This window comes from Equus asinus, chromosome 1 (genome assembly GCF_041296235.1).
Source record: "Equus asinus isolate D_3611 breed Donkey chromosome 1, EquAss-T2T_v2, whole genome shotgun sequence".
Lineage (NCBI taxonomy): Eukaryota > Metazoa > Chordata > Mammalia > Perissodactyla > Equidae > Equus > Equus asinus.
In genome coordinates this window covers 36,062,043-36,134,131 of record NC_091790.1, presented here as the reverse complement: position 1 = coordinate 36,134,131, position 72,089 = coordinate 36,062,043, and the positions used below count along the sequence as shown (strand labels likewise).

Here is a 72,089-nt window from a genome sequence, read left to right as displayed (position 1 = left end):
ATTTTGCTTTAATAAATAGAAGCATGTCAGCTTCCATTTATTCACAGCCACCTAGCACCATCTTCTTTATCCCTAATTGAAAATTGTTTAAATTAATCATGTATTCCATAGTTACTATTTGTACTCTGCCCTGTGTTTTTAGTTGAACACCTATGTACAAATAAAATTGCATATTTGTTTCTTTTGTTTGTTTGTTTCAGAGGATCTTATAATGTCCTTCACAGTGTCCATGGCAATTGGACTCGTCCTTGGAGGGATGATTTGGGCTCTGTTTGTCTGTTTGTCTCGAAGAAGGGCCAGCGCCTCCATCTCACAGTGGAGCTCAAGCCGGCGACCTAGGTCTTCTTACACCCATGGCCTCAACAGAACTGGATTTTACCGCCACAGTGGCTGTGAACGTCGGAGCAACCTCAGCCTGGCCAGTCTCACTTTCCAGCGACAAGCTTCCCTGGAGCAAGCAAATTCCTTTCCAAGAAAATCAAGCTTCAGGGCTTCAACTTTCCATCCCTTTCTGCAAAGCCCACCACTTCCTGTGGAAACCGACAGTCAGCTGATGACTCTCCCTTCTTCCAATACCTCCCCCACCATCAACACATCCCACAGTCTGAGCCGTCCTGATTTCCACTGGTCCAGTAACAGTCTTCGAATTGGCCTTTCAACACCACCCCCGCCTGCCTATGAGTCCATCATAAAGGCATTCCCAGATTCCTGAGTGGGGTGCTTTGGGTTTTAATTTCTTTCTTTTCTTGTCTTTTATGGAAAGGAAATCACAAATAGGCTAAACAGAATTTGGAGGACATGGCCTAAACAACTATTGAGTTTCCAAGCTGAAATATACTCATCCAAGTTGGACATTACTGTAGAAAACACCTTTTCTTAAACATGTTTTTTTCCTTGTGTCTCACAAAAAGTAATATTTTTTTCGAGTAGTTATATATTTATGTATTTTGTATTCAACATGAGGATTATTAAAGAGTGATCCTAATCTAAGAATCAGGTGTGATACAGTGTATATACTTTAGATTAAAATAAAACCTTTAGATATTTGTGATTTAAAATCCTCACTTTCAAAGTGATTAAAGGGGGAAAAAATCACTGTGTCACTTTAAAAAAAATCTTTATCCTAAAGAATTTTAATTTCTTTAGAATGACAAGTGAATGATTTACAAACTTGGAATTTTAATGAATTATATGCACTCAAAATGATAGAACATTGAAGATTCTAAAGTTCTTCGATTTTGCTCATTTATGAGAAGTGTGAGAATCAAGCAAAAGAAACTGAACTCTATGAGTATTTTAGGATACTTCAATTTGACACATTTCTTTTTCCAAGCTAGGATCCTTGTCTGTTTTTCCCAAGAACAGTTATCCACATCATTGAGGAAAAATCCCTTGATTTACTAACATGATGATTTAACTTTTCTTTGCTGTTGTGTTATGTTGTCAGAAAAGCAACAACAACAAATCCAATGATTTGACCTAAAAACAAACTTTAACACTGACCTTATGTTTTTCTTAAAGGATAAGTTTCATTTCTTAGATTTAAATCTATCAACTGGGAACATACTTTATCTAGGGACCTTCTCATGTCACTTCACAGACAAATAAGTAAGGGTCAGTGGAGAGAAAGTCTGCCATCATCAAAAGGGATGTTACCACCATGAAGAATTCTCCCTCCTGGATTGACTCGTCAGGCATTATCCCTGTTTGCTTCCCTGTGAATTTCAACCTCAAATGCTCTGAAGAGTTTTGTACAATGATTAAACCATGCCATTGGTCCTTTGTGCAGTTATCTCAGATGTCCACTTCCATAGTTGGCCACCCTCTTAAAGGAAGGTACATCCTCAAATGTGGGTACCCGAGAGCTTCAGTGGCCAGATGCCTGTGGCCACCACATTTCTTTTAAGGACATGAGCTCACTGGAGTATTACTCAAAAAGCCTGTGATTCGTTTCTGAGATAGTGAACATTTAGCTTATGTTGCTGTCTGTTTGTTTCTCTGAACACTGGGATTTTCAGTGAAGAAAAATGTACTCTCATTTTAGTTTCTGCAGTGCAGTGATCACAGCTAATAGTGTCTGTATATGGCTCAAAAATGTAATAATTTTTACATAATAAGAGATGCCGTATAACATTTTCTTTATTATTTTTTTTAGCTTATATCTTCCATTATTCCTCAAGGACAATTATTCCTAATCATGTCTGTAGATAGTACTCTCTAATGCAATATACCAAAAAGAAAGTAGGAAAGAAAAAAAGAAAGAAAGGAAGGAAGGAACGAACGAAGGAAAACAGGAAGAAAGAAAGGAAGATAGGAGGAAGAAAGCAAAAAAAAAAAAGCTCACAGGATAACCAATTTGTTGTAAGTTGGTTTTTATCAAATTTAGAGATTGTCATATAGCCACGTGAGATTTCAAGAGAGCATTAACTTAATTTAATAACAACGCTATGTTTTGCTTGTATGTCATCCTGAATGTTTAACATGAGAAGTCAGCTATGATTTTTATCTAGAATTTATATTAGGAGTGAAAACTGCTTTATACCTCTCAGATTAGGAAAGGGAGAGCAGAAATCCTCTGGAATATTCGACCACCTGGCAGAATCATTGCCTCCCCCTCCTCAAGTTATAAAACAATCAAAATCAATATCTTGTCAATATTGCACAATGTACGAAATGTGAAATTAAAGCAGAAACTGGAGACTTTTTAAAGTTGTATTTCTTTTATTTGAAATGCTTTGTTGATTATGAAATAAAATTAAACTGATGTCTATTTTGATTCATGGTTTATTTATTGAATAACCTGTGAGTATCTCCTTTTTACTTTGGTATTTTAACCCAATCTAGACCATTCTCTATAAACTATTACTGAGACATAAGCCCTATTTTATATTAAAATATCTAATAGAAAAAGGGTAATGTAATAAATAAATTGAACAGAATTTTTCAAATAATTAATGCAAATGGAAGATAAGCAAGTGATTTATTTTAAACGTTTAGATTCTTATCTCACTAAATAATTCCAGAATTATTTAATTAACTTTTCTAGATAACAAACATTTTAAATAAAGGTGATATTAAAACTAGAGAGGGGGCCGGCCCCATGGCCTAGTGGTTAAGATTGGAGCACTCCCCTTTTAGTGACCCGGCTTCAGTTCCCAGGTGCAGATCTACACCACTTGTCCTCCAAGACTATATCCTGAATGAGGAAGCATAAGGTTCATGCTTAAGGCTATAATCAATTGACCCATTCTGATGCTATGTGCAAATGCTGTTTAGAAATTTAACTGCACCAACATTATCATTAGGATTGTTATTTTTTTGTTAGTTCTCTAGTTACAAAGTTCCATAGATCTTTTAGGTTTTTTGAGAAGTTTGCCCCTAATCTTATTTTATCTATAAGCAGTGTTAATTTTACTGCTTGATTTTGTAGAGCCTGAGTTTTTTTAGGAATGCATATATAGTCTTACAGTAAAACCATAAGCCACACACATATATATACAGACATATGTACATACAAAAAGTTTCAGAAGTTAAGGAATCTCCCTCTAATATGAATGTCCTATCATCAAAGTAGCTGGCTAAACATTAGGAGTGAACTGAGCTGAAATCCAAGTTAGATCTACCACACACGCAGGAGAATCTCCCAACATGATAGAATTGGCCAGTTGAGGGAAATTCCACAAATTAATGGAGAAACTGCAGCGTCAAGACTCAGACTTCAGACTCCCACTCTCTAGCCACTTGGCATACTGAATATTCAAACCTACACATTCTGCCCTCCATCTCAGGTGCTCTGCAGAAGAACAAAAGGACCCCAAGTAAAGATGTAAGGACACAAGAGATTCCACCACACTGTAATTGGGAACGTAGCAGATCTGGGTAGAGCTTTCCCTGTATTAGCTCTAAACAGTGATCCTTCTGAGCTGGTTTTTAGATATCAGATGATTAGAGGAGTATCTCAAGGAAATCCCAACAGGAAGGCAGCCAGGCTTTGGAAGCAGATGAAACAAACTACAATCACGGATCCAAATGCCAAGTCTCCTTCTCTCTCTCTTATGTTATGCATCTCTCTACATGTTATGCATCTCTTCTCTTTCTTTATATAATGTAACAAAAAGTGTTGATCACACAATGGGGAAAAAATAAAGCCATAAATTTGCAAAATTAATTAGTTACTGAGTGATGGGAGCAAAAGAGGGATAGTTTCCTTATCTTATATAGCTTGATAGTACAGGACGTACTATTTTGCCTGCCATAATCCCTGCTATGCCAAAAACCACATTCCCTCCCCTGGCTATCTACTTACCTGATTATGGCAGGAGCAATCACTGCATCAAACATAACCTCATTGATTGATCTAGGAGAAGGTATCTGATCAAGCAAATCTGGTGGCCCTTTGCAAAAAATTTGATGGGAGGCGTCCTGAGAGATTCAGGCCAATATCTCTCGGATGGCTAAAACCATAAGAAGTGAAATTTTAAAGCTCTTTTCTGATATATAGTAACAAAGAAATTAAACTGATCCACAGAGAGAAATAGAAAAAAATGGAAGTGCCAATGGCTTCGAAATTCTTAGTCCCTGTAGCTCCGGAAGTCTGGCTGTGTACATTCTTCTCCTTTCTATGGCATGTGTAATGGAATCTTTCTTGGATTCCACTAGATACCACAATAGCTTTCTAGAAAATTCCCATTTTTATATAAACCAAATTGGATTAGATTACAAGAACTTGCCAAAAAGCTTTCTAACGAAACAAGTATTTAACAGACACTGCTTTATTTCTGAAGCATAAATTGAGAAATATGGTATAAGCATATTATTAGAAAGCATATTAGCAACTGCTAGTAAAATTAAATAGAGTGTATCTATCTTACGAAAATAGGCATGTAGACAAAGAATAGATGATATAGAAAATGGTAGAAAACAAGAGAAATAGAGTAAAAAGTAAAAAGTGAAAGCAAAAGATAAGCCATCAGATTTAAAATGAAATCAATGACATTCTTTATGAAACTAAACACAAATGAGATACACACAAAACAACAAAATTCTATTGGATCAAAAAATTCCAACTGTAAATCAATTGTAAATCTTGACTAAAATGAAGTGATTCAGAAAAGTTGAAAGTAAAAGGGTTAACAAAGGGGTATTAGACTATACCTATTATCAACATCAGAAAAAGTTGAATTTGAGATGAAACATGGTAAAAAGGATAAAGGGTATTACTTTACAATATTAAAGAATGTAACTCCAATGAGTATATAAGTTATCTTGAGTCTTAGGTAGCATGTAACAAAGCACCAGAAATGTCTTTATAAAACAAACTATAATCATAGTGAAGGATGTAAAAGAATTTTTGAATATATGTGGAGGGCATGCCTTATTTATGGATAAGAAGGCTGAATATTTCAAGATACTTTATACCTAAGTTAACTTATACATTCAGCATTATTTCAGTCAAAATCTTACCCAAGGGGATTATGTTTTGTTTTGTTTTTGTATATATATTTGTTTCTTAACTTAGATGAAGATAAAAAGTCATGTGGAAATAAAAGATAAGAAACAAAGTCCTCAAAATTCTGAGAAAAAGGAACAATGAGAGGGACTTGGCCTCCTAGATACCAAAATATTCTTAAGGTTAAAATAATTTTTTAAAAATGCAAACAAAAAAATCAAGGAAAGTAATGTACAAACCAACTTAACAGAATAAACAATAGAGAAATAGAACCAGGTATATGTGGCGAATTAGTTATGATGAGAGCGGAACTTCTCATAAGTGAGAAAAAATGATTATTTTGTGACTGTTTTGGAGAAAACAGTATGGCCAGAAAGAAATATCTCTTTCTCATTTGTCTTAAAATAAGTTCAAAATGGATAAAAATGTAAATATTAAAATGAAATAAAAGCATGCAATAAAAAATAGATAAATATTTAAAAATATTTACATGGGAATAATTTTTCTAAGTGATTTTGGATAGTGGGAGATGAGATTTTTTTTTAATTTTGGAAGTTTAATTTTTAAAATGAACAAATCCTAATTATTTAAAATCTATATTTGAATTTAACTTTACTGAGATTCAATTTATATACAATAAGATTCACAGCATTTTAAGGGTGATCAGTTTTGACATGCGTACACACCCACGCTACCATCACCATAATCGAAACATGTAACTCTTCCATCATCACAAAATGTTCTCTTATACTTCTTTTCAGTCAATCCTCAGTCTGTCTCCCCAGCTCCAAGCAAACATGGATGTGCTTCTATCATTACAGATTGGGTTTATTTGTCCTGGAGTTTTGCACAAACAGACCCATACAATATGCACTATTTTGTGTCTGGCTTCTTTCAAGATAAGTATTTTGAGATTCATCCATGTTGTTACATGTTTCAGTAATGATTCCTTTTTATAGTTGAATAATATCCCATTAAATGAATGTACTAAACCTTGTTTATTTATTAATATATTGTTGGACATTTTACTCCCAGATTTGGCCATTGTGAATAAAATTTCTGTGAGTCTTTGTACAGACCTGTAGCAGACTGAATAAAGGCCCCCATAATATCAGGTCCTATCCCTGGAACCTATAAACCTTACTTAATTTGGAAAAAGGGCTTTTGCAGATCTCATCAAGTTAAGGACTTTGAGATGGGGAGATTATCCTGGATTATCTCGGTGGGCTCTAAATGCCATCACAAGTGTCACTATAAGAGAGGCAGAGGAAGATTTGAAACACACGAGGAAGAGACAGTGATATGAAGACAGCACAGAAGAGATTTGAAGATGCTGGCCTTAAAAATTGGAGCACTGCTGCCACGAGCCAAGGAATGCCAGCAGCCACCAGAACCTGCGAGAGGCAAGAAACGGCTTCTCCTCTGGAGCTTCTGGAGGGAAAGCAAAGGGGTCAACACCTTGTTTTTGGCCCAGTGATGAGATTTTTGAATTTTTGGCCTTCTGATCTATGAGGGAAGAGGCTTCTGTTGTAGCAGCCACCATATCTGTGGTCATTTGTTATAGCAGCCATAGGAAACCAACACAAGACCTATATTTTGATCTTTCTCGGGTAAATACCTCAGAATAACATTGCTATTGCATAGTAAGTCTATGTTTAACTCTATAAGAAATGGCTAAATTATTTTCCAGCATCTCTACCATTTTAGAGTTCCATTAGCAATGTATGAGAGTTACACTTATTCCATTTTCTTGCTATTATTTATTATTTTCTGTTTTTTAAAAAAAATTTAGCCATTCTAGTAGGTGTTTACTGTTACCTCATTGTAGTTTTAATATACATTTTTCTGATGACTAGATTCTGAGCAACTTTTCTTGTGATTTTGGCCATTTGTAAAGTTTCTTTTGTGAAGTATCTTCTCAAATATTGTGCCACTTTTAAAAAACTATGATGTCTTCTTATAGCAATTTGATAGTTCTTTACACAATCTAGATAAAAACGCTTTATCCTCAAAAAATGTAAAACAGAACTACCACGTGATTCAGCAATTCCACTTCTTGGCATTTATCCAAAGAAAACAAAACACTAACTTGAAAAGATATATGCACCCTGTGTTCATTGCAGCATTATTTACAACAGCTAACATATGGAAACAACCTAAGCATCCACTGATAGGTGAATGGATAAAAAAATTATGTATATATATACACACACAGGATTTTATATACACATATGTACATATACATATACATATGTGTATATAAAATTCAGCCATAAAAAGGAATGAATTCTTGCATTTTCAACAACATGGATGGATCTCAAGGGCATTATGCTAAGTGAAATAAGTCAGCCAGAAGAGACAAATACTATATGATATCCCTTATATGGAAAATTAAAAATCATAATAAAAATAAAACAAACAAGCTCATAGATACAGAGAACAGATTGATGGTTTCCAGAGAAGGGGGTGGAGGGTGGGAGATATGACTGAAGGGGATCAAAAAGTGAAAGAAAAAAAAGGAAAAAAACTCTGCAAAATGGTCAAAAACAACATTTTCAGGATGCTGGAAATCTGTCCAAGGCATATAAAACTTGAGAAACATTTATTCAAGAAATACTACTGAACCTTGGGTAAGAGGAGTGGGGCTTGTGGCATTATTAGCCTGTGGTCGATTCCATCTACCACCTTCCTGCCCACCGCCCCCTCTGGTTTGGTGGTTCTACCAGAGCCGGGCAGGCCACGAAAACCAGCAGCTTCACCAGCAGAGGGAGCTGACTTGATTACGAGCAGAGCGCAGACAAACCTCGTGCTCTGAACATTGTCAGAAGTGGTAGTCATCCCACTTCCAAATGAATGGGAAAGGCCAACATCGCAGCCAGCCTGAGGTTGGGGGACCGGGGGTGGGGGGGGGGGGGTGGGGATGGGGAAAGTCCTTTATTAGAGGTGTGTGTTGGAACAAAGTTTCCTCCCAATTTTAGCTTGCCTTTTCATTTTATTAATATGTGCTTCAAAGAACACAAGTTCTTAATTTTGATGAAATTGATTTTATCAATTTTTGATGTTTTATGATATTTATCCACCCCCAAATCAGAAGACTTTTTAACTCGTTTGTCCTGCTGTGCAGTGACTGTGTAGGAACTTGCAGCTACCTCAGCCCCCTGGACTCTGAATTCTCTCCTCCAGCTGGAAAGACCAGCGTGCTGTGCTTGGAATCCCTCATCCTGCTCCAGAATGTGTCCCCAAGAAGAAACTTGATGTGATTGTGAGGCTTACCGCATTTGGTTTCCTTCTTTCAGGAATCAAACTCATGTGCTGCCTGTTGCCCAACATGTGAAAACAATTATTTTATATATTTTGTTCAGTTTTAAAGTTTGTTTGTGGTCAGAGGGTAAATTTTATCCCTTTTATCTATTGCAGCTGAAGGTAGAAGTCTCTAAAGCTATTTTTATAAAATAAAGAAGAATAATAAAACAGTCCCCTGGGGGTGGGGAGAATGCTATTAAACACCATTAAAAAGCAAATTATGAACTGTGAGTAATGTTTGCTGTCTATATGTCAATAAGTTAACAGCCTTAATATAGATCAAATTTCTACTGTTTAATGTAAAAAGATTAATATCTCGATGAAAAATGCACGAAGGATCAGGTAATTTCGAAGACAAAGAGATAAAAATGGCCAATGTGTCCTTGAAAATGTACTTTTCAAAGCACTCTTTGGCCATATAAGTGTAAAATGTGAGTATTCTTTGAGGATTTCCCCTGGGAAAGTAATTCTAGGGAACTTCTATGAAATTTCATATTGTAACTTCCTCAGGTGCCTGATGACTATTAAACCAAAGCCTCCACTGAATAGGATGCAAAATAAATCCTCTAGCCCCAAACCCAAACCCAGCTACAGCTCCATTGGGCTAAGAATGTGCTCTTGACCTGGAGGGTGCCCAGTCATCAGTGGACCGATGAGAGGAGCTGCGATTTGAATTTACAGGCAGAGAGGGAGCTAAGTGCCAATTTAAAGTGCTCCCTGTACTCCAAACAAAATCACCACATCTCTGAACTCAGACGCTGGTCACCTTCTGTAAATGCTCATACAGATAAGTCTAGCGAACTACAGCAAAGCAGGACTCATACGGGAGCGATAAGTAAACTGCAGGCACCGAAACCAGAGGTCATATAGAAATAAAAGATGAAGTGGGTGGTATAAATTTGGCCAGGGTAAATTTGAAAAGTGGGAGGGAAGGAAGGAAAGCGGATTACCAGAGGAAAAAGAGATTATCGAAGTGAGAAGACAGAAAAAGAGACAATCTTCTCTGTTTTCCCCAAAGCTATTGAGGTCTCTGGATTCCAGCCCTTTCTGAGATTTATTTTTGTGCTCCTGAATTTCCCTTGTAGTGGACAAATATTTTATTTGCTTGGCCAGCACATATTTCCACTTTTGCTTACTTAATGTCCTAATTTTCTTAAAGGAACTACTCTTCCCTTTGTCATGGTCTTATTGTGACAATGTTCCCCACCTATCCCCATCCCCTGCATTCAGCTTATCAAAATAGACAAAATTTCCCTTTCCATCAATACTCCAATAGTGCTTTTAATTCCATCCCCTCTTGCCTTCTTAATAATTTTTCTGCTTCAAATATCCCTTCTCTCTATGGTATTATTACTGCTTCTATCTTAAGTTGGGATCCCTTAGAAACAGATTCTGAAATAGTGATTCATGTTCAGAAATTTGTTTTTCGAGGGGAGCTCTCAGGAACAAATACCTGTAAATGAGTGAGGGAAGCAGAACAAGGCAGATGGAGAGGTTAAAATGAGTGGTTTAGCCATAATCCTCTATCCTCATCATCTGATGGCACTTGATATCTTATCAAATTCCTCCCCCATCCCCCAGGTTATGCCTGCCCTTGGTAAGAATCTTGTTATGCTAATTCAGTCAGAATCCTCTCTTACCCGTGATGTTCCCTCTTAGTAATTTTCCATCTGCTGACCCTCTCACCCTGCTCCTTGGCTATAAATTCCCACTTTCCCTTGTTTTATTTGGTATTAAGCTCAGTTTTATACCGAGGTTTCTTTTCCCCCATGACAATAGTTTTTCTGAATAAATCTACTTTTACCACTTTAGCTACTGTCCAGCTCTGTTTTTTCTTTCACAAAACCTACTTTGACATCTCCAGTGATACTGTTGGTGTCCACAGATACAGTGGTTGCAAGGCTGCTGATTTTCAAGACTACCATGGAGCTGCCAAGAAGGAGCTGGGAATAGGCAAGTTCAAATGCCACATAGCTCACTATTCTCACCAAGATTCAGTTGTTTTTCTTGAATAAATGCTCCTTGGCTTATTGCAACTCTGGCTAAATTCCAGCGTACTGAAAAAATTTTATAATTTTTGCCAGTGTTCTCCTTGTTTTTATGAAGGAGGAAATTTTCAGAGGTCCTTATTCTATCACTCCAGAAGTGCTTCTGTTTATTGACATCTTGGTATTTAGACAATCTTGCTGTAAAAATTTATTGGTATAAAATGTACAGGTCCTGAAAATTAGAAACAGAGCCTATGGTTCCTTCACCAGAGTATTGTAGTTGATGAATATATGAAAAATAACAGGACATATTGGAGTATAGGGGGAATCCATTTGGTTTAAAACTAATTTGGCCTGACCTTTTTTTCCAGAAAGACCTGACATGGCCTGTTGAGCATGCATTGTACATCTACTTTAAGCATTAGCAATGTCCCAAAGCCAAGAATAATGCCCTTAAAGATAAAGATGTTGCCTCCTCCCATATGAGTATTTCTTTAAGGGTAAGCATTTCTACCCAGAAACTAAGGATTAATTACTGACCTGCTTCAACTCATCTCATGACCACTGACCTGCTGAGCACCAACCTGCTGTGTTCACCTTGTGACCACTGACCTGCTGTGCCAGCAAAGCATCTCATCACTGTTGTAAAAGAGGTATTCCTGTCTTATGTGATATATGTTCTTTGCTCCAAGAGGATATACAATGACTCTGTATACCCTGCTTCTTCTGGAAGCCCTTGGCTATAGTCCTCAAATTGGCTCATATAATAAACTCACCCCAATTTTGATTTATAGATTGATTATGGATTATTTGTGTCAACACAGTGATTTCTCCTGGCTCTACTTCTCTTATGATATGAAATAGCAGGTGAGAGTTAAGACCATCCTTTGGAAGGAGTTGATGGATTTTAATGGCATACCCTTCCTCAACCATGAATTTCTTGTGAGAATAGAATGTGGGATGCCTACTGATGCCACACCATATCTCAATTTCAAAATATGGACCAATATTCCAAGGCTTTCAGTCCTCCAACTCTTCAGAATAAATCTCCCACTTCATTAAATCTATTTCTTCTGGATAAGTGGAGGAGTTATTGTTCAAATCCTTTCCAAAAAGGTCTTGGAGTCATGGAATGCTCATGTGTGATAAATGTAGGGGAGGAAGACATTTCCTCTACCCTCTCTGGGTTCGTCTGGCCAGAGGACAAATTAAATCCACATGAGACAGAATAGCAGGAGAAAATTAAAGAAAGCTTTATAACATGTATACGTGAGAGTGGTCAGGCAAGCTGAGTAACTCACCAAAATGGCTGAAGCCCCCACCTTAAATATCATCTTCAGCTAAGACAAAGGAGGATGTTGGGGGTGGGCGGAGTCAGTTACAGGAGGTTACAAGAAACAGAAATAAGATTATTATGCAGATTTAAATCCTTGCCTTTGGTATTGATTAAGAGTTTCTATAGATAAAGTCATCCCCCTCTTCTTCCTGGTACAGAGAGGGAGAGACCTTTACAGATGGAGATTTCCTTTACAATGTAAATGTCTCTTAACAAAAGGTAAGCAAGTTCCACTCCTCAGAGCCTCCTTCCCTGTCCCAGTTTATCAAAAGCAACCAGCCCAATAATCCTCATGCCAAAGAGACATATCTTGGCATGGCCACGACCAGTCCCCCACATAAACATCAAGATCAAACGTGTTGTGTTAAAAAGAAAATCTAAAATGGCATCACTCATGCTAAAGCCCATGATACCAAACCCAGATTTAATGCTTAATCTAATTGCAGTTTTAACTTCTCTCAGAAACATAATCTTTTTCTTTGGTGAAGAAGTTTGGCCCTGAGCTAACATCTGTTGTCATTCTTCCTCTTTTTCTTTGTGGAAGATTGTCCCTGAGCTAAGACCTCTGCCAATCTTCCTCTATTTTTGTATGTGGGACACTGCCACAGCATGGCTTGATGAGCAGTGTGTAGGTCGGCGCTGGGGTTCTTAACCCCCAAACCCTAGGCTGCCAAAGCAGAACATGTGAACTTAACCACTGCACCACTGGGCTGGCCCCTCAGAAATGTAATCTTGATGAACAGTCTGGAACTTTCTGGTCAAGCATGGGTAAAGTCATCTATCCCATAGGCCCTCTCCATGCCTCAGAAGAAGAAGCGATCTGCATGATAAAGACCCCTGCTGCTCCCTTATGTCAAGAGGAGATAGCCTGGCCTAAAAATAATCTTTTCTTTTCTTTTGCTAATAGCTCCCTTGCCCCGTCTTTCTCCCTATAAAAACTTTCCATTTTGTAGAACCCCTCAGACTGCCCTTCTAGTTGCTAGATGGAATGTTGCCCATTCATGAATCACCTAATAAAGCCAATTAGATCTTTAAATTTATTCAGTTGAATTTTCTTTTTTAACATTTGATTGACATAATTTCAATCTTTGTATTGTTGACACAAAATAACCAATAACCATTCTATAGATAAAAGAGATAAAGTGACCTTTACTTGAGTCAGGCTGAGGACTATAAGCCAAGAAGGCAGTCTCCACAAAGGATGAAAGCATTACAGAGAAGCATGGTTTTAGTACAGTTTTATATCTTTTAGAATAAAGAACATAAGAAAAAGAAAAGAATAAAGAACATACAGTAAACACGCCCAGGATACATATTCATCAAAGTTTCAAAGAGGTATTCAGTTGCAAATTAGCAGGTCAACATGATCCTGATGTCCCGGAAAGGGAACTTATCTTCAGGAGTACTGTTACAGACATTACCGATACTGACATTGTAGGAGGGGAAGTATGCCTTCTTATCTTCACAGAGCGCATTCTTTTATTTGAGATAGCATTTGATGCATTCTTTAACGGTTAAAGCAGATGTATAATGTATGCTTGATAAGTCAAAGTCAGTCTTCTTTAGTTGAAGCTGAATCAATTTTAAACCAGAATAGCACCCCATGTACCTCAAAATGTGAAAATTTTCTTGTCAGTGTTTAGACATTTCCTTTCACCTGACCAGAGGAAAACACAGTCATAAGTGGTATTCTTTCTGGGTAGAAATAGGAGATGGAACCCGTGTGCAGTAACTTCTTCACCCATTTCCTTAATTTTAAGTGTATACTTTTCCAGTTTATTCCTCCTTGAAATTCTCGTCAGAAGAGACACTTCAGTAACATTTTCCACATGCTTTGACATTTTTTTTTGAGGAGAATGTTTCATTCTATTAGGTTAATTCCACCCCAAGGTATTTGCATAAGTGGTGTGGGTCTGGCCTTTGACGTTATCTTCCTGAGTGATCTCTAATTGTTCACTCAGGCATCTTGTAGACACACGGTCTCATTGAATCTTGTGCTATCTTTACCAAATCAAATCTGTAAAGTTCACTTGCAATTTAACGTATTGTTTTTGAGTCATCTTGACATTTTGGCTTCATAAGTGTAAACTGAAAACTGCATTTACTGGAAATTTGTTTTTAAAAATAAAACAGCATATGCCAGATCCCTGGTCTACGGATGCTTTATAAAATTAGGCAATGTGTATGAGGTAATGCTGCTGGGAGGAAATTTAAAAAAAGAAATTTATCTCTAATATTTCCACAGCACATAAAAGAATAAGACTATGTTTAATAGGAGCTGAACATACACAAGGAGTGGCGTAAATTATTAAGAAAGCATCTACTTCTTTAAAGAGAGGCAGAGAATATAATGAAATGTTGAAAAGATGACATTGTTTAACATTGTTGAAAGAACTGGAAGAGAAGCTCTTCTTTACTTCAAAGCTAGAAATGTTGTAAATAAGTAAGCTTTTGGGTACAGTGAACCCATGTTAAAAAACTAATGCATACTGGAGCAAGCTGAAATTTTCCTAGACAATAATTTTTTTATTAGTGACAAGTAGTCTAGAGTTAACTCTTGCTACTGAAGGGGATCACAATATGATCAATTCCAGCACTTCATTTTTACTAACCACTTAGCTATGCAGAGGCATGTTGGCATTCGGAGGCAAATGAAATGGCTAAATAGAGGGGAATAGGAACTTTGAGGATGCTTGCTTAATCCAGTCTAAGGTTAAGAAGCTTTGGCAGTTATAAAACGTATTTTGGGGTTAGGATAACAGAAATTTTAATACAGACTAGGTATTAGGCAATATTAGGAGATTATTATGAATTTTCTTAGGTGTGGAAAATGTTATTGTGATTTTGTAGAAACAGGTGATTACCTTTCAGAGATGCATACTAAAGTACCTGGAAGTGAGATTTTGTAATGTCTGAGGGAAGCAAGAAGGCGGCCCCAGGTGGCAGCAGAGTTTCTTCCAAGAGGAGTCCAAGATGACTGGGTCTAACGAATTCAAGCTGAACCAGCCACCTGAGGATGGCTTCTCCTCAATGAAGTTTAGCCCCAGTACCTCCCAGTTCCTGCTAGTCTCCTCCTGGGACATGTCCGTGCATCTCCATGATGTGCTGGCCAACTCCATGCAGCTCAAGTACCAGCATGCCTGCACTGTCCTGCATGGTGCATCCTACAATCCATGAATGCCTAGGGTGGGGGATTAGACCATCAGTTCAGAATGCATGATTTGAACACTGATCAAGAAAATCTTTTGAACTCATGATGCCCCTATCAGATGTGTTGAATAATATTCCAGAAGTGAATGTGATGGCCAATATGAGTTGGGACCAGAGAGTTAAATTTCAGGATCCCAGAACTCCTTGTAATGCCGGGATCTTCTCTCAGCCTGAAAAGGTGTGTATCCTCTCAGTGTCTGGAGACCAGCTGATAATAGGCATGGCCGACCACAGGGTGTTAAGGTGGGTCTTACAGAGCTACGTAAACATGGGCTACGTGCAGCAGCATTGGGAGTCCAGCCTGGTACCAGACTGTGCACTGCATTTGAGCGTTTTTAAACAAGCAGGAATATGTATTAAGCTCTTTTGAAGGCTGAGTGGCAGATAAGTACTTGGACTCAAGTCCTGAGGTACAGAAGAGTGCCTTCAAGTGTCACAGACCAGAGGAAAATAAGATTGAGCAGAATTACCTGGTCAATGTCATTTCCTTTCACAACATCCACACTACATTTGCCACAGGTGGTTCTGATGGATTTGTAAATATTTCGGATCCATTTAACAAAAAGCGACTGTGCTAGTTCCAAGGATCCCCCACTAGCATGACATCACTTGCTTTCAGTAATGATGTAAACACTTGCAATTGCATCATCATATATGTATGAAATGGATGACATGGAACATTCTAAAGATGGTCTCTTCATTCGCCAAGTGACAGATGCAGAAACAAAACCCAAGTCCACCTAATCATCTCATGAAAGTGGTTTTTCCATGGGAAGTTTTGTTTTGCTTCCTACAAATACATACTAATTCCCAAAGGATGTGTTATAGTCATTGTGAATACATTATTTAGTATGTGAATTTCTCTGCTTTCTGTATTAAAAAAAAAAAACTTGTCTGTTTGCCCTTTCATCCTGGCTTTGTGTTGAATGATGAGTCTTCATGTCTTTTGTGTCTGTTATTTACTCTAAAATACTTTCATAGGAAAAAAACTAAAAGAGGCAAATATGGCAAAATATTAACCATTTTAAAATCAAGGCTATGGCTATCTGAGTGTTCATGATACCATTTTCTCTACTCTTCTATATATTTGAAAGTCTCTTCTCTATATAATAAAAATGTTTTGTAGCTAAAAAAATAGTTTTGGCAATTGAGATTTTGCAACCACCAATGGAACACGTGGATTAACAAAATAATTTTCATTCATTTCTTCTGTTTTATTCTAAATTTTCTAGTCTTACAAAAGTTTAAAATATAAATCAGAATTCAATATTTAATTAACTGCTTGCTTTGAAAGAAATTGAATATAATGGAATATAACAATGAAAAAACCTTTTTTTCTTTTTATTCCACCTTTTCTTTCTTCCTACTTTGCATTGTTATACAATATTTATAAAGGGGCTTCTAAACAACGTAACATAAGTAAGAAGTAGATGATAAAGTTAGGGCCAAGAAGAAGTAAGATGGAGCCAGTAATGAAGTTAGTGCTCAAAAAACAGTATCACATCCTAAACACTTACAGTAACTGGCCACAGATTTAGCTCTTAGCTTTCTAGCTATAAATTTAAAGAAAGAGATATGAACAGATATATCGTTCAAACTGCTCAGGAAATAAAGGCAAATCATCCACTGAGGAGAAGCACAGTAATTTCTGATTTAAAGTTTATCCTAAACAGGATCTTGTGTGATGTAATGAGCAAAGCCCTAAATAATATGCTTAGAATAACTACAGCAAGGAGTTTTATGGGAGTGTCTTAATTTACGCACTTGTCATCATGACAGAAAATAATCATAGAAATTAAATTATGGGGGCTAATGTCACAGTATCTTTGAGGTAAGCAACACATTTGTGGTCTTGGGGAGATTTTTGGAGTATCTTGAACAAAACTTCTCAATAAATTTCAAGAACTCAAAGGGAGTTAGTTGATAGATAAACTATAAAAGAAGAGTTCTAGGAATCCTGTAAATTGTGTACATTAGTGGACATGTATGGGCATGGATGCATTTTTCTGAGGACAAGGTTTGTAACTTTCACAGTTATAAACTATAGGGAAAAAATTGAGAGCCATCAATTTGTAGAAATGAAGAGGCTGCATGTCCATTATGAATATCTTTTTCTTAATGAACTTTTAAAAAATATGTATGACAATGAGTTTTGAGATTGTGCTCTCTGCCTACTTCTCAGAATGAGAAAAATTATGCATGTCCACTAAAGAAAGAACATATATACTCTATGAGTCAGCTCTCCGGGATAGGCTTGCTGTCCTCTTATGAAAGTTGAGGCACTGATTTAGGACTAATTGGTAGAGAAATCTACTTCATGCATGCTTAAAGGTAAGCCGAGGTCTATTTAGGAAAGATGAAGATTTTTACAGAAAATAATTTGGGATAAATTCTAAATGAAATGAAAAAAAAGAACATGATGTAGTGAGTTGTTTAACCTGAGTATTTTTAAAGCAGGTGTGACCAAAAGCTTATCCTGAACATTACAAAAGAGAACTTGAATAACTCACCCATGGACTGCCTGACTTTAAGCAATGTAATTTCCTGGAACAATATACAAAGACAAGTTGCTTGCAAAATGTATTCCTGTGTAACTGATTGAGATACCTGGCCGAATGGGGTTGTTAGCTATAAGTAAATTAAAAGTTTCTTTCCAGCCATAGAAAGTCAAGCCAGAAGTTTCTTAAGGTCCTGGCTAGATCATAAGTGTGAAAATTTATTATGCATTGTGTGAGTATACATATGCATAAATTAAGATGTCATATACGTTTTATATATAATATATATTTTCCTAAAGTCTTAACATATTTTTATTAATATATAAAATACATATGACATCTTAATTTATACAGATATGTATACATATATTCATACATATACATATATATTCTTAATATATTTTTTTAACATATGAACTATGTATGTAAAATCATATGTATATATATACATCCCCCAGAGAGATTGAAAAACTTGCTTAAGGTCTTACACTGTATGTAAATGGTGGAGCTGGGATTCAAACCAAAGGAGTATAGATCCAGAGTGCACACTTTAGCCACTAAGCTAGGCTCCCTCCATGTGCAATAATACAATCACACTATTCGTTTATAAAAGAATATTACCAGGGCTGCCCCACGGCCTAGTGGTTAAGTTTGGCATGCTCTGCTTCAGCAGCCCAGGTTTTGTTCCTGGGTACAGACCTATACCACTCGTCGGTGACCATGCTGCAGCAGCGACCCACATATGAAATAGAGGAAGACTGGCACAGATGTTAGCTCAGGGTGAATCTTCCTCACTAAAAAAAAAAAAAAGAAGAATATTTCTTTCCCTCTGTCTGTGTCTAGTAGAGCGGCAATGTATCTATTTCACTCAAAATGCTATACAATCATTAAAGAGAAAGTTAATATGAAAGAAAGAATGTTATTCTGTATTATTTTCTCCAGGAAACAACTAACTGCTCTGTCAAGAGAATTTGTGTAGTGAACAATTTGTTTCAGGTTTCACAATTGAGAGAAGCCTAGAGCAGCTACTGTAATAGCTGGACGTGTCCTTTTGGTCAGCTACTGTTTAAGCGTGGGAAGGATTGTTTCATTTGTACATAATTAAAAGAGTCCACTTAAATGATTTATTCTTCTTCACTCTTTCAAATTGCTCCAGCCAGCTTTATGACTATTTACACTAGAATTGACATAGCAATTTTACTCCAGGAATTTATCCCAATGAAATTATTTAGGGAAAGCTAAAAAGCCATATTCATGAAGATATCCAGTGTATCTTTATTTGTAATAGAATATAAGAAAACATTGGGAAGAAAAAAACCCAAAGGCCTTCTATTAAGGAGGATAAAGACAGCTATATCCACACAATGGGATGTTGTAAAAATATTGTAAGTAATTATAAAAATTCTGTAAAATCATGGAAAGTGTCTGGCTAAGTGTCAAGAAAGGATAGCAACATACTAATTTATAAATGTACATTTAACATGTTATAATTTCAACAATTAAAAATTTGTATTTGTAAAAGGAAATGTGAATAAAGTGGAAATACTAATATTGCAATGGAATTATAAGCATTTTGTGATTCTTTCCAATGAACATTTGAAAATCCTTGACAAGTTCCTGGATTTTCACAGGAGATTCAAAGGATTTCATTAGTTGTTAATGGACTTCCAACCTTTCAAATACTGGCTCCTCCACTCATTACTGAGATGATATTGTGCAAATTAACTAACTTCTCTAAACGGCATTTTTTTTCCTGCTGAAGATGGAGGAAACACTTACCTCATAGGACTGTTAGGATCAAATAAGATAATGCAAATCAATCCTTAATACGGTAGTTCCTACTACATAGTATGTGCTTAAAAAATCAAACAAAATGAACTCAAATGGACAAGAAAACTGGGTTACCATTTTGTTGAGTGTTCAGAATTTTAGACTGATATGTAGAATGTTACCATTTTAATGGTGAGAGAAAAATGTGATTAATATGTCAGAACAAAATTTAGTTTTTAACACTGCCTTCATAGAAGATAATGCATCATAGAAGACCAAATAAAAGATGAATTTCATTTTTTTCTGATCTTTTAGGGAAAAGAAAAAGTTATTTCAATGAAAACAACAACTTAAACTCAATAAAAATTTAGAAAATTGAGAAAAAGGAAAAAGAGAAAAACATTATCAACGACTTCCTCCAAAAATACAACTCCTATTAACATTTGGGGAGGTTTAATTTCAGCCTTTTTGTTTCCTACACATAGGATACTTTTGCAAAAGCAATAAAGTTATATTTGCAGTTTTGTTTCTCTCTCCCCTTAACATCAGAAATGGTTTTCTTTGTTGCTAGACTGTTTCCTTAAACAGAATAGTAATGGTAACATAACATTACATTGATCTGATAATATAATTTAATAAAATACTTCACAATAGTGTACCTTGTTTTTCACTATTAAAATAAAGCTATACTGAATATTTTTGTGCATAAAGCTTTTTTGGTTTTTAAGATTATTTCCTTATTTTCTCAGAATAGTTTTCTAGAAGTAGAATATTGGTTTAAATCATGAATATTTTTAATGATTTTGATATAGATTCATACAGCACATTGCTGGCAAAGAATGGAGAGTAAAAAAATAACACAAAAACCAAAAACCTGGACTTATTGAAAAATGAGAGTTTCTATCATTTTAATTTATCTCCTTCTTTCATAACTATATGGTAGAATATTTTCACTTTTTTTTTTTTGGGGGGGGGGAAGATTAGCCTGGAGCTAACATCTGTGCCCATCTTCCTGTACTTTATACGTGGGACGACTACCACAGCAAGGCTTGATAAGTGATGTGTAGGTCCACACCTGGGATCCGAACCAGTGAACCACGGACTGCTGAAGCAGAGCACGCAAACTTAACCGCTGTGCCACCAGGCTGACCCTGTTTACTGTATTTTTGACCATTTTAGTTTTTCTGTGTGAATTGTCTATTCATATTGTTTACCCACTTATTTTTTCGGCACTTCATATTTCATTACCAACTTGTATGAATGCTTTAGTTTGGGAACATATGACCATTTATCATATTTTCTTCAAGTCCTTCTCCAGTGTCTTTCCATTTTAAATTTGATATTTTTAAACAGACAAAAGTTTTAAATGTAATGTATTCAAATGAGCCTATGACTCCTTTTGCAATTTTTTATTTCACTTCAAGTTTTATATCTTTCAATGTCATAAACTTGAAAATATTCAATTCTATGTTTTTTAAAAAAATAATATTGTTACCAAACCTGAAGTGAGTTCGCTCACCCATTGCGCAGCAAGCCAATCTCTGACATCAGGTGTGGTGGAAGAAAGTAGGAATTTTATTTTTGCACAGTGCTGAGCAAGGAGAGAGGGCAGCTAACGCTGAAATCCCAAACTTCCCCGAAAAGCTGAAAGGAAGGGTTTTTATTTGGGGCTTTAGGTAGGGGTGGGGGAGCATATGGCCTTGCTGGTCAGAGCTTTCTCACCAGCCTGTCTTTGGCCTTGAGACACTTGCAGAGAGGAGGGAGCCTGTGACCTTGCTGGTAAGCAGCTTTCCCACCAGTCTGTATCTCTTTGTGGGGGGAGATAGTCCAGGTGCTTGTCCTTGACGATGTCTGTCTCCATGGAGGATAGTGGATTCTGGAGCCAGGAAGCCAGAGAGTAAGCAGGGAATGAGTGTTTTGGTTTTAACCCCATATCTGCTGGGTTTAATGGGGAGAAACTGATATCCGGGTCGGTATCAATATGTTGTCATTCAGTTTCATTTATTTGCATCTAGCTCTTTAGTTTGGTGAAAATTGAATTCAATTGCTGTTCATGTTCATCTCCTATCAGAAGAAGATGTTTCTTTCCACTTCCAAATTCCTTTCCTTTCAGAATTCCTAGCTTCCTTAGAGTAGGAAGAAAAAAATTAAAGAAGAAATAAAGACTAATTCTGAAATTCTATAATTATTATTTCTCTTATCCTTTATCAAAAAGACATGATAACTTCCATTTGAGTTACTAGAAGAAAGTTCCAGAATGCCCTTATTTTCTGATAAGTGCTTAGAAATTTGTTTCTTTTCTTACTGTTTAGTCAGATGGAATCTTAACGCAAACTGACAAAAGAGCCTTAGGTAATCAAATGTACATATAATATGGAAATAGAAACTTGAAAAATAAACAAAAAAGAAATAAAATAATCCTAACTTTTATAAAATGATGTAATTTTTATAAGTACAAATTTGAAGTAATGCATAATTAGTTGATTTCATTTTTGTAAATTACTCTGCTCCAAAAGAGGCTGAAGTTTAATCATTTTAAATGAATGGGCTTCTTTCAGAGGAAATCGTTTTTAGATTGAAGTGTCTTACCAGGAAATAAGAACAAAAGGGCAAATGTTCTTTATGTTTGAAAAACTAATATTTTGTGTAAAAACTAACGTATATTTAGTCATATTTGATTGATAGATATATTTTTCCTTTAACCACAGCACATTCTTAAGAAGAATAATTTTATGGATACAAAGTTAATTTTGAAAGGTCTTTGTAGGTTAAGGTTGTAAGGACAGCTCAAAAAATGTTTTCTCATTTCTAGAAATTTCCATTCAGATTAGCTATCTGTCTACTTTCACCCTACTTCCCCCAGAGAAGGAGACAAGCAAGCAGACAATTATTCTCCAACTCTGAGGCACTAGTTTTAGACTATCTAATATGGATTCCATTGGTGTAGCTTTTGTGAAGATATTTGGTATTTCTCCAGTTTATGATTTTCCATGTTTAGTGGCTATCTTTGTCTAATTTACTATAATTATTTATTCTGTTATTCATTTATTTACTATTTTTCAAGCTATTGACATTTTCTAAGTCCTCCAAGTAATTTCTAAGAATGAGAGAAAATATTCAAAATTGAAACTATTTAGGGACAGTTAAGATATTTTTCTCAATTTGACTCCATAAGTATATGGCTTCTCCATGATCTGTATTATTCTAGTAACTTAAGAAGCTAGCTGTTTACTTGATAGCACCAGGTTTACAAAGCTGAGAGGGAAGATTTAGGAAGACTTTGGCCATTTCTTACGTGCTGTGATAAATATATAGGGGGAATGGAAATGGAAAAGGGTGGAATACGTATAAATATACTGACAAACAAATATCCCAGCGTTGGTAATGTTTCCAATCTTAGGTAAATTGACTAAGAAGTTTTGGAATCTAAAATGCCCACTTGTCCTAAGGAAAACTCTTAACTTAAATAGACCCTACTTTGGAAATTATCAAATCTTGAGCCTTGACACTTTAAGTCACAATTCATGAATGAATTGACTTTTGAGGGATTTTTGTAAAGACACAATAATCCTAATGCATTTGAAACCTGCTATTTCTTAGAAGAAGCTACAATTGATGAGAGCATTCAATTTCTAACTTGTATTCATCAAAATGATTGAAACAAGTATCTCTTCTTACTAGATCCCAAGGATTTCTTTTCTCTTTTGGTCTTAGACAAGAATAGAAACATCACTCAAAAGAGTTATCTTTGAAATGTATCTTGCACCACTCAATTATCCTTAGATACCTCTTTACAATTTCATGTATCCCTTAAAAAGAGTATATATTAAATGCAGGTACATTACAATTTAGAAAAGTAGACTGAAGAGAAAGGACTGTCAGTAACACCCACCCCCCACACACAGATAATTACTATTATGATATTGATGTGTATCACTACGGAGATTTTATGTGTAAACATACAATATATACCTCAAATTGGGATCATATTCTAAAGAGGATTTTATCAGTTTTTTAAAAAAATTATTGTTAACATGTCTATTTCAATAAGCATAATTATAAACATTTTTGGAGTTCACGGTACTCCATTTATGCATATACCATAACCTATTTTACCAAATGTAAATTCAGATGAAGATTTGAATGCAGGAAGTTTATTGGAACGTGTATAAGAGACAAAACTGGGGAGAAGTGGAGAAAACAGGATGGGGCAGAGGGAGGAGGTGAATACAACGTGATTTTAATAAAGACCTCAGCTGATGCCACAGGGAATTCTGGAACTACGATGACCTTTCAGAGTTGTCCTAAACTGGGACAAGTTGGCTGTGACTTATACCCACATTGGTCAGCCCCTGGAAGTGGGCTACTCCTGGGAAGGGAGCTTCATGGCCTCGGATAAGGTGACTGTTTCCAGCCAAGGTCAATTCCAAGACATGTCAGACAAGGGCTGGGGTGAGTTACCAACATGCCCAAGGCCTGAACGCTTCAGTCATGAAATAGTGGAGAATCTGGGTTGCACATCACAGGATTCCCTACAGTCTGCTCCTTAGGCTTGAATAATACATTCCAGAAGGAGCTCTTCCAGGATTCTGAGTCTCTTTTCCTAGGTAAAAATCACAAAAGGATAGCAGGATGAAATACAGCTTCTGCCATTGCAGCTGCTCTGTAATCCACAGTTGAGACTGATCCTCATTCTCTACTACTAACCATTCTAGAATCCCCACTCTCAGCTAGCACACCCGATGGACTCTTATAGCATGCCTACAGGGTGGGGAGCAATAAGACCTCAATCATGAGATGTCAGTGTTTCTGGCCACCATTGTCTTCTCAGGACGTGATGAGTGTATTTGTCCATTTACTATAAAAAGCAGAAAATAGAGCACCAGAGGACAGCTAACTTAAATGCAAATGAGACTCTTCCTGTTCCCCCAGGTGGAAGCTTTTCCCCTCTAGGTACCAAGACCTCTAAAAACCCACTAGCCCAGATTTGTTAGAATGGGAATCACAAATTCCTCAAGTGAGTCCTTGAGAATGATGGTAAACAGGGTCTTTCTCACTTCCATTCCTGAGTTCCTGAATTCAAGTATGCAAGTATTAACCAGTAGCTTCTGGGAGGGGCAATATATAATTGTACCCATGGACCCCCTAGTTAAGTGTCATTGTTGCACCTCCATTGCCGTAAGGGGGCCCCTGGATTCCTCGTGGGATCCAGTTTTTGTAGATCAAGCACTCTGTAAATCCTTGGGTAGTAGAGCTAAATACAGCCCGGTTGTCAGTAAGGGCAAAGCCATGTCTGGAATACATATCAATTTCAGTTGAGATAAACTTCTACTCCTTCCATTGTCTTATTTTATATTATCTTCATTTGATTTTCATTTTTGTTACAGTTTCCTTCTATTCTTGCTCTACTTTCCTTTAGTTTTCTATCTCTGTGTTTATAGTTTTCTTCTATTTTTTTCTCAAGCTTTGACAACTTAACACTTTTTTATTAATGAGCAGTTGATCCAACAGAAATCAAAACTCTTTAAATAGTACTTCTCAGTGGTCTGAGATATTTAAAAAAAATTTAAGATAGTGAGCCATTTATATTTTATCCAAAATGTAGGCTAAAAAGATGTAAGAACTATTTATTGTTTGATATTTTTCACTAACTTGTATTGAGTAGAAATAAATAACAGAAAACACAATTTATTTCTTATAATATTTTGGCAGAGTTACTGCCATATAGGAATAATTTATAATTTTGTTTTCACTAACTGATCGTAATTGCATAATTCTTTATAGCAAATTTCTTATGGGTTCTTGTCAATTTGACCTCTTTCCTTTAACTTCTAGAAACTAGTCCTGAAGCCATATGGAGTTCTGTCACTCAGTGACCATACTTGATGGTCACTTGATTTATCCATAATGGATAAATATTTCTTCTGGGGACCTGACCCTTTGCATAAACCAGATTAGGCCAGTATTTCTACTTGGTCCAGGAAGCCACCAGCCCTTTCAACTGCCTTCAGTGGAGCCAGCGAGGACAGTGGACAGCTCGCATACATGTCTTCACCTTTCCGCCTCTCCAGTGACCTTCAGGAGCTTAGACTACCTCCAGAGAAAAGAGAAGAACCAGGAAGTAGAAGGACCTAAACCCAGGAGGTGGCTAAATATTGATCCAATTTGTCTCATTTTTTTTTTTTTTACCTGAAGTGTTGTTCACTGGAATTGGCAAGTTTGGACTATCCTTTATCAGCAGAAATGGGGACTCCTAGAGCTAACCGAAATCCTATAGAAATTCACCCCACTGAAATGACTCTTGTCAAAGATACTTCATGTTTGTCAAATCCAGGGGAAACTTTTCAGTCAGAGTTTTTTTTTTTCAGTCATAACCTTTCTAATGCCCCAGAGGCCTGATTGGAAATTCTTCTCTCCCTCAATTTCCCCCCTTTGCTTTCTCACGACCACTTCTACTTCTGTGTTATTCTTTCTCAATCCCTGAATCCCTATTCTCATCCTCTGTCCATTCTTTTAGCATTGACATTCCCTTCAAAAGTCTGTTCTGGGCCTTTTCTCTTCTTACTCTGCATTCTCCCTTCCTGGGCAAGCTCATGTACTTATCTGACTTCAACTATAATATCTCTGCTAGTGATTCTCAAATCAATATCTCTGGTCCAGATTATTATCCTAGACTTTAGGCCTACGTAACTAGCTGCCTTTTAAATATCTACATGGAGATGTTTCATACATAACTCAACCAACCTGTCCAAAACAGAATGAATCATGATCCCTTTAAATTCTGTTCCCCTTCCTGGGTTTCTTATTTCTCATTTTGGCAAATGACATCAACAAACTCAAAATATTTTCTGTACTCTAATATTCTCAGTCGTCTTTCTTATTAATGGAAACTAACTCACCAAAGGACAAATGACTAAAAAACTAATTCACTGATGTTCTCAACATTTCCTATATATTCCATTGTGTATCTCTAGTTATCTTAATTTTTTTTTTTGGTAACAAGTATTTTCAATCCTCATCTCTCACAAAACTGTTCCTTTGGTCATGAAAATGCTGTACTTCTGCCTGCTCTCAGTCAAGATTTCATCTCCTCTTTTCCACAGAAACCATCAGATATAATTTGCTTAACTTCCTACCAATAAATTCTCAGATCTGCCTGCATCTGTATTAAATCTTTTCTCCCCTTCTCCAGGTGTCATGGAGTAAACAGGCCTTAATGACTTCTCAGAAACCTTGCACTAATGATTAATCTACTCCCTGTCTTGCATCTTCAACATCTTTCTTTCCACTGGTTTCTTTCCATCATTGCTAAAATATGTGCAAATCCCCTTCACCATGAAAAGCCTTCCCTTGGCAATTGCTATACTGTATTCTTCCTTGCTCTTCACAGCCAGAATTTTTAGTCGAGTTTCTGGCTTCTTTTACTTACTTTCCTCTGACAGCCCAACACATTTGAATCTGGATTGTTCTCTCCCCATCTCACCAATATGGCTCTGCTAAGACTCTATATAAAAAAATTTTATGTAAAGTTTTCAATTAGCATCTTAGGGGAACTCTCAGAAAGATTCAAAACTACTAATCACCTTGGAAGAAGTAGCTTCCACTTACTTTTAAAACCCATATTCTTTGGTTTTTATCCTACAGCACGAAGTCTTCTTTTCACTTGTCCTTCTACATCTAGTGATGATTCACAGGGTGCCTTAGGATTCTATTCTGATCCCTCTTCTCATCTCTCTCTACACCTTCTCCTTAGGCAATCTAGCCTAGTCCTGTGGTTTCCTTTACCTTACTCAGGTTGATGAAGCTGATGTATCACCTACTCATAGTTTTCTTTTGAACTCCCAATCCATACGCCCCTCGATCTACTCTCCATTTACGCCAGTTGACTTATAGCTCCTTAAACTCAACATGTCCAAGACTTAAAATTCTCATTCTCCTCACCTAACCTCACCAAGAATCAGTCAGTTCCTTCTCCTCTATTCCCTATTCTAGTGGAGGCTGTTACCACTCCCCTAGTTCAAGCTAGAATTCTGAGACCTCCTGGATTTCTCTCCCACATCCCGCATACCCAAACAGTCACTAAGTAACCCATCCACTGCTACCAGCTTAAGCCAAACCACTATTATATTTTCATCTGTACCACCTGCTAAGTGGTTGCTTTGATAGGTATTGCTGTGAGAAAAACACCTTTGGGGCCTATGCCATTTTACACAATCCCCATACTCACTATCTCACTGGCAATCACATACTCACCACCACCAAATACTGTTGTTTTGAAATGTTCTTTCTTTGCTTTATAAGATTGTTGAATAAAGTATTCAAATCCTATAATCATTAGCTATAAAAGCTGCTAATGTAATTTGACTGAAATAGAGCAGTTTGAGTTTAGGTACCAGTACTATAGCTTTGGAATGTAAGTGTGTGATTGACAAGTCAGATATGTGCTTTGGAGGACTGGTGAGTTGTTCTTGCCCAGGGTGCTCCAGACATTGAACATCTGGCCAGTCCAACCACTTAATGCCCAATCACCTTCAAACCAATTAACTCCCCAGCCCCTGCATGCCTTGCCATCTAAGAAAAGAGTAAGGAATCTACACACTTGGTCTTTTAAAAAGAAAGAGAGAATAGGCAACTCTCCAGCACACACGCTAAGCCTATGCAGGTTCTGTTTTGCCTTCTAAAAAATGTTCCTTACCAAAGGATCCAGATTTCTGAGGAATGGTGGGTATTAAGAACATGCCTACCCACTCAACTCTGCCCAGTCCCTATCACCATAACCTGGTATTGAATTCAGCCTGGAACTTACTTCTCTTTTTGACTAAAGTGTTTTCCTTTTATTCCTACTGTGTATTGTGAGGCAGCATTAAGTTTGCTCGTATTTTCCTCATATTCTGTGACTCGAAGAGTCTATAAAAGATCTGCTCATTCTAAGAGAGAAAACCTCCTTTAGTATCCTCAGGAACTAGAACACTAGTCTTTCATCACATTGATATACTGGTCTTTCTGCTCCAGATACTTAACTAGTCCTCCATATGGCAGCCTAAGTGGTCTTTTAAGGATATATACCAGCTCACATCATATTCTTTCTTACTGGCTTCCCTTTCCCTTAGGATAAGGTCCTGTATCAACTTCTCATTCATGCCAAACCTCCATGCCTTTTCAAACTTTTTTTTGTTATACCTGGGATATTCTTCCCTCGGTCCCTCCTTTATCATTATTTTTTAAGCCAAGGTTCACCCACTCAATAAATCTCAGCTTTTAAATAACTTCCTCAGAAATACCTGCTCTATCTTTCATAATACGTCATACTTCTTAGATCAAACCACCTTATAATTACTTAGTCAATGTCTGTATTTGCCATTGGCTTTTACTCTCCTTGAGAGTAGAGAGAGTGTTTGAATTTTCAATTCTATGGCCCCAAATGAAATATAAAATGAAAAGAAAGAATTACTTTTCCACCAAGATTAGAAGCAACGGGTTCATTTTGAAATGTAAACTGCTAATGAAATAAAGTTAGATGGTATTAAAAATTCAAATACATTCTGATCAAGTCAGCCTCTTTTTGAATGCCTCGAACATGGAATGCATGAAAATTTAATAAAGCCAGAATGAAGGGAAAAGTATGTCAGAGTTGTTGTCCCTGAGAGAATTTCAGTAAATGTAGCACATTGAGTAACTAACTTCAAGAGTTCCATTAAAAAGAAAAAATTAATAGATGTTACAAACCTTTTGGTTGATATAGAGCAGAGGATGACAAATTTTCCTGTAAAGGGCCACATAGTAAATATTTGTGGCTTTGTGGGCCATAGGGTCTGTCACAATGGTTCCACTATGCCATCATAGCACTAAAACAGCCATAGACAAAATGTGAACAAATGGGCATAGTCGTGTTTCAATAAAACTTTATTTATAGATACTAAAATTTGAATTTAATATAACTGCATGTGTCACAAAATGTTATTCTTCTTTTGTTCTTTCAACTGTTTAAAGTGTAAAAACCATTCTTGTCCTACAGGACGTAAAAACAGGTGATGGACTGCATTTGGCTCACAGGGTATAGTTTGCCAATCCTTGATGTAGATTTAGTGTATAATGGCATAATGGAAGAGATGTCATGCAACGTTATGCAAGTTTGCAAACAATTTGTCCTATGAATTCAATAAGTACAACTCCAGAGGCTTTCTAAATCGAAAACAATAATTGAAACTCTTTAAGAGACTTTCTAGATTTTTTTCTTTTTACTTCACCCTCAGAAACAGAGAGATTCAACATTAAGATTAAATAATACCAGATAGAATTTTTAAAAAACTTTTCTCTTTTTTCATTTAAATGATTCATTTCATTCTGATAAGCCAGCATTTTGGGAGAACTTATAATGTACCAGGTGTTGGGGATATAACGATGTACAAGACTCAGTTCCATTAAGGGACATAGTTAAATCAATTGTCATTTTAGTAGAGCGTGGAAAATACTCTGAAAGAAAAATGCGGATAGAGTGCTAGAAAAGCGAGTCTAGAATGGTGAGAGAAGACATTCTGAAGGAGTGAGGAATCATCCACTTTTAGAAAATACTCCCTTTTGATTTGTGAAAATACATTATTTCCTACAAGAATTTTAGTGGCTTGGACCAATATTTATCCAGGTTAATGTACTCACCAATATACTAGTCAAGCACTAGCAGAGGGCTGCTATAAACCTAATATTGCTTTTAGGGACTAAAAGCAATCTATTTGTCATTTAGCAAGACTTAGCTCTAGAGAAACAATAGATAGGGCTGAGAAATTTTTAAAAAGATAAAACTGGTAATATTTGGGAAAAAAATTTCCTGTACTAAGATCAAGCTGAATTTGATGATGGGAAAGAAGAATTAGACATTGTAACATGAGAACGAAAAAATAAAAAGATTTGAGGTCCAAACCAAATAAAGTTGAAATGAGTACAAGTTCCATCTCATTCATTCACTCGTCTAAAATAGTTACTGAACACTGATTATGTGCAGGCACTGTGCTTACACATGTTAAAATTATATGAGGGTATATGAAATGAAATACGCTATAATAATAGAGCATGCTCAGTGTTTTGCTAGGGAAAATACAGAGGTAAACAGGAGATGAAAAGCAGGACATCTAGGACAGAGTTAATGGAAGAATGGTTTGAGATCTTTCTGAAAGTGTCCTATATGTAAGCTGAAACCTGAAGGAGTAGGAGAGATTGGAGTGGGTGTTCTTGAGAGAGGAAATAGTAGGTGTGAAAAACCAGAGGCAACAGAGAACACAGTACTTCTGAGGAACGAAACTTGTTCAGTGTGGCTGGAGAATAGAATATGGTGGACGGGGCAGGGTCAGCGAGGAGATACTGAGGAGGACGGCATGGACTTGCAAGCCTGTTCTTGGGTCAGGACTTTAGTTTAAGGGCAACGGGGAACCATAGAAAGGTTTTAAACAAGGGAGTATTATGATGAGAGACATTTTGGGGGAAGATCCCTTTTGGCAGCATTGTGAAGAGATTGGAGGAAAACAAGGCTGGAGGTAGTTGGAGACTGCTAAATTAGTACTGGAGAGGTAAGAGTGAGGACTTGGCATTCTTCAGTGAATCCTCAGTTTTGTTATCCAAAGAACTTGGAATCTCACATTTGACTTTTTTCCCCCTCAAATGATAATAAGTCACATGTACATATACATGAATACAATTATCGAGGTGTTTGATATCTGTGCCTAGAAACACGGATACCTCCAAAAGCGTCTAATTCTGATTTCTGTCTCAAGAAAAATGCCAAGAACAGTTCATCTTATGGCTGGAAAGAAGAAATAAGCACTGTATGCTTTTTATATCTAATATTTAAGCTCAGAACTATTATGAAAGAAGAAATGGCAGGCATTGGCTTTTTCTTTCTCTGCCTGTAGTTTCTTGAGACAATCTAAAGGCATGGGAGCCAAAAGAAGAATAATGTGAACCTAGGAAGACATTTCTTGTTCTGATGCCACTCAACACAGTTTCACTTGGTTATTATTTTGGGTAAGAATTATTTCCAAACAAATGTAAATCATTGGTCTTTACTGTGTTGATATCATCAGTACACATTGACCAAGTGTCTGTGGTAAACCCACATGGCCACAGAAGTAAGGCAACCCTCTTGCCCTCTCTTCTCTGTCACAACACAGTCTCTATTCTTCAGGTTGCTAGTTTGCTGGCTTCACAATCCGGTGAAAATTAGTGAATTTGGAGAGAGAAAGGAAGGGTCTCAATCCAAGCCCTGCTACTCAATCAGTCACTTGCCTCTTTTGGATTTCAAATCACTATAATTTCCCAAAACAAAGTAGCAAGACTAAATTATCTTAAATTCTTTCTAGCAAAAAATTATGATTTTGTGAGTCAGAAATTAGAACATCAGTCTCCTAGACTGAGAAGTACGGTGAAATGACTACAGATACAGGATATTAGAATGATGATTAAGAAAAAACCAAAGCTTATCAAATAGCCACAGCTCCTGCTTCCTAGACAGTGAGGTTTTCTTTCCTGACGCCCAGGCGCCAGGAGCCCTGGAGAGGTGGAGGCTGTGTTCGCCTCAGGTCTACTTCCCCAGGGTCATTCTGCTGCTCCCACAGGGACCCCCGTCAGAGTTTGGTGTTTGGCTTCTGGCAGCACATTGACCTTTCCTCCTGATGTGTGTTAACAATGGATCCAGCTTCTTTTCCTGGAGGGACTTGAGTAGCATCAAAGATCTGAACAGGCTTCTAGTTTATTTATGTTTCAGGCACAATCTTCAAAAACCAATTGCTCACCAATACGACATACCTGCTCAGGGCTAGAGTGATCTTCCTCCAAGCTTCCACATTGATTATTCTGAGGTGTCTCCCAACTTGAATTAAAAATATTAAAGCTTCAAAATGAGCAGGTCTTCCAAAGCTGTGGAATCCTAAATTAAATGTTTCTGGATGCTCTTAGAAGTGTGAGGTTGGGTGCAAGAGTGCATGAGGTAGGGACGCAAATGGCTCTGTCTGAAGGTTAATTGAGGAGAGTTTAATAAAGATGTGAAAAACCAACTAGGTGGCAAAGGACCTGGGGACTAGCCTCAACAGGAAGTTCTTGGCAACTCTATGGCTGCAGGAGAGGGGCCATCCTGCAAAAGCTGCATTTTGGGGAAGAAGGCAACCTCTTCTAAACCATGGTCTATGGGGAGTGAATATTCAGAGCTCTCTTTCCTCTAATCTTTGGTCCCCTTATTTTGCTATGAGTGCCTCCCTTTGGCTAAGCCCAACTGGAAACCAGAGGACCACAGAATGTGGATGGATCTGGAGGTGAGCCTCCAGGTGGAGAACAGCAGAGAGAAATCCAAAGAGACAAATGGAGAATATCCAGCATAGGGGGGACTTGGGTTTGCAACATGTGGGATCAGATCTGTCCCGGGAGCAAGTCAAAACTGAGGTGTACTGGGAGGTGACATAGTACTGAGGCAAAACAAAAGAAACAGAAGGAGATCCTGAGGCCAAGGAATGAGCTGAGGAAGCCTAAGGAGGAAACCAGATGCCAAAGCTGGGGACCAGCTAGAACAACTGATGGACAAGGGGTTAGAGGAAGATACAAGGGCAGGCCTTGTAAGATGGGTCTCAACATTACCAAGCTTCTGTCTCACGGGCCCTTTTAAATCAATTTTGATACTCAATAGGATATAGGGTCCTGGCCACTCCTCCTAGGCAAAGCATGATCATACAAAACTCAAGGTCATCCATAAAGTAATAGTGAGTACAAATTCTCACAGGCCACGTAATATGACATACAAAAATATTAGTCTTAGAATATTTTCTCTAACTCCTATTTTGATCCTCAGAAGATAGACCTTAGTAATATCTGGGTAAATATCATAATTTTAAGATTTAAAACTCTGTCAATTCAGGATTTGCTCTCCCCCTATTTTTCCTCAGAGTAGCATCTAAGTTTGTGAGAGTGTATACAACAACATGAAATCCAGGAGGCTGCCTCTGGGTCCTGGGGAGAGGCTGTGTACCATGCTGTCATCCACTGAGATGGTCAGTTACCTCTGGTCTTTGGTATGGTCACCCCACATTGGCTCTTGATAAGTTGTCCAAGATCTGGCCCTTGGTTAAAGTTGGTAGGCTCTTTTCACTCTTTATCCCCTGGAGGGCATTTAGGGTTTTTCCAAGCAGGGCATGAGGGACTTTCTTTGTCCTACAGGTTTATCTGCTTCCTTCTGTACCATTGCAAAGAATGTTTCTCCATGGTTTGCTACGAGAATCAGAGGAGAAATGAAGCCATGTTAGCCTCTACTGTTCAGTCCCCAAGTTTAATAGTGAAGGGCTCTGTCAAACTTACTTTCAACCCTGCCATAGACTCTTGCCAACTAGGGGCAGGCAGTTGTCTCCCCATCTTTAATAATCTCTTCTTTTCTCCATTTCAATGGCTCTGCCCTAGTCTAGGGAGGATGGATATAGTGGTGCAGGGGTCATGAGAATTCGCTCAGTAAATATTCCTGCAAAGCTTTCATTCTAACATCTAGGCTTCATCATTCTTAAAGTTCAGAGCCAGGGATCAGACATGCTATTTTCCATTTCCTCCCCTGGTAAGTAACCTCCCCCTCTCCTCATTGCCCTTATGTATTCTGATCTCCGAGTAGGAGGGATCATTGAGTTAAAGGCTGGTTACATGGAATGTGTGTATGGTGGGAGGGGGACACATGTATAACAGATGACATTGTGAAATAGATGAAATTTGTTCTTAAATTTTAACACTTTATTTTTAAACTCTTGTATCCCAGAATTTTGTGATCTTGTGATTTCTGCACAACCTTCCCTCCAAAATCTACTTTCATAAAATTATGTGATAAATACAACTCTAATTAGCTATAAATAACTCACAGCACTTAATACATTATCTTTTCTGTGTGTTTTTTGGTTTAAAACGAGACAATTCTGAAACGAAGGAATAATTTTATATAGAATTCTCATCATCAATAAGTGAGATAGGTCATGATGTTCTGGAGTCAAGGGAGCTGTTGTCCTCATTTACATAATTTAGATCATTATGTTTTCAATTGCTTAATATTCGTTAACATATTTCCAGACTTAAGAATGAATTTTAAAGGAAAAATTGGTGTTTCTTGTGGCATTGTTTTCAACAAAACACTATTATGAGAAAACAAGAATCCTAGAAGTAAATCCAAATTTTGTTTCTATATATACTTTAAAAAATATATACACTTTTAATATATATGCTTAAATATATATTCTTTTAATTATTTTAATATACAGTGCAAATATTGTATATGTATACACATACTTTTATTTTTTTATTTTTTCTTCATTTATTTGTTTATTTTCGGATGTACATCACAATATATTTTGAATTCTGTGTAGATTACATCATGTTCACCACCCTAAAACTAATTATAGTCCATCCCCTCATATGTGAGCTTAATCACCCCCTTTTGTCCTCTCTCCTCCCCCCTTCCCCTATGGCAACCACCAATCCAATCTCCAATGCTATGTGTTTGTTTGTCGTTGTTTTTATCTTGTACTTATGAGTGAGATCATACGATATTTGACTTTATCCCTCTGACTTATTTCACTCAGCATAATATCCTCAAGGTCCATCCATGTTGTCACAAATGGCTGGATTTCATCATTTCTTATGGCTGAGTAGTAGTCCATCGTGTATAAATACCACATCTTCTTTATCCATTTGTCCCTTGATGGGCACCTAGGTTGCTTCCAAGTCTTGGCTATTGTGAATAATGCTGCAATGAACACAGGGGTGCAAGTATCTTTATGCCTTTGTGTTTTCAAGTTCTTTGGATAAATACCCAGCAATGGAATAGCTGGATCATATGGTAGATCTATCCTGAATTTTCTGAGGATACTCCATACTGCTTTCCATAGCGGTTGCACCAGTTTGCACTCCCACCAGCAGTGAACAAGGGTTCCCTTCTCTCCGCACCCTCTCCAACATTTGTTGTCTCCTGTCTTGTTAATTATAGCCATTCTGACCAGAGTGAGGTGATACCTCATTGTAGTTTTGATTTGCATTTCCTTGATAGCTAATGATGTTGAGCATTCCTTTAATATTAAAAGTATACATGTATGTTAGATGTATATATCACATGCATATTACACATAGATACACATATATTATTCATAACATATATTAAAAGTATATATATGCATATATACACATATATATTTTTTCTTTTGTTTTTTTTAAAGACTGGCACCAGAGCTAACAACTATTGCCAATCTGGTTTTTTTCTCCTTTTTCTCCCCAAGTCCCCCCAGTACGTAGTTGTATATTTTTTAGTTGCGGGTCCTTCTAGTTGTGGCACGTGGGATGCCGCCTCAGCATGGCCTTGCAAGTTGTGCCATGTCAGCGCCCAGGATCCAAAACAGCGAAACCCTGGGCTGCCAAAGCAGAGCGCGGGAACTTAACCATGCGGCCATGGGGCTGGCCCCTATATATTTTCTAATGCAAGTTACTGAAAGCTACAGGACTCAAGAATATCAAGGTAAACATGGCTTCTTAAATATCTTCCCAAATGGGAGGCTTTAGACCAGATGTTGACAAAGCTTTTCTGTGAAGGGCCAAATAGTAAACATTTTAGGCTTTGTGGCCTGTGCAGTCTTTGTCACAGCTATTCTACTTGGTCATTGTAGCAAAAAAGCAGCTGTAGACGAAATATGTATAATGAGCATTTCCAAGTTCCAATAAAACTTTACGGACACTGAAATTTGTCTCATATAATTTTCACTGTATAAAACATTATTTTTCTTTTAATTTTTTTCAGCCTGTCAAAAGTTAACATCATTCTTAGCTTGAGAGATGTAAAAACCAGAGGGGTGAGTTATCCATGGCTCACAACCAGCAGATTGCAGATCTCTCATCTAGACCTAACTGTTCAGGATTACCCTGGCAGAGAGTGGATAGGTCTCAGGGCTGAGTGTGAGTTCGGGTGAGTTAGGCAGGCTAAGCTGTCACACCAAGAGATGGAAGAGCACAGCTGTGGCCTATCATCCCTAATAGCTACATGGACCCTCTGTTGGTTCTCTGCACCAAGGCAAAAAGGGTGAATCTGGATTTCTGCTTATCTCCTGAGCTTGAAAATCCTTTCCATCTGACTTCCCTACACTCAGTATGTTTGGTTTAGAATGCCAGCTTTATTTTTCTGCCCTTGATCCTGTTGATGACAAAAGGAGAGAGGAGATGCCAATGTTTTTATGGGCCTTTGTTTTGCTTATCTGATCTGTTAGCATCAATAATGATGATAATAACAGTTACAGAAAATCACCAGTTCTTAACAGAAAGAAAGCTAGATCAGGACCAGAAGACCTAACTATCACTCCTATATTTGTTATTGGCCATCTGAGTAATCTTGCAAAAATTACTTAAACTCTCTGGACAAGAGCTTACCCATTTGTAAAAGAAGAATCTTGGAGGTTTATTTTAGCTGTATGAATGAATGATGATTCTTATTATTATAAACACCACTTTTCTGGGAAAAGTTAAGGTAGGAAATAAATTTTGCCAGGCATGTCGGAAAATTATGGAAATATGTGTAAAGTAGGAAAAAAGCAGATTTAAACAATAAATTTGCATTTGTATTTTTGTATTTACTGAATTTTATAGTAACAAAGTATTCAGGATAAATTCAGCAACAGTGTTTTTTTCCTTATGTTTATTTTCCTGGAAGCATCTGTAATTTAGCTGGTTAAAGGGCCTCTGGTTTACATCCATTTCCTTGAAAGAAAAGAGAAAAAACACATTTAAAAACAACAAATCTGTGAATTAAGACTTTGAACCTGCAGATGGTGCTATGATCCCATTTTGAAATTCAGTTTTGCCTTCTAGTTTAAATTCATAGGAAAAAAATGCAGTTCTTTGATATAGTTTACTTCTATTCAGAGATAATAAAACTGAATTATTTCTCTTTGCTTTTACATTTTTTATTATGAAACTGTGTTTACCATTGGAAAAATCTACTATCCTTACTTTTTGTGAATGCGAAGTGCTTCCTTAGACCAAATAACAGTCCATTTTTATGCCTCTTTTCTTTTAGATTTTTCTGCTTATCATTCAGCAGTGGCTTTTCTGTGACTCTCAATCAACTTACTTTGCTGTTACTGTTCTTAAATGAAATTGCTTCACTGAGGATTGGGTGACAAAGAGCTAAGGATAAAAAAATTCCATATGAGAACCATTTCAATCTTTAGTTTGTAATAATCAGGTGAAAAAGATTTCCTGGAATTAAGCCACAGAAGCTCTGGCTTAAGTCAGAGCTGTCAACTGGAAAACAAATTTCCAGACATTTTGAAATTTAATTCATTTAATTTTTTTTTGTAACTGAATTAGAAAATGTGATTAAGCATAGCAGGATATTCTTTTGCTGGATCAGTCTGACTTTGAATGAAGCAGATAGATACTGAAATCCTAAAGTAGAAGGAAAAAGGGGGACTTTGGAGCAGTTCTCCCTTGGGGAACTTATGAAGAAAATTGTAAAAGAATGCACACATGAAAATTTTTTAAAATAAAAGCAAGGATAGCATTTTATTTGGTTGTCCATGAAGTAGTCCATATGGCTGAATTTTTACCTTAAACTCTGATTGAATGTATACTAGGCTACTTTGAGTTAAAAATCACAAATAAAAATTAAGTAGTTATCAAAGTGCTCCATAAATGTTTTCCAACTATTTGTTTAAAAACACCTGTCAAGTGATTGAGTTGGAAATGTTCAAAAGCTGGAGTGGGTGTGGGTGTGTGTTTGGGAATGGGATGAGAGAAATGAAATAATTTTACACAATGCAAGGACTTATAAAAATGATGAGTATAACTTTTAAAAAGGAAGAAACAATGAATCTCGAAATATATGGTATGATAATTTATTTTTGGATTGTTTGAGATCATGTATGTGAAAGTGCATTGGGCACTATGAGATTTGATACAAATGTGAAATACCAATATTGCTACTACATTTTACAACAGTGTGCATATTATACTATCTTAGAGCCTTTCTGAAACTTTTATCCTGGGATTAGTTTCAACATATAGGAAATGTAAGAATAGAAAAATGGAAAATTATTTCTAGATGCTTTTAAAATTAGCATAGATCTCAAGAAACACTAAATCAAGATCTACACGAATAGCATAAAAATAAAAAAGGCTTTAGGAGAATTGATGCTTTGTAATAAAGGAGAATTATATATTTGTAAGCATAATGAACCTAAGTGTTTCTTGCTTTCTGCATCTCTTGCTGCACATAAAATTCTTATTTTCTGAAGGAACCCCAGTGGCCCTGGCTATTACACCAATCATTCTCTTCTTTCATTGCTACTAATTAAAGATTAAAACATTTCATGTTATGCTTGGTACTTTTTTTTTGCTTAAAGAACAGTAAATTTCCTTTTTGTATCTTACATCATGAAGTTACTCACTATAAACTTATATAAATCAGACATAATGACAATTAAAAAAGAACTTCGAGCCCTATTCATCCCGTGGGAGTACTACTGTGACGTCTTTCAGGGCGCTTGGTGATTGCTCAGCCCTAAGCATAAGCCCTATAAAATGATGGGTTTTGAAATGCTGGTCAGGGTAGAGTGAAAAGCAGTCGCTGGCAATAATAGCCAGCCCTTAGCCAGTATCAAATTCTGGTTCAGTTCTAAGGGCAGGAAGCTGGTGGAGCCTTTCTCGGCCTCACAGGACTTCAGCACCTGAGACAGCTCCAATAGTCTCCGGAACTGAGAGCTCCGGAGGAGCGTTACTTGGCAAGGTAAGTGAAAACATTGTCTTTCTTCCTTATTTTTCTCTCCCTGCCTCTAGACCTTTTCTCAGGGTATTAAATTTTACTCTCTGTTGAAAAGAATTTGACAGTGTTCCTCCTTTACAACAACAAAAAGACAAGTTTCTCAAGTCACCTGGTAAGTATAGAAATGCCTCAACTTCTCACGTATCAATGGATTTTCTGCATTCTTGTGCCTAGAAGATGCTTTCTTTGCTTAGTTTTTTACTCAATACTGATTTTTTTTTAAAAAAATATTCTTTACAAGTAGGGTTTTTTGCTTCTGTATAAATTTTTGACTGAAGAGTTTAGTGAATACTTTTGTTTTTGAAGTTTTCAACTTGCTTTTCAGTGCTTTTCTTTTTATGTATTGGTTACGTGAACCTAGGAAGCATTTATTTTCTTATTTATTTTAAGTTTAAATGCTGTACAGAATGTTGATTTCTCTAGACAGCAAGAGAAACAGACCTTGAACTCCTAAATTTCTATCTAGAAACTAGTTAGAAATGAAATGTGTAAGTGGATTAGATGTAAAAAAACACAAGCTTTGTTTTGAATATAATTCCCTTTTACGGCAAAAACTATCTCAGTGGTAATATGTTTTTCAATGATTTTTTGTATTAATTTTCACTAATTAGTTAAGTTGTTCAAACCCAGGCTTAGAGAAAAAGGTTCCCAGTAATATCTACAATCAAAAGAGGAAAAATAAATGTATATACAAAATAATTTTTTCACTGATAGATATATACATGTATACTCAGATGCAAAAACTTAAAGTAGAAGAAACAATCAGTTTTTTGAAGCTGCTTCCTCAGTTAGAAAAGATACTAAACCTGAATTCTACGACTTTGTTACAAGGAGATTGTCCCCACTTATTTCCAGCACTATAAAAGTATGGCATTCAATATATACCTGAGCCAACTATGTGCCTGGCGAGAGGTAGGCAGCAGTTGAGAAGTATCCTAATTTTTATTTAAGCATTTGTAGTCAAGAAAAATCTTCTCGATTTTAAAAGTAATCATATTGTAATTTAACTTTTTCTATAAGATGAAAATTACTTTTTCCAAATTCTCCAAGAGCCTTTAGAAATTACTGCTAGACAGTCAGAATTACCTTGCTGGTGACATATGTGGTTGGAAAAACTGATATGATTCTCTCCCTTTTGAGGAGCAGAGATGGAAATCAGAAGTAAGCCTCAGCTCCTCGTGCTCCTGGCACTTTGTAGCATGCTCTTCTCACAAACATTGGCATGGCCTCTTTTTGGAGCACCTTCTGCTCTGAGGTAAGTTCTCTTTCATTTCAGACAGTTAAAACATTCCTTCTTCAGCTATATGGGAATGTTCTATATGTTATTTGGGACAACTCACTTTTTAAAATTATATATTATTTATCTAAATATTTTGGTTGATGTGTTATGTGAGCACCTTCTGCTCTGAGGTAAGTTCTCTTTCATTTCAGACAGTTAAAACATTCCTTCTTCAGCTATATGGGAATGTTCTATATGTTATTTGGGACAACTCACTTTTTAAAATTATATATTATTTATCTAAATATTTTGGTTGATGTGTTATGTGAATTTTTTCAACGTTGTCAATGTGATTATTCTGGATCCCAGAATTCACTCTCAGGATGAGGTACTGTGTCAATCATTGGTTTTATAAATAGGGTGGGTCACACTTCCAAACAAGGCAGGGGAGGATTTGGCTTTCCTTTCATTCAAAACCAGTTTTAGATAAATTATAAGCTTTTATCTATTATTATCTGAGTTCAGTTCAGTTTCTGATGGAAAAGTAGATGTTTAGTTGCCTATCTCATTTTAGTTCATTTTCAAGATCAATCAGAAAATAATCATAAGATTAGTAGTTGATTAGTGAAACATGTATAAAATCATGTTGAACAGATCTATCTATCTAGGCAGAATCAATTTGCCAGTATTAAAAATTGTTCTTATAATTGATCTACTGAGACACCCTCTCCCAATGAATGAATTTTAATGTACTTTATTTTAACCATAAATCCTTAGTTTTACTGTTCTCTATGTTGTATTTCATATTTCAAGTTCATGTAGTATAACGCAACTCATATTTAAAGGTTTATCTGAAATTAAATAGATTTATGCTAAAGAAATAAACAGCAAGTGATAATGACGTTAGCTTTATGGTTTTTAGTTTTCTGGTTTACAAACACCATTATATCTAAGGGCAAAATCATCATTTCTTTGTTTATTTTCCCATTCCTGATTCTTTGCTCAAGGTAGACTTATGCTCAACAGAGTGAATAATCTCTTAGCTGTTAGTGTTCTCTTTGAAATCTGCTTAAAGCCAGATCTTATGTTGCTTTGCTAACTAAATAGAATGATTCTATCTGAATGGTTATATCACAATAGACCACTGATCAAAAGAATGCTGAAGTTTGCATTGATTTCTAGGCTTCATACAAGGAGAACTGATTGTTACTGACCATCTACTGCTACAGCACCAAAAGATATACAAGGGCCCAGGAGCCAACACACTCCTTGGAGTTTTACCCTAACAGTGAAAAATATACATTCATAATTTTCTTAGTGTGCTGGTGTTCAAAATGTGCATGCATTCACAAATATAATCATATTCTATGTGTAGGCATGACTGCTCTTAGTCTTCCGGTAAAGCATTGTGCATTCCTGACTAAAATTGTGTTAATACATAAGATTAGGAAGCAGAAGTTCCCAGGGAAAAGTTCTTTGGACTTGATTAATACAGAGAAATATATCACACCAAGGTTAATCTTTGAAGCAAAGCTTAGAGACCTAGAGAAAGAAAAGCAGTTGATACTCAGCTCTTGAGAAATGTTTGAGACAATTGATACTAAACATCAACAAATACATGAATTGCTCCCAGTTTTAATATCGACTATTAAAAAATTTTGGGTTTCTGTTTTGTATAAAATCTTTCTACCCATAAAATTTAACTTTGCAAAACGAAGATACTATCAAAAAGTGTACTTCACTTAATGCTCTGATGGGATTGAATTAAGTAGCTCTTATGCTTGGCACTTAGAGCTTGGAAAAGTTGTATGGCATCTATTTTATGGGATAATAAAAAATTTCACTATTTATACACTCATAAACCATAGAATCCCAAGTTGTTGAATATCTTGTTCAAATGGCTGTAACACCATAAACACTGTTTTCTGAGAAAGAACTGTATTATACTTCTACCGCATTTTTTCCTAGTAGGTTGGGTGACAGACTATCATTTGAAGAAGCAAATGAACCTGATCAAGTTTCACTAAAAGCAGACACTGACATCTTGCAAAATGTGTTAGCTGAAAATGACACACCCTACTATGATGTATCCAGGTGAGTTGATTTTCATCGAGTTGTATTTTAGGAAATATATTTTTGAAATATAGATGTTTTATTTTTGTGTCGCCATGAAGCTCAGTATAACACTACAGGTCTCCAGGTATCATGGCTTCATCCGGCCTGATTTATTGAAGCTGGTTTATTACAGCTCTTGCAGCTGTACATGATTTTCACGTACAGAGGTTGTGACAAGCCAGGATGAACAAATCATCCCCTTACGTTCTGTTGCACAAAATTTCAACATCAGAAATTGTACCAATTCTAGTAAGACCACAGCATTTAGGACTCCATGATGGAGGGAATTCTAAGGCAAGAATTTCATCTCTATGTAAAGAAAAAGTCTCTAGTAATAAAAGCTATTCATTCACAGAACCATTTGTCTAGAGCAGCATTCAAGTGCAGATACAGCAGCTCTGCACTGAAGACAAAGTTTAAAAGGTTCCTCCCTTGGCTGGAAAAGTTGGTTGGTAGGCCCTAAGATCCTCTCTATCTTAAGAGATTTTGTTTCCATATATTTTGGCAGAAGGAATAGCAAAATATATAATGGGTTTATTGCTGAAATCAGGATAGTTTCCCCTTGTATATATCTTTATTCAGGGTAGAAGAAATAAAGCCCCACAAAAAAAGATAAATAAATAAAACTAATTAAATCTATTTTTCCCACCAATATTTCCTAGAGATGAATTAGTTTTATAGATTCTACCAGGGAGCATTATTTAATATTGGGGTAGACTACTTAAAAAGCTAATTTCTTTAATTTTTCAAAGTTTTGGGCTAGAACTGTAGGAAATGTCGTGATATAAGTGACTTATTAGGTTGTTAGGAAAACTTCATTTGGACTTAAATTTGCATGAGAAGCTTTCACAATAAGCTGATACGTTTCTTTCTAATTTAATGAGCCAAATAATATTTTTAGAAAACCATTCACAAAATAATGGTTATCCTTTCCTCCTTGTTTTAGGAACACCAGGCATGCGGATGGAGTTTTCACCAGTGACTTTAGTAGACTCTTGGGTCAAATTTCTGCCAAAAAATACCTTGAGTCCCTTATTGGAAAACGAGTTAGGTAAGGAGAATTTATTATTTTTATCAAACATGTTATGATTATTTAATCTACAAATTATATTTTCACTGTCTAGAATTTATTTGCTTTGTTCAAAATTGATAACTCTTGATAATGTTCAACATGGTTAGAAATAATTTATATTCTTCAATAAAGTATATTATACTCATGGATTAAGGAAAAAGACCTTTTAGTAGTATCATACTCCCTGGCTTCAGGCACACTTTTTTTCTTAAGTACCAATCATTTATAAATCTGCAATCAAGTTGAACTAGACAGTAAAAATAAATAAGACATAGTATAAATGAAGCAAATTTTGAGGTTAACCATAGTTACTTGCTTTTTACTTCCTGCTCAAACCAAGCATTGGAAGATTCTGTTTTTAAACGGCCAATAGCTGAATGTTTTGATGGTACTGTTCACGGTGGCATAGCTTCTAAAGAGCATTTATTTTTAAAGAAATTTCCCTCTCAATGGCAGAACACAGCTTCAAATATTCCCTCCCCCCACCTTTCTTTTGGATAAATTATTTTCTCAGGTAGTACAGAATGTGTCTTAAGGCACTCCTAGTAAATGCCAAAATTTGTTGGATTATTCCTTGCTCCCCCATCCTGAAGTTTAGATGTATTTTTCTTTTACTATTTTTGTGATAGAAAACGAGTTGAGTGTTGGAATTTTTATCTGACTCCAAGAAATTTGGAATTTTGGCATATTTGTCATTTCTTGTTAAAATTCTTTGATTTTCTTTTCCTCACACTCCTTAGCAATAACATCTCAGAAGACCAGGGACCAATCAAACGCCACTCAGATGCCGTCTTCACTGACAACTATACCCGCCTTCGAAAACAAATGGCTGTAAAGAAATACTTGAACTCAATTCTGAACGGGAAAAGGAGGTAAAGAAATAGAGAACTTCCTAAAATGAGAAATTATAAATGACTTTCAAAATAGTAGCTGCATATGAACACTTATCTACCTCTCTATCTCACTATCTATTTATACTGTGTGAAGCAGTAATTCTCAACCTTGCCTGACATTAGACGACCTGGGAGAATTTTAAAAATACTGATGTCTGGGGCTTACCCAAAACCAATTGCCAGGAAATTAGAGCCTCTAGGAGTATGGCTCTAGACATTGGTATTTTTAAAGAGCTCCCCAGTTGATCCTACTGTGCCTCCAGGATTAAAAGTGATGACTGTAGAGACATCTAGTCTGAATCTGGGAACAGGTTTTATCAAAAGTGCTGATTTTGAAGACATGTAAAGTGCAGTCAATTAGCAATTGGTATCACATGGAACTCCCTTCATATGCATATTCAATACTCTTATTTTACCAAATTAAACCATAAGTTCTTTTGTCTTCTCAGATTCTATAAAACCTATGTCTCTTTATGGCATATAAATATTGCAGCACAATAAATAGGAAGTGGAGTGCTCTCTCTTTTTATCTCAATTATTTTTGTTTAGATGGTGAGTTTTAAGGACAATCTTGTTTGGGTGAGATCAGACAAGATAACTCTCTTTGCCCACCAGATTGTAAGTCTGTAAGGATAATTTTAGACATTTTAAGATTGAAGAACAATTGATAGGTAATAACTAACCTCAGAGATGATTGTTTAGTCCCCAGAGCACTTTACAGAATACAGAGAACATCATAGGTCATAGGTCCTCATTTCTTTAGAGGTTTTCTCATCTAAGAGCCTTAACATGTGTAATTTTCTTTTTCTGGCCTGCAGCAGTGAGGGAGAATCTCCTGACTTCCTTGAAGAGTTAGAAAAATAATGAAAAAGCTCTTTGGAGCAAAGCTGCTGACAACTTCCCAGTGGTGGGTATATCTGTGCATTCCTGCTATATTCTTTAGAGCAATTATCTAATTATTTAAGTAGATAAGAATCACTTGGTAAGAAACATCTTAGAGTTCTTACAATGAGACTCATCTAAGAAGGAAGTTTCTACCTGAATTGAACCCCAAGCCAGTATACAGCTTAAATTATTCATGCAATGTTCTGATCACATAAAAGAGAAAGTAAACAGTTTGGAAACTCCTAGTTTATTCAGACTTATTCCTATCCTCCTGTCAAGATGTAAAACAGAGGAGACTGACTCACACTAATGAGGGAAACAGGCTTTCTTTTTAAGAATCAAGTCATGCTGCTTTTATTAATTTAAGGTTTGATTCCACGATTGACTGTTAGCACCTCACTTAATTTCAGTACAGGAAAATACCACAAGATTACAGCATGGCTCGTTATTGTAAAAATATCAAAGTTCCCTGAGTCTAACTGTAGCCCTTGAAACACAGCAAACTTCTGCAGCAGAGGTCAAATTTTGCTTATTTTACCTACAAAATGAGTGTAGGTACTATGGCTCCAATAGTACCTACTGGAGTAAAATATTTTTTGAATAGAGAAAACACGGATAGATATTTTCCTTTGTTAAGTAATAAGCTTATCACAATTACTTTTACGTATACATGGATACAAGACATGTTTCTTGCCTGAGTTACATCAATGTTTATATTAGCTCATAAAATATATTTATAATACTTGGCAAGTGATTAGAGAAATTTTATATCACTGTATCAGAGGTTGGCAAATTTTTTCTCCAAAGGGCTACAGAGTAAATATTTTTGACTTTGTGGGCTGTATGGTTTCTGTTACAGCTGCTCAGTTGTGCTACTGTAGCATGAAAGCAGCCACAGGTAATACATAAAACGAATGTGAGCAGCTGTGTTACAATAAAATTTGATTTGTAAAACCTGAAGGTAAGCTGAACGATAACCTCTGACTAGGTCAAGGAGATTAAACTAGGCTTGTGCTCAGACTGAAGGCAATTCATGGTCTTCCTTCAGTTCCTGGAGTGAGTGTCTAAGGTTTTCATGAGAGTCATCAAGAACAGATAGGGTGTTTGGAAAGACACCTGCCCGACTGTTTCCTTTCATCCACTGATTACCCCTTCACCTCTAAGAGAGATACATGGTCAGGAGTGCTGCACATGCCCATTCCTTATCAAGAATAGATATTTCAGAGAAACAAGTCTCTTTGCTCAAAGAAGAAAGTTAATCATATACAGCTTCTTGAAAAGTTTATAAGAAGAAATTTTCTCTGTTAAATTAAGAAACAAGAGACGTTAAAATGTAAAGAAGGATTAATCACTCTGTTTTTGTACAATGCAAGATCATTTATGAGATTCCATCCTCTCTTGTTTTCTTTTCTTTTTTGAATGGGTGGCTTTGGACAAATTCTTTTGACAGGAAATCTTGTGGGTCAACCATGTGTGAAAATTACAAATGGGTAATTATTAATGACTGAGTAGAGAGCCCTTCACATTCCAGTGCCCTTTCTGGCAATCAGTTCTTTGGAAGCTGCCCTCTTGTTATCTCAGACCATGATCCCATCACAGGCTGTTGATAAGTGGCAAGAGAAGTAGATGGTATCAAATGAGTGGATAAATGAATGAAATTAAGATGCTGTAAATAAAAATATTTTTATGTTTAAAACACTAATTCTTTCTTTTTCAGAATTCTTGAAGGAAAATGATAGGTGAAGTAATTCTATTTTGAGTTCTACATAAGTAATTCAAGAAAACAACTTCAATATCAAAACCAAATAAAATATATTGTGTTGTGAATGTTGTGATTTATTTTATTGTAATAACTGTGATGTTTACACTGTAAATATTATTTCAGAGTTCTTAAATTTGTCCTTAATTCATGAGAATCCTGTAATTTCATATGCTGTGTATTCTTTCTAACAAAAATATATTTAATGATAAGTAAAGAGTAGGTTAATTCAGTTATATGAAGCTTTTTGGAAGGGTAGTGATAAAGCAAAATTGATGTGTTATTTATAGAGTATACTTAACTATTCAGAAGAGTGGAGAAGATAATCACTGTTTCTAAATTTGAATGTTAAGCAGATAGAATGCTGTGTTAAATAAACTTCAAAATGTTTAAAAGAATACCAAACAACAAAGATAAAAAGACATTCCTCAAAAAATATTTTCAGAAAATGTTGTGCGTCTCCACATCTTTAGGCAAACTTTATTTTGAATAGAATTAAAAATCTCTCAAATTTGGATCTCTAATTGCCAAAGACTCTTTTGAGCTAGTGTTTCAGTGAATGAGAATGGCCTCTATTTCCGACATTGCATCTTTCCTTTATGCTTGTCTTAAGTATGTGTAAAATGCAAACTGAATGGAACGTTTGTTTTTCAGTAATAAATATTTTTTCCATAATGACTCAAATAATGCTTTGGTCAGACCAGCTTCCTTCAGTGTGAAAGTATATTTGGAGACACAACTATTTTTCCAAAATGACTGTAAGAAATTAAATATGGAAAATAAAGACGTTTGATTATCATTGCAGACAATTTTTATCACTTTGATTCTTTCAAATGAGTATGAGCTCGAAAGTTCCAGGTATCTGATAGTTTTTGTGATGTTTGAGGTAGGATTATGTTTGATTTTGTATGAGTCCTAAAATAGCAGTAACTTAAGCAAGAGAAAAATGTCTTTCTCACACAGGACCAGAGGTAAAATGTCAAGAGTTGGTACAATGGTTGTGTTCCGTGAAGCCATCAGTAATCTAAACTCCTTCCAGCTTACGCCTCATCTCCTGGATGTGGGCCTTCTCCTCATAATCTAAAATTGCAGCTAGAATTCCAGCCACTGTACCTACATTCCAGGCAGTAGGATGGAGGAAGGGGTATGGAGGAAAAGGGAGCAAAGAGTACGTATTGGTTTTCTTTTAACTGATATCTTACACCAACATCCCCTTGACTAGAACATAGTTTTAAGGCCACAGTCATTTGCAAAAAAGCCTGGAAAATGTATTTTTTTTTCTGGATGGCTATGTGCCCAAGTAAAAACTGGAGTTCTATTAATATAAAATAAGGGAAAAAATAAATTTATGTGAGGATTTTTTTAAATCTCAGGCTATGGGTCTTAGATTTCCACCAAAAATGTTTAAAGAAATTACAAAGAGTCAGACAGACTCTAACCATTAATGAGGAATCATTATCATCACAAGGCAAAGCTTTGCTCAGTTTCATTTGCCACAACTAGAACAAATGGCTATATAAGAAGAGATCAGTCTAGCACTAGCAGTAATTGCAAAGTGTTTACACAAGTTGAAGTGAATTGGACTAATTGTATCAACTAGAAGACTTCTAGATGTTATTTACACATAAGGAGCTAATAAAGATCAAATGGGGCATAAGTGCAGTGCAATTTGAATGTGAACCTAAATATTTTTCATTTTGTCTTATTAATGTAAATATTTTCAATGACCTATTCCTTCAAGAAATTTTCATTGAATGACTCTGAAGTGCAATGTAGATATCTGAGAGTTGAGTGTTCTGGGCAGAGGGAACAGCAAGTGCAAGCCAGGGAACAGTCCTGACATATCTAGACAGCATGGACCGGTATGGCCAAAGCAATATGAGCTGGATGAGGGCTGAGTAGGAGATGAAGTCAAAGAGGTTACCAAGGACTGGACCTTGTCGGGGCTCATAGCCACTGTAAGGGCATGAGCTGTGAGATGAGAAGTTGCAGAGTTTTGAACAATAGAGTGATATTGTCTGAACTGCATTTTAACAGGACCATTCTGGCTGCTCAACTGGGAACAGGATGAGGGAAGTAAAGAGTGAAAGCAGGGAGACAAATAAGGAGGTTGCTGCTATAAGTCAGGTGAAAGATCGTGGTGGCGACCAGGGTGCAAGCAGTGCGGGGGGGGAGAAGTGCAGTCTGAATATGTCTTGAAAGTAGAATCACATTTCTGCTGACAGACTGAAGATATGAAAGAGAAAAGTCTTGAATGATTGCAAGGTAAATCACCTGAGCACCTTGAAGGAGGAGTTGCTTTTAACTGAGATGAAGAAGACTGTGGGAGGAAGGAGGTTCCAGGGGAAGATGAGTTTAGTTTGGGACATGTTAAAGCTGATGTTACATACAGTTGGAGATATGCATGAGGACTTCGCAGCCGCTGGGCTGGAGATAAACAATTGGGAGACTTTGGAACATAGAGGGGATTTAAAAGCACAAATCAACGAGATCACCAAGGGCCTGAAGGTAGCTTAATAGGAATTTCAACCCATGATCCCTAGGTGTGTTCGTTTACTTGGGCTGCCATAACACAGTACCACACACTGGAGGGCTTATACGATGGACATTTACTGTCTCATGGTTCTGGAGGCAGAAGTCCGAATCAAGGTGTCTGCAGGGTTGGTTCCTTCTGAGCACTGGGATGGAAAATCTGGTCCATACCTCTCCCTGGCTTCTGGTGGTTTGCTGGCAATCTTTGGCTTGTAGAAACATGACTTCAATATTTGTCTTGATCTTCACATGGTGTTCTCCCTGTGTGTACGTGCAGGTCTCCAAATTTCCACTTTTTATAAAAACACGTGTCATATTGGATTAAGACTCATGTTAATGACCTCATTTTAACTTGATTACCTCTGCAAAAACCCTATCTCCAAATCAGATCACATTCCTGCCAGTTAGAACTTCAACATATGAATTTGGGTGGGGGGATACAATTCAACACAGAACACTGAGGCACTCCAACATTAATAGGTTGAGACGTCGAGGAACAAATGGGATAAAAAGGACTGTAAGAAGCAGCTAGTGAAATCACAAGAGAAAAATAGGAAAGTATGTAGTTCTGGAAAACAAGTGGAGAAAGTCCATTGAGGAAGAAGGCATCGTTAACAGACTTATATGCTGCTGCCATGTAAAATAAGACTCATGTATGGATTTCTTAAACAAGTATTTATAAGGAACCTACGATGTGCCAAGCACTGTTCTAGGTTCTGATGCTATAACTGTGAAGAAAACAGACAAAAATTCCTACCCCCACAGAGGGAAACATTCTATTGAGGGAAACAGATGATCAACAAATAAGTTAAATAAAAATTCATATTATGTTAGAAAGTGCCAAATGCTAAGGAGAAAAATTAATGCAGAGAAAGAGGATATGAAGTGTTCAAAAAGAAGTTTGAAATTTTGGTTGGGGTTCTCTGAGAAGGCCTCACAAGAAGGTGAATTTAAGAAAAGCCCTGACAGAGGTGAGGAAATCAGTTGTGATTCTCTTTGGGAAGAGCATTCTAGACAGAAGGAGTTGCTGATGCAAAAGCCCCAGGGTGGAACTTTTGCATCAGAGAAGAGGAACAGAGAGGAGGCCGATTTGGCTGAAGTGGAAAATGATTAGGACACCACGTAAGAAGAATATCAGAGAGGTTATGAGGACCAGGCCACACAGAACATTGTAGGTCACAGCAAAACTTTGGCTTTTATTTTGAATGAGATGGGAAGTCATTGTCATCAGTGACCTTCACTGTAATAGTATTAGTGCAGTGATGTAGGTGAAAGCTGGGTAGGAATGGACCCAAGAGAATAGGGAGGAAGTGTCTATACTGTGAGTATTGTAACACTTCAACGTATTTCCCTGCATAGGAGAGCAAAGAAAAGGGGAGGGACTTGCTGGGGAAAAGAGATGTCAGTTAATTTGTTTTTATGTGGGAGAAATATCAAAGGCATGTTAGTATGCTGAAGGGAAAGATCCAACGAGGGGGATTCTGGTGATGCTACAGGTGAAGGGAGATTTTGCTTGAGTGATGTCTGACAAGAAAGAGGAGATGGGTGATACCCCAGGAAAGGGCTTGACATTTGCATGGCACAAGTACTGTTCAAGCAAAGTAACACGCAAAGTGTTTGGATCAAAGATGATGAACGGATGGATGAGGCAGTAGAAGCTTATGGAATGCCTTTTTTGATTGAATCTATTTTCTCAGGGAAATAGCTGAGAGTAAGGATAAGTGAAGAGATGCTGGAGTGAGAGAAAAGTAAAAAAAAAAGGTTTTTAAATGAGTAGGAAAGTAAATGAACTGGGAAAAATATTTTTCTAATCTGAAGAATTCAGGGGATGAGTGAGGTGATTTAGAAGTACGGGCCAAGTTAAGTAGTCCAAAATTATTTTTCATCATTTTGAAATTTTAATGAAAGCTCAAGGGCTCTTTCCAGAAATATGCAAATATTATTTTTTGTGCTTTCAGAGCATTCCCCAAATCTTGCATGCCCATGCATGGAATTTTAGAGGGTTCATTGGCCTTTAAGAATCACTACTTTGTAGTCATGTAGAGGTTGGAGTCGTGTGAAAGAGACCCTGCAAATAGGGAAAATGGTATGTAGACTATTAAAGTCATCCAAGGGTGAGGTAATAAGGATTTGGATGAAAGTGATGGTAATAAGCAAGGAAAGGAATTCTAGTAATAGTTAAAAAATTAAGTAGCAGGCATTTTTATAGGGACTTTCCATTGTTAAATCAGATCAAGTCTCTGTGGCATGCCCTATTCTTCGACCCATTTTTCAACTGCTGAAGTTGTAGTACAAAATAGATAGCAGAATCATAGCCCTGGAAATTCATGTAGAAATATTCCATGGAGTATCCTAATGAGTCTTACTTAGACCGTGGAAAGACTAAGTGACTTTCCCAAGGTAATCTAACTCTTTAGTGGCAGAGAAGGGAGTATGCTTTCTTTATCTTACTCTTTCACGTCCAACACTGGAATGGGCAAAATTCCATGCATTCTACATGAACTCCCTTGAAGCCTGCTCCAGCCTCATCCTATCTCTGCAGAGGCTGCCCTGCCCTCCTAGAATCCCAGAGGCCAGGAAGAGCTCACCTCACAGGTTGGGCTTTTCCAGACACAGTACACTGCTTCTCTTCTGATGTCCATGAAGCTTGGAAGACACCCCACCCCTCTATGTTTTAGCAGAGATGTTGGATTGCAGCCTTTTGAATCTCATCCTTTCCGTGGGGGTGGGGGCAATGTCTGCCTGTGTGGCCTCCTGTGTACTTGGACTTAGCTCTTGGCTTTCAGAAGTCTAGTCCTGAAACCCAGTCTCAACTAGTTCCTGCACTGTTCTTTGCTGAACCTTTCCCAAAGCTGTGATAAGCTTCTCCTTACCTTGTCTTGAATATACGGAGGATTTGGCAATGTCTCAAAGGAGCCTTGTCTGTGACCCTTTGCCCCTCTTTTCCCTTCTGCATCCCAGCTCTCTCTTTAGAATCTGATCTCTGTTTCGAATTGGACAAAGCTTTCCAAGAGCCACAAAGATTTCATATGTGATGGCTGGTCCCATTCTGAGCAGCCTGTGCTATTTCCTTCCCTCATGATAATCTCACTTCCCAATTGTTCCCTCCCTCCAGCTCATTCTTTCTTTGCTCCCTGCATGTTCTCTGCCACTGTAAACTAATGGTTTCCTGTGAATTACACAGAGCTGAAATCTCCGGAGGTTTGGGGTTTTGCTGTGTTTCGAAAGATAGCCCAGGATAGAAAATGTTTACTATTTAACAGATCAGCCTGTTGTGCCTGAAACAATACAAATAGCTTTGTTTGCCATAATTTCTAAAATGGCAATCTCTAAAGAAGTTGCCTCTTGATTTAAAAGGGACTCAAATTAAAAAGAACTTGTTTCAATACACTGTACAACATTCTTCTCAGGGCTTTGGGCCTTGGGTGGAGTCCTTCTGTGGCTTTGATGCTTGTGACTGACTCGGGGAAAAGAGGAACTTTCATCTTTATCCTGTCTTACATTTATAAATTAATATCTAATACACAATTAGCACCACAATATCTCTTTGCAATTAAATTACATTTTAAGTCACTTGCAGTACAAAGTTATTAGCATGTAACTCATTTGGTTTACTCTGTGGTGGAATATTTTTTTTGAAATATTAACTAACGTGTTAGTATTTCATATCCCGTAGGTTAATTTGCCACATCATTGTGGTAGGCAGAATAATGGCCCCTAAAGATGTTGATGTCTTAATTCCTGAAACCCGTGAATATTTTACCTTACATGGCAAAAGAGACTTTGCAGATGTGATTAATTTAAGGACCTTAAAATAGGGAGATTATCTTGGATTATTCAAGTAGCCTAATGTAATCACAAGGGTCCCTAAAAGATGGAAGAGGAAGGCAGTAGAGTCAGAAGATGTGACAATAGAACAGAGATTGGAGTGATGTCATTGCTTGAAGTGGATCAGGAGTTGGGGAAGTTAGACTTTGGAAGCTGGGAAAGCCAAGGAAAGCATTCTCCCTTAGAGCTTCCAGAAGGAATACAGCCAACACTTTCATATTAGCCTGGTAAGACCAATTTTTGGACTTCAGACCTCCAGAACCACAAAATAATAAACGTGTGTTGTTTTAAGCCCTCGGATTTGTGGTAACTTGTTACAGCAGCAATAGGAAACGAATACAATTGTCCCCCAATTACAGTAGAACTTGAGTCCGGCATCCATTCTTTTGGGAAGGTTGATACAGCAAACCACTGAAATTAAACGTTCCTTTGAACTTTTAGTGTAATCTCAGGGAGAAAGGAAGTGTCAAAACCTGGATTTGCTGAGGTAATCCTGAATAGACTAAGATGAATATGAATTAAGTGAGATGATTTTTAAAAAATCTAACATAATCGGTGTTTGAGATACAAATTAATTTCAGTTATAAAAAATAAAGTCGTATTCTTTTTTTTTAAGATTGACACCTGAGCTAACAACTGTTGCCGATCCTTTTTTTTTTTAATTCTCCTCCCTAAAGCCCCCCAGTAAATAGTTGCATATTCTAGTTGTGGGTCCTTCTAATTGTGGCATGTGGGATGCTGCCTCAGCATGGCCTGATGAGCGGTGCCATGTCTGCACCCAGGATTCCAACCAGTGGAACCTTGGGCCGCCGAAGCAGAGCACGCGAACTTAACCACTCGGCCATGGGGCTGGCCCCAGTGAAGTCATATTCTTGTACACTTTAGTTCAAAATAAGACTGAGATTAATAGCCCCTGAAATTATATTAGAAATCATTCTTTATAGACCTGAAAAGAATATTTTATCTTATTTGCCTTCAGTGGATACACATAAAATCTACCCCAAAATGACACAATATTTCAAACGTTTTTGAGGTTCAAGATAGTAGACTGAGCCCATGAATGTGTCTCTCTTTATTCCCCAAAAACCATTCACTTAATGGGAAGAGAAAGGAAATATTGCTACATATAGTATAAGAAAAAGTGAACCATGAGGAGTCAGAGATTGCAGTACATTTATGAAGGAAGATGGGCAGTGGATTGAAGAGTGGATCCACGGAACAGCTAAGGGAGCTGAACGGATATGAACAGTCTGTGGCAGATGGTCTGTCCTAAACACAAGCTCAGAGGTACTTGTATTTTGACAAGTATAAGTACAGGAAGGAATTTGGAAATTCCTTCCTGGCATTTCTCAGAAAATTTAGACACTTTACAAACACTGAATCCTAAGAAAAGTCGGTCAAGAAATAGAGAATGGAAGAATTAAAGTTTAACAATCTACATAGAGATGTTATTCATTTGAAGGAATCCACTTGTATTAGTTTGTTAGGGCTGCCCTACAAAGTGGCATAGACTGCATGGTGTAAACAATGGAAATGTAATGTCTCACAGTTCTGGAGGCTGGAAGTCCAAGATCAATGTGTTGGCTTCTCCCTGCGTCTTCACTTGGTCTTCCCTTTGTGCACATTCATGTTTGTGTCCAAATTTCCTCTTTTTTATAAAGACACTAGTCATCTTGGATTAGTATCCTCCCTAATAACCTCATTTTAACTTAATTACATCTTTAAAGACCCTGTCTCCAAATGCAGTCACGTGCTGTGGCACTGGGGGTTAGGACTGCAACACGTGAATTTTAGGAGGACATAACTCAGCTCATAACACCACTGGTGTCAAGTCAAAAGCAGGAGCAGAAAACGCTGACATGTGGAGTTCCTTTCTTATAATGTTTTCTATTACCAAATGTCTATTTTAGGAAGAAATAATTTGGAAATGTTATTGAAATATATAATTTTGTCATAATGTATCAGTATATAATAATAACAAATCATACATTTATTATGTTGTTTTTGTTATATAAAACCTCCGAAACTTTCAGCATGAATTTATCACAGGAATATCTTCACTTTTGTTATTATGATTATTCATTACTATTTTTGAAATGTGTAAATAAGATCTTATGAAAAATATAAAACAACTTACAATTTTTAAAATTCCTGAGAATTCCTGCCAATTCTGATTGGTCTTTCCTGAGTACCAAAGATTAATATTTGTCAGGAATTTGGAAACACTATGACTGACGGCAAGATTGTGGAAGGGCTGAATACATGGGCGTAAATAGAGGGCTTACATACAGGATTGTTGACCTTCGATGCTTAATAGAGAATGCTAAAATACCTGGAAGCCCTGAGGGATAAAAATTAGAAAGTTACTCTCTAAAGAAATGGGAGAAAAACTGCCTGGGGAGAACAGACGGCTAGGTGTGAGCTGATACCTCAGAGTTAAGCCTTCTTGCATTTGCGCCACCTAGACTAGCATCTGGCTCGTCTCTGCTCGCCTAGAAAGACACCTGCCTTCACATAAATTCATCCACATACAAAGATCCCAGGCAGACTTTCTAGCTACTTCTTCCTTTGTTTTCTCTCTCTTTCCTTCTTTAATAATTTATCCAAACAGAACTTAGTTAGAAAACTAGAAATAAAAACTGTCTCAGGTAATCAAAACGAGAAGTCTTGCATCTGATAAATAGAAGTTCCAGAAAAAGAGAATGGAGAAAAGGGAGGAGAGAAAATAATCAAAGAAATTTCAGAAAAGTCATTTTTACCTTCCGTAGATTGTACTTCATGTGAGATCTGACTGCACGTCTAGTTTATTCATCAATGAATGCATGTTGTATACTATGTTAACTATCTCAGAGTGGTGAGTTACTTTGTTGAATTTGTCAGTTCAGGATTACATTCTTTTGTGAAGGGCATCAAATTTTCCCTGATAATGAGGCACAGATGTGGCAAATTAGCCCTTAAAATGTTTCTAGACATCTTAAGCATGTTTATATTTACAACTTCTAGGGGTGATAAATTCCAAATATTTAGTTTTCTAACATCTCTGTAAGAATGAAAGTGAATTGATCCAATCTAGTAAACAAAGTTACATCTTTTCTTCTACAAATTTTTATGTTGAAAAAACTCCATTACATATTACTATTAACATTACTGTATACTATATTAATATTAATATTACCGAATACACACAAGTACTCTGTTTCTGGGTTTAAGAAACAGAAACTCTATCCTACAGGATATCTCAAAGATAAAACTAAGAATTCTATAATAATATCTGTGAATTCCTGAAAACCCTTGGAGCTGCAAATTTTAGTAGATTTAGATTTTAGGGAAAAAATGCTCCAACTATTTATTTGCCTAGTCTTGTTTGAGGCTTCAAACTCAAATGGTACTTCTCTGGTTCATTGAGAGCAACTGTGATTGTTTGAAAGGAGAGAGAGGGAAAGACACATTAAAAGCATCTGCCTTTTCACAATGTCTGTTACCAGCTTTTTCTCCCTGGCTATTAGAGAGAAAGCACTTCTTTGATCCTTCTCTTTTGCCTTATGTAATTACAAGTCTCTCGCAAGATGCATCTCCTTTCATACTTAACTTTTCTCAATTTTTCCCCACACTATTGTGCTCGTTCTCTTTCTCTTCCTTGGAAACTCGCACTGGTTTCATAATTTTGCTTCTTTCTCTTCTGCTCTTCTATTCTCTGTAGAGTTGTGGGTTCACTGTCTTGGGCATCTTGCTCAGCTGCTTGCCTTACCCACATGTTAACCTCATTTGTTCCAGTGATAGAAAATTCGTATCTCCCAAGATGTTTTTTGTCTCTTAGATTTTCTTTCTATGAGGCCTTAGGCACACAGATGACACTTGTTAAGTTATATTTCCTAATTTACATTTATATTTCTGGTTAAAAAACAGAATCTCTGGGTGAGAAGTTGCCATTGCATGTAAGATTATAATTTACTGCCAGGAAAATAACTATGTTGTTATTCTCAATTTTTACTCCAAAGACATTTTCTCCCTACCTTGAAACTTATACAGATGAAGAAACTTTAGCCATATCTTTATAGATTTCAGTAGAGGTTAATGAGATAGAGGTTTGGAGCAACAAGCATATGCCAAAAAAGAGAATTTACCATGAAAGGGTAAATCTGAAATTGTGCGTAGTGAAGGTAAGACTAATGGAACAGAATTGAGACAATTCCCATTTTAAGGTCTTATCTCTTGTTGAGCAGCTGCTTGGAGAAGTGTTAGCCTGAAAATATACCTTCACAATAAAGGCAAAATGGTAAATAAAAGGGAATAGCAAAAGTTGAGTTTGATGTAGAGGCTGTTACAGTAATCTTATTTTAAAACATTATGATGAAACTACATACATAATGATTTTAAAAAATGAAATAGGTATTTTATTTCCCAAATTGAATGCCATTTACTAAATTGCAGGACATAACTGTCAAGTTGTTTATAACTAGAAAAAAGTTTGGAAACTGAGTAACTATATGACTAACTTGTATTAAAATAATATTGTATGGACCATATTAATTCACTGAATTGTAGGTGAAAAGATAAATTCTAGTTTTTGCCAAGGTTCACTCTTTTTGGGGGAAGTAATGCATAAGTATCAATGATAAAAGATGTATTGGAACAAACAATAAAGCAGAGAGATCATATTTGTTCTGTGTCCCATGGCTCCCAATGGGGGTACTAATGACAGGGGCTGAATTGGAGAGACTGTTTCTCAATGGATCATGTCCAGGTAACCAATGCCTTCCACAGTCACCTTAAATAAACTAGAAAATGAGTATCATTACTTGCCATGTGTTTGTGATAAGCAAAATTGCTAATTACTGACTCTTCCCTGAAGTCCATATTCTAAGAAGGAAAACGTGACTCTAAAGAGATGGGTGACTAGTACATAACACATCCAAATATTCTTTGGTTTTCCCAGTGCTGAGAAAGTGCTAGCTTATATAAGTGAACGGCTTTGGAGTATAAGGATGAATGCTTTGGGGACCTCTCTTTTCTATAACTTCTGGTGTCACTGTATATCCTCATTGGGACCCAGGGACTCATTCTTGGGTTTGACAATGAAGCATCAGTCTATGACTATGAAAACGAGGTATCAGACCAGAACTGAAAGCCAGAGTCTGGTACAGAACCACAGTGAACTTCACTCGAGAGCAACCTCAGTGCCCACACTTAATTTGAGCATATGAGTCCTGGGCTGATGCAATTTTAGTGCCTACTCTATTTTTGCCTGCTTAAGCTTTTGAGTTGCTGCAAGAAAGAACAAAGGCCAGCTTTTCCCAAGGAATCAAGGAGTCGTGAGGACATGAATCTCGCTGCCTCGAGTGCACGAGAATAACTTTAGCTTCAGGACATTGAAATGAATGTTTAGGAACTGGGCTGCACATCTACAGCCAAGGGCAGGCCAAGAAGCTAACTTTTCCAGGAATCAAACACTGGGGGTATTAAAGTGGGAGGCTTCTTGCATCAGAGCCCTTTCCCCAGGGCCGTTCTGCAGCTCAGGAGCTGCCCGAGTCAGGGCTTGTATTTGGTCTGTCTCAGCACAATGACCTTTCTCTGGTCCACTCGCCAGCACAGAGCCAGCACTTCTGCTCAGAGGGGATTGAACGACCTCGAGAGGCTGCCTCAGCCTTGGTCAATAATTCATTCCTGCTCCAGCGCCAGACTGCGGAGACCAGTTGCTGACTATTCCGACCCGCAGATCAACTCAGAGTCAGAAATAGCTCTTCCTGCTTCCAATTTAATGAAAACACAGCGAATATTGACTCTCATCATTTACTTTTCCTGAAACATTGCTACAAGAGTTCACACAAATGGATCTCTAGTCCATGCTTAGATTTCCCATCTTTCTTTAGCTATTTCTCACTTATTAGGCCAGAAATGCTGGCAAGGAAATCACAGAAGAGAGTTTTGGGAAAAGAACATTACCAGTGAAAGTAGTTCATTTGGGAAATGTATAATTCAATTCAGGTAAGAAGGACTCCAATCTCAAACTGTAGCCACGATCAGAGCACAGAAAACTGTTTGGAAATGTTGTATTATTCAACGTTAAGTTAATCTTGCCCTATCTCATTGTAATGAACTAATTTTAATTCATAAGTTACTACTAGAGCAAAAATTAATATAAAGAAATTTTATAGGAAATATGTGGCAAATAGGATATTAAAACTATTTTAAACATACACTTTACTATAGTCTAAATGCAGTGTTCTCATGAGTGGCGTAGTGCACTAAAGCCCTACTAAATTCCAAATTCCCTGGTCCAATAAAATAAAGTAAGAATTAGTTAAGTGTGCTATTCTCTAAGTTTAGAACTGCACTGCTGTTGATACTGCCACAGTAAAAATTGTTTCTTTGTTGATCTTCTCAGACCTTTAATGACAGTCTTCAAAAACAGAACAACAAAAGCACAAGAAGAGGGTTCAAGAAGAGGGGAAAATAGAAAATTAAAAGGATTTAGGAAAATCGTGGCAAGAACTGGATTCTCCCAGCCACTGCAAAGTCTTCCTGCCTGTCTCTGCTACTCTCTCAGGCAACTCAAGAATATAGAATTACATAAAATATTTCCCATGTCTATGGCTGGAGGGTGCATAGTCTGTAAGTGACACCTGAATTGCTGGGTTTCTATAGTCAAGCAGAGGCGAGATTGGGGCAGGGCTCAGCTTGGGAGTGTGGGTTTGTAGGAATGAGGCGGTTGTGGGGATGGCAGCTCACACAGTCTCTCACTGTACTCTGAGGTAGATAAATCAGTCGTACTGCCTTCTGAGTGATCTCAGCAGTTGGAATGGAATGGCTACCTTCTCACATACAAGAGGATTGACTGGTTCTCTCAAATTCTGCTCTGAAAGAAGCTTATGAGCCTCTGGAGTCCTCACTGCTCCATCTCCTATTGAGAGGACAGCTTGAAGCCCTTTTAACTTCAGCCTTTGCAGAGACAGAGTCTTTCTTTCCAGTTGAAACCTTGCTAACCTTACACCATTGCCTGAAGGAAACCATTAGCCAACTCTACATAAGTGCTGGGAAAATTCAAACCTAAAACATCAAGGGTTTCAAACTCAAGTAAGTCCAAGGGCCAAGCAGTTAAAATAAATACTAAGAATTCACATACTATGATATCATAGAGGGTGGGTGGGAATTTTGATCTATTGGAAAGGAAATATCCTATATAAAGGAATTTATATAATTTTTTTAAAAGTATATTATTGGCCAAACACACCAAGTCTTTGGACCAAATTTAAGTCATAGGGTTAGTTTATAGCTACCTAATTATATACTGACATTATATGAAGAATAAGCACACACTAAATTATACAGTTAAAGCATAGTTAAAATTGAAGAAGAGAGCTTGAAGGAGAGATATCTATTTAAAAATCAGAGTTAATGAAAGAAATGGGAGAGACCATGATGGGGATCTCTAATAGGCATATAAATACATAACATAGGATTTTATCTTAATAAAATGTAAGCCATCTCCCAGTGGAAAGCTACAATATGAGTTCAAGACCTAAGTCTTGGAAGTTAGAAAATATTAATAGAGGCAATGAATAATAAATAAAATGAACACTGTTGGAAAGTAATGAACAATCCAAAAAATCAAATTAACTCAGAATGCAAAGAAATTAAAATTACGAGAGGAAAAAGATTTAAAAAGTAGGAGACTTGAAGTCTAGATCCAGAAGAGCTAACATCTGAAATATAAGAGATAAAGAAGGAAAGAAGAGAGTGTACGTAGGGAAAACAAAATCAAAGAAATACTAAGAGAAAACTTTCAAGAAAGTCTTGATTTCTTAGCTAACTAAGCCCTCTATATACTAAGAAGGGACAAAAAAAGAAGATGTTTATCAACTTCAGCTACCCAAAGAAAAGGAAATTTTATAAGCTAGACAGGTTATCTTCAAGCAGTGAAGCTCAAACTAGCCTTGGACTTCTTTGTAACACAAGATCCTGAAACAATGTGGAGAGCATTAGGAGTGAAAAGGAAAGTTAGAGTAGAATTATATATTCAGTCAACTAATTATTCATCTATGAATGTAAATAAATGTATACTGGAGACCATTAAATAAAACTGCTCAAGGAATTTCTTTTTTAAAGTGAAAACTGGATCAGAATAAACAATTCATATAGAAAAAGAGACCACATGTAAGAAATAATGTTAAGCCAAGAACTGATATAAATTTCCAACTTACAGGAACTTACAAGAATAGTACAAGGAACTCCCATATATGATCTAGCCAGATTCACCAATTATTTACGTTCACCTTATTTGCTTTATCGCTCCCTTTCTCTCTGTTTTTCTGAACTATTTGAGAGCATGCCACTTTACCCTTAAATACATCAGTGTATGTTTCCAAGGATTAAGGATATTCTCTTATGTGAGTGTAGAACAATTATCAAAATCAGAAAATTTAATATTATACGACCCTATTATTTCATCCATAGCCCATGTTTCAAATTTTGTCAGTTGTCCCAATAAAAGCCTTTAGAGGTATTCCCCTCAACCTCTAGGCCAAGGATTTAATCCAGGACCATGCACTGCATTTTGTCGTCATGTCTTTTTAATCCCCTTGAATCTGGAACACTTCCTTGATCTTTCTTTGTCTTTCTTGACCTTGACATTTTTCAAAGAGAAGGAAAATTATTTTGTAGAATGTCCCTCAATTTTGGTTTGATAAATTCGGACATGAATATTTGGCAGGACTACCTCAGGGGGCATACGATGTTTTGTCTTTCCCCATATCTGTGATGTGTATTTGCTTAGCTAGCCATCTACCAGGTTTCTCCATGGTAAATTTACCATTTTGTACTAATTAATTAGTAAACTTACTAATTAATTAATTTGTGGGAGATACTTTGAGATTATGCAAACGTTTGGTTCCTCATCAAACTTTCACCAATTCATTTTAGCATTGATTGATATTTGAATTCCATCATCCTTTCTATATTTTTCAGTTGCTTTCTACTTCAAGGAAAAGACTGCTTTCCTCCCCCATTTATTTTTTCATCCTTTATAATTATATATATTAACATAAATACGTGGATATCTCTTTTATTCAGTGGGTTATAATCCATTAATATAATTATTTATTTTATTGTTCAAATTGTCCCAGATTTGGCCAGTGGGAACACCTTCAGCCTGGGTCTCCACATTCTTTGAGCTATTCATTACTTTTTGGTACAAAAAGATGTTTAGGCTCATCTTGTACTTTCTGTGTTCCAGTCATGAAATCTCTGAGGAGCTTTGTCTCTGAGGAACCCTGGTTCCTTTGAGCAGAGAAAGATATTTCAAAGAAGACCTTGGCATTAGATGTACCCACTGCCATGCAAGTGTCTTTGCTTCTAGGCCCTCTCAGCAAACAGAGACACATCTATCTGTGTTGTGTGTGTGTGTGTGTGTGTGTTTGTGTGTGTGTGTGAGTACAAGAGAGATAGTATCTACACACACAAACTCACACACACGTCTGTCTATATGTTTATCATCTTTCTACTTGCTATCTTTCTGTAATAAAAACATAAATTTTGATACATGTACTAATACAACTGACATAAATAATACCAATACCTCTAATTCCTATCCAACACTACAGGGTTCATTTTATATTTAACTGAGTGTTTTCCAAATATAACTGTATTCTCCAATAAAGAAAAACCTGGTTCTCATTATTCTAAATACAGTTACTCATTTTCCCAAGCCTAGAATATGGGAAAAGCAGTCTTAGAATTAATTCAATTCACTGAAAAAATAAATCTTCTCTCTAGAGTAATATTTATTATGTTTTTTAGGTAAAAATTTACATACAGTGAAATGCACAAATATGAAATGCACCATTTGATATCAGATGCATAAAATCCATGTAACTCAAATCCTGTCAAAGTGTAGAACATTTCATCATCACAAGAAGTTCTCTTGTGTCCGTTTCCAGTCAGTGTGTCTCTCCCGAGAAGCAATCACTGTTTTGATTTCTATCATTATGAATTAGTTTCACCTGTTCTTATACTTCACACCAATAGAATAATTTAGCATGTACTTTTGCTTTTGTTTCTACACTATTTCCATCAAAATAATATTTCTGATATTCATCCAAGTTGTTGCTATATCAATCATTTAATCATTTTTTTGCTGAGTAATATTACATTTTGTGAACATACTAAAGATTCCTTTCGATTCTCTTATTGATGGACATTTGGAGTTATTATTAATAAAGCTGCTATTTATGCTCATTTATGTAATAGTCTTTTTGTGGGCATACATTTTAATTTTCCTTGGGAAAATACCTAGGAACAGAATTGCTGAGTCAGAGTACAAGCATATTAGAGTGGAGAAACTGGAATACAGTTCTCCAAAGTTATTGTACTATTTTAAAATCTTCCCAGCCATGTTGGATAATTCTAGTCACTCTATATCCTTACTAAAATTTGTGATTGTCAGTCGTTTTGATTTTGCCATCCTAGTGTGTATGAAATGGAGTTTCATTGTGGATTTATTTTGCATTTCCGTGATGACTAACGATGTTGAGTACCTTTTTTATGTGCTTTTTGGCCATATTTATGTCTCCTTTTGTTAAGTAAGTGTCAATTCAAGTTTTTAGGCCATATTTTTGACTTTTTATGATTTATTTGTAGGAATATATATATGGAAGTGCTATATATATATGTATACATATATCTTCTAGATATGAGTCCTTTTTTCAGATTTATGTGTCACCAATAATTTTCCTGAGTCTATAACTTTCTTATCCATTTCCAAAATATTGTCATTTGATGGACAGATACTTTTAATTTTGATGACATTCGATTTATCAATTTTTTCTTTTATGATTAGTTTTTTGTGTGCTCTAAGAAATCTTTGCCTGTCCCAAGTGTGTGGGAATGTATTTTCTTCTAGATTATTTACGGATTCTCATCTATATTTAAGTCTATCATTTCAAATTCATATTTGTGAATGGAGTTAGGTAGTAGTTGAAGCTTTTTCTACACGTGAATATCCTGCTGTCTTGGTACCATTTACCAAAAAGATTTTCCTTTATCTTGTTTAATTTACTTGACTCCTTGATTTAAAAACTCAATGAACAGTATATATGTGGGTCTATTTATGGCTGTGTGTTCTCTTCTATTGATCTAATGATCTGTCCTAATCTCAGTGCCACAATGCTTTGATTATGGTAGCTTTATCATAAATCTTGAAATAGTATAGCAGAAATGTTCCACCATTGTCTTCTTTTTCAATAATGTTTTGCTTATTCTAGTTCTTTTGAACTTCCATATCCATTATAGAATGGGTTTGTGAATTTCTTTAAAACGGAAATCACCAGTGCTTCACCTATAATCCCAGGTGGACGTACTGGACCTGGGACTTAGCTCCAAGAAAGTGTGTCAGGAGGGACAGTGGAGAAAGGAAATGTCCCAATGGGAGGGCGAGACAAAAATGAGAAGCACCACAAGGCACAAATGAGAGAACACATCTACAGAATCCCAACAATTGGCTTTGGCATTTCAGTTACTTCATAATAAATCAGGGCCACTGACACTCCAGGTACCCACGGAACAAAATAGAAACAAAAGTACAAAGAACTGTGATGAATAGTGCTAGTTCATTTATCCAGGATAAGATAACATAAAATGCCAGTTCAAACACAACCTGCAGAGTAAACTACACTTTGTAAAAAGTAGACACTAAAAGGATTAGTGCAGAGATGACTAGTGGTCATCAGCTGACTGCTGTATGAGAATAAAGTGTTGCAAGGGAAGGAGCCACTTGGCCAGTGCTATTTGACTTATGAATCCTTCTGTTTGCCAGAGGTGAGAACTCAGCTTATTGATAACCTTTTTCACTCATGAAGAAATCCTTAAATATTTTGAAGATGGTTTAACTGGCTGTGGATTCTATAGCATATGGTGTTGAATTGAGTATAGTCTCTTAAGGAAGGACTCAGTTGGCAAATACCTTTTATACAATTGTGATATACAGTCCCACAGACCACCACCTAGGCCAGTAGTTGCTACTTTGACGGAGAGAGTCCTTAGGTTTCCAGGATTCTCTGAAGGTAATAGGTGGTATTTGTGATATTTTAACTTAGATTTCCCTGAAAGAAGTGTAGATAATTGGTTTGAGAATGTGTTTGTGACATGCAGTGTTATGGATTGGACCTATTGAGAAACTATTGTAATAACAGAGATAAGAGAAGATGAAAACCTGAATGAAGGTAAGAACAGTGTAAATAGGTAAAACACAGATTTTAGATATATTGAAATGGTAGAGTTGACATAACTTGATGATTAAGAAAATGTAGGGTGGGAGGAAGAAGATAGGACAAATTCTCTAATTATAAATATCATGTATGGGACAATTACCACGTGCCAGGCAGTCTGCTAAGTGCTTTCCATATACTTTCTCATGTAATTGTTAAAACCTTAAAAGTAGGTGTTGTCACCAACCAAGCCTAATAGAAAAGAAAAAAAGAGGTTAAGTAGCTAACGTAAGAGCACATTGAGTGGAAGAGAATTTATAACTAGGCAAGCTAATGCCAGAGTCCTTGTTTTTGTCTGCTGGGCTCTATCAACTCTAGATTTCTGACCGTGATGAGTAACCACTGTACTAGCTTCTAACAACATAGATTATTTTTGCCCATTTTTGAACTTGATATGAATGGAATTCCACAGTATATACTCTTCTCTGTCCAGCTTCTTTCATTTAGCATTATTTTTGTTCATCCACATTATTTCAGTAAATGTAGCTTGCTAATTCCCACTGTGGTAAAGCATTTCACTGTGTAACAGACACACCCTAAGAGGACCCACCATGAGCCATACCTTTTGTAATCCTCTCCTTTTGAGTGAGAACAGACCAGTGACTTGCTTCTAACCAATAGAATATGTCCAAGGTGATGAATGTCACTTCAATGGCCATGCTCCCTTTGGATAAGATTCCATCTTATCTGACTGGAGTGAGAGATTCTCTTGCCTGCCTTGAAGAAATAAATGACCATATTGTGAACTGCCTATGGAGAGGACCACGTGGCAGGGAACTGCAGGCTGATGGTAAGAAATCAGGGCCTTCAATCACAAAGCCACAAGGAAATGAATTCTGCCAACACCCTGAGTACACTTAGAAGCAGATTCTTCCCTGGTTGCACCTCCAGATGAGAGTGCAGCCTGGGAAACAGCTTGATTACAGCCTGTGAGACTGGGGGCAGCGGACCCAGTCACGCTCTACCTGGACTCCTGACCCACGTGTACTACAAGACAATAACTGTGTGCTGTTCTAAGTGGCTAAGTTTGTGGCAATTCATCATGCAGCAAGGAAAAGCTAATATACTTCGTATGAATATACTAAAATTAACTTGCCTTCTATTATTGATAAACATTTCAGTAGTTTCAAATTTTTGTCTACTAAATAATGATGCTATAAACATTCCTGTGTGTATCTTGGGTGTTAGGAGGTTGGATCAGCTGGGTCCAGACAGAAGACAGAAAGGACAGAGTAGGGAGGGTTTAATATAAAGATTTAATATTTAATATAAAAATATTAGAGTAGCCACTAAGAGGACATAAAAGAGATCTCTAAAAGATACCTAATGCTGGAGGAGATGGGCCGAGGAAGGCATAAACTTGGAAGACAGCCCCTCTCCAAAGCTGGGATTCAGGGCCATATGCAGGGAATGAGACTGCAGCCCAAGGGATACTGGAGAAGTTCGCTGAGTTGCCCCAGGCCCGAGCTACTCCACAATCTGCAGGTGGAAGCTGGCAGGCAGGGAAATGAAGACCAGGGCTGGGAAACTAGAAGTGTCCTGCTGGGGTGCTAGTGGGCAGAAAAACCTCTGCTGGAGTGCCTACGAAATTTAATAAGAATCTGGGAGGAGAATAAACTCCCTGGAAAGTTGGCTGCGGTCCTTGCGGGACTCACTGAGAAGTCACTCACAGGGATGCTGGGAAATCACTCACAAGGGATGTTGCTGAAACTAGCTCACGGGGAGCTTCACTGGGTATCTCACAGGCTAGCCTAGCCCTGGGGGGCTAAAGGAAAGAAGGCAAACCACACCCAGGGAAAAAATTCCTTTCCTCCTTCAGTGTTCCTTCCAGTGCCCTCTAACTCCAGTATCTCAAGCAGAGCTACGAACACTGGTTTTGGAGTTGAAAAGCAATAAATTGACAACCAATACAGGTGTATACTCAGAAGAGACTCATTATCTTTTTATTCTCTTCTAAATTAATATGAAAGTAAGAAAACAAATGAAAATGATAGAAACTTTCACTTAATGTCTCTTTCAACAAAATCTCTTGTTTTTTATTCATAATATTTGAAAAATATCTTTAGAACAAGCTATATGGGGGAAAAGGGAGTAATAGAAATCAATGAAGTAGAAAATAAGGAAATAATAGAGAAGGTCGACAAAGCTCTGTATAACCTTTCTTGTTATTTGAACGTATTAATGAAATTTTAAAAAATCTCTGGTAATACTAATGCAGAACGGAAGAAATAAGATGCAAAGGTACATACAAAATATTAGTCATGAAAAAGAGAAACTAACTGCATATAGAGGAGCAATTAAAAATATAAGAAGGAAATAGGAAGAGCATCTTCTATACCAATAAATTTGAAATTATGGACACAATGTACAAATTCCCGGAATAATGTAACTTAACGAAACATATTCAAGTAGGACTAGAAAGAGAAAATGACCTTATAAATATTAAGGAAATTAAAATAGTGCTTTTAACATTGTTATGGACTGAATGTTTGTGTCCTCCCCAGCCTTGCCCCGCTTGCCCTCAGATTCATATGTTGAAGCTCTAATCCCCAATGCATTGGTATTTGGACACGGGGGTCTCTGGGTGATAATTAGGTTTAGATGAGGTCATGAGGGTGAAGCCCTCATGATGAGGTGAGTGCCGTTATAAGAAGAGATACCAGAGAGATTGCTCTCTCTTTTTTCCTGCCATGTGAGGACACAGGGAGAAGACTGTCGACAAGCCAGGAAAAGAGCTCTCACCAGAAAGCAACCATGCTGGTGTGTTGATCTTGAACTTCCAGCCTCCAGAACTGGGAGAAATAAATTTCTGTTGTTTAAGCCACTTACTCTATGGTATTTGCTGTAGCAACCCCAGATGACCTAATGAAACATAATTCCACAAAGGAAACCCCAGACACAGCGTCTTGTATATTTGCAATCTACCAAACACTCAAGGGACAGATCAGTCCAATCTTAAATCAATTTCCAGAAAACTGAAAAAAGATCCACTATTAATTCATTCTATGAAGTCATAGCTTTTGATAACAAAACTAGATGAAAAAGACGTGATAAAAAGAACACTACAGGCCAATATCACTCATGAGCATAGATGTAAAATCACAAACAAAATATTAGCAAACAAATTCGTCTGTGTTTAGGAAGATAGCACAAACTGATTAAGTTGGGTTTATCCCAGGAGTGGAACAATTTTAATATTATCCTTAAAATGCCATTCACCACATTAACAGGTTAAAACACCTAAGATCATATGATAACAGACTCATAAACATTTGATAAACTCCATTACCCATCTATGATTTTAAAAAATTAGCAAAATAGATATATATATAACTTGGTAAAAGCTATACACTAAAAACCTACGATACACCATTCTCAGTGGGAAAACACTAGAAACATCTCTTTTAAAATTAAGAACATATCAGAGATGTTCAAAACAATTGTTTCTGTTCAACTTTGTACTATAGGCCCTAGTCGGGGGAAGAAAATAAAAATAAGTCCCTGAACACATCCACTAGCATATATGTACAAGAATGTTCTTAGCAGCACTGTTTGTAATACCCACAAAATGGAAAGAACTAATAATGATAAACATAAAATCCAGACACTCTTTAACTTTACTCCTTTAGGATCCTTGTAGAGTTTAATCTACTCTTCCAGTTACGCATACATTGTGTTATCTTTTCCTTCTTTGAAGGGGAGAGATTGCTTCTTTTGTGACTACACAGTGCTTAGTACCTAAGTCGATACATTATTTAAACTATTTTTCAAAAACAATTAGCAAAAAGTGAACTAATAGCAGTAATAATTACATATAGAAAACAATATTTTCATATTTTATGTAAACATAGGTATATATATATATTTTTTTTCAATGTTATGATAGATTACAACCTTGTGAGATTTCAGTTGTACATTTTTGTTAGTCATGTTGTGGGTACACCACTTCCCCCTTTGTGCCCTCCCCCCACCCCCCCCCCTTTTCCCTGGTAACCACCGATCAGATCTCCTTGTCAATATTTTTATAGTGTATGCTTATAAAACTATCGTTTAACATTTGAAACCAGCCTCATTTTTAAAGAATTATACTTAACGTTTTTTGTTCTGGTAACTAGTTTCACATAATCCTTATTTGCATCTTTGTAAATTTAAGAGTGAATATAATGTAGATATTTTGAATGAAATTAAGTATCAACATATTTAAATATCTTTGGTCCTTTATAGATGTATGGGTTATAAAATTTCTCACATAGGAAAGCCTAATGATGCCTAAAGGGAATATAAATATTGCAGATCATAAGTAATTATCCTCTCAAATGCTCATGGAATTGGTTAATCATATTCATGACTAGCGATGCACCCACTAAGATTTCCAATACACCCTCTGTGTTAGTGAACAATTACAATGTTGCCAACACAACAATTCAATATTGTCGGGAACTTGGACAATTATAGTTCACTTTCATGTAGGAAGGCTTAATGTAATTCACATGCAATTACTATATGGTACAGAGACTAAAAAGATAAAAAAATAGAATGCTTCTGGGATGATTCACTTCATTTTTAGTGAAAAGCATAAACCAAGCTGAGACCACAATTTTTTAACTTATTTTGATTTTATTTTAAAATTTTTATTGAAGTATAATTGCTATACAATATCCTATTAGTTTCAGGTAGACATCACAGTGATTCGATATTTACATATATTACGAAATGATCATCACAGTGAGTCTGATTACCATCTGTCACCAAGCAAAGTTATTATAATATTACTGACTATATTCCCTATGCTGTATATTACATCCCCATGACTTATTTATTTTATAACTGGAGCTTTGTACCTCTAATCCCCTTCACCTATTTTGCCTGCCCCCCAATGTCTTCCCCCTCTGGTAACCACCAGTACGTTTATTGTATCCAAGAGACTATTTGTGTTTTGTATGTTCATTTGCGGTGTTTTTTAGATTCTCCATATAAGTGAAATCATACAGTATTTGTCTTTCTCTGTCTGACTTAGTTTACTTAACATATACCCTCTAGGCCCATCCATGTTGTCACAAATGAGAAGATTTCCTTCTTTTTATGGCTGAGTAATATTCCATTTTGAGTGTGTGTGTGTGTGTATCATATCTTCTTTATCCATTCATCTATACTTAGACACTTGCTGCAATGAATATAGTGGTGCATACAACTCTTAGAATTTTCTTTTTCTTTGGAGAAATACCCAGAAGTGGAATTGCTGGATTTTTTGATAGCTCTATTTTTTTTTAAGATTTCATTTTTTTCCCCTTTTTCTACCCAAAGCCCCCCAGTACATAGTTGTATATTCTTCGTTGTGGGTCCTTCAAGTTGTGGCATGTGGGATGTTGCCTCAGTGCGGCTTGATGAGCAGTGCCATGTCGGCACCCAGGATTCAAGCCAATGAAACCCTGGGCCGCCTGCAGCAGAACCAGCCCCCTTGATAGCTCTATTTTTAATTTTGTGAGGAACCTCCGTACTGTTTTCCACAGTGGCTGTACCAATTTATACTCCCACCAATCGTGTATGAGGCTTCCCTTTTCTCCACATCCTCACCAACACCTCTTATTTTTTGTCTTTTTCATAGCACCCATTCTGACAGGTGTGAGGTGGTATCTCATTGTGGTTTTCGTTTGCATTTCCTGATGATTTGTGATATTGAGCATCTTCTCATGTGCCTGTTGGCCATTTGTCTTATACTACATACAAACGCAAATTCAAAATGGATTAAAGACTTTAAATATAAGACCTGAAACCATAAAACTCCTACAAGAAAACATAGACAGTCAGCTTTTTGGCCGGTCTTAGGAATATTTTTTTGGATCTGTCTCTTCAGTCAAGGGCAATAAAAGCAAAAATAAACAAATAGGATTACATCATCCTAAAAGCTTTTGCATAGTGAAGGAAATCAACAAAATGAAAATGCAACAAACTGGAGAAGATATTTGCAAATCACACCTCTGATAAGGGGTTAATATCCAAAGTATATAAAGACTTTACACAACTTAATATCAAAAATCAAACAGTCCAATTAAAAAATGGGCAAAGGCTTTGAATAGACCTTTTTCCAAAGAAGATGCACAAGTGGCCAACAGGTGGCCAACAGGTGCATGAGACCATAATTTAAATTTTGGAACAAGTTGTTAG

General features: G+C 36.6%; 2 protein-coding genes and 1 pseudogene across 6 annotated transcripts in view; all 3 read left to right on the top strand.

The window, feature by feature from the left end:
• The window catches only part of MYCT1 (MYC target 1), a 21,501-nt gene extending 18,725 nt beyond the window's left edge, over positions 1-2,776 (top strand). The window contains exon 2 of the mRNA XM_014866441.3: positions 201-2,776. Coding sequence (XP_014721927.1) covers positions 201-712 — 512 coding nt within the window. The 3' untranslated portion in view covers positions 713-2,776. The remainder of the gene's footprint in view (positions 1-200) is intronic.
• Positions 2,777-15,049: 12,273 nt separating this feature from the next.
• On the top strand, positions 15,050-16,030 carry LOC106847219 (mitotic checkpoint protein BUB3 pseudogene; annotated as a pseudogene).
• Positions 16,031-39,131: 23,101 nt separating this feature from the next.
• Positions 39,132-48,132, top strand: VIP (vasoactive intestinal peptide). Of its 5 annotated transcripts, none has more exons than XM_014866414.3 (7): positions 39,132-39,325; positions 40,508-40,616; positions 42,552-42,674; positions 43,642-43,746; positions 44,508-44,639; positions 45,479-45,567; positions 47,263-48,132. In XM_014866414.3, exons 2-6 carry the CDS (start codon positions 40,510-40,512, stop codon positions 45,522-45,524), a joined length of 513 nt encoding a protein of 170 aa, XP_014721900.1. In that variant the 5' UTR covers positions 39,132-39,325; positions 40,508-40,509; the 3' UTR covers positions 45,525-45,567; positions 47,263-48,132. The 5 variants fall into 5 exon arrangements, with proteins under 5 accessions (XP_014721900.1, XP_044617270.1, XP_070338729.1 ...); XM_044761335.2 differs by having other exon boundaries at positions 42,549-42,674; positions 45,482-45,567; XM_070482628.1 differs by having other exon boundaries at positions 40,502-40,616.
• The last annotated feature ends 23,957 nt before the right edge of the window (positions 48,133-72,089 follow it).

Excerpts from the sequence above, each read along its gene's own strand:
- VIP (XM_014866413.3), top strand. The coding sequence starts at position 40,510 with ATGGAAATCAGAAGTAAGCCTCAGCTCCTCGTGCTCCTGGCACTTTGT. Across the intron at positions 40,617-42,548 it reads GGAGCACCTTCTGCTCTGAG|TAGGTTGGGTGACAGACTAT; the intron begins GTAAGTTCTCTT and ends ATTTTTTCCTAG. Across the intron at positions 42,675-43,641 it reads CCCTACTATGATGTATCCAG|GAACACCAGGCATGCGGATG; the intron begins GTGAGTTGATTT and ends TCCTTGTTTTAG.